This window comes from Dermacentor silvarum, chromosome 1, assembly GCF_013339745.2.
Source record: "Dermacentor silvarum isolate Dsil-2018 chromosome 1, BIME_Dsil_1.4, whole genome shotgun sequence".
Lineage (NCBI taxonomy): Eukaryota > Metazoa > Arthropoda > Arachnida > Ixodida > Ixodidae > Dermacentor > Dermacentor silvarum.
Genome location: NC_051154.1, coordinates 34,735,256 through 34,807,344, shown reverse-complemented (window position 1 = coordinate 34,807,344; position 72,089 = coordinate 34,735,256). Strand labels below are relative to the sequence as shown.

The window sequence follows — 72,089 nt, the reverse complement described above, 5'->3', positions numbered from 1 at the left end:
TTGGACTGTTGTTGGTGGATTCCGTACCAGTCCGGCGAATAGCTCCTGCTTAACTCCCCGCATGAGCAAGCGAACTTTCTTGTCTTCGGGCATAGCTGGATCGGCGTGCCGGAACAATCGAGTCATTTCTTCAGTGTACATACCGATGCCCTCATTCGGGAGCTGTACACGGTTTTCCAGCAAGGCTGCAGCTCTTTCTTTACGGACGACGCTCGTGAAGGTGTCCAGGAAGGCGGCTCGGAAGAGGTCCCAGGTTGTTAGTGAACGTTCCCTATTCTCGAACCAGGTTCTGGCGCCATCTTCAAGAGAGAAGTAAACATAGCGCAGCTTTTCGTCGCAGTCCCACTTGTTGAACGTAGCGACCCGGTCGTATGCCTCCAGCCAGCTTTCGGCGTCTTCACATGGCGAACCGCGGAAAGTCGGCGGCTCCCTGGATTGTTGCATCACGACCGCAGATGTTGGCACAGGGGCTGTCATGGTAGCTGCTGCCGAGGTCGTGACTTTTGTCCTCTTGGTCTTCTCAGGTAGGGGTTCGTACTCCGGTGGCAGGTTCAGTAGCCTGCGACTAGCTCGTTGGTCGGGGTAGGCGTCGACGTCTTCTAGACGGTGTGGGCTTGGCTCACGGCTGGACGGGGGGGTCCGGTACAAGGACATAAAAGCACCTCCACCAGATGTCACGTAGTAGTGACGATGAAGCAAACAGTCGTAAAACTGGGAATGACGAAACTGATTCTTTATTAGGCGAACCTGTGCCCACAAAAGCAAGTTACACTTGTAGCACAACGATAGCGGCGAACACAGTCGGCGATCGTCGAAATCTGATCAGCGGCAAAACGCGTCGGCTTTTATACCTGAGTCATCGAAGGTTCCAGAATAATCCCTGGTACGCGCGTGTCTTCCAGAAAGTTCTAGACAATTCGCGTCGCTCATACAATCAGATAACATAAGCGTCGGTGAAAACACGCAACGGAAAGAAGCATCGATAACGTTCTAGAATCTTCCGATACAGGCGCGTCCTGCGCCGAGCGATAACGTTTAACATTTGTTAGCCGGTGGAAAGCGGCCATCGGCGAAAGATAAACATGTATACGTGTCAATATATATATATATAGGCTGATGATGATTATGATATTTCTCAAGGATATTTCCTTGATCCAGACCACAATCATCAAAGGCGGCGACAACCAAATGAGGGCAGATGTGTCACATCACCCCCCTTCCCCCCACCCCCCCTCCGCTTGTGTACATAAAGCCCTGTTTACCGTGAATCTAATTCAGTTGAAGTCTGGCGTTCTTGTCTTTCTCTGCTCGTCCGTGTTTATGTGTGCGCTGGAACGATGTTTCATAATGCTAATCACAACCAACTATCCCAGCTGTCCACGCTTAGCAAATGAGAAGAACGCTGTGAAACCGCATGTAAAGAAGCTAAGCTTCCTACTGTTTTCTCCTTCCCTCCATCTCTCTCTCTCTCTCACTCACTCACTCTCTCTACGAGGCGCGAGAACACGGCGTCATAACCTCCGTGTGCTATACCTCTGTCTGCAGAAGGAAGCACGGCAGTCTTACAATTCTAATAGGCTGCTACGTTTCATTATTTAACAACGGCAGCGCTCACGCGATGCATCGAAAAGGACGGACGCAGTCTTCTTCTCCTCTCGGTGCAAGCTATATAAACTGTTTTCAATCGATATAGCCGTAATTGAAAGAATCACGATGACATCTGCACATTGTGCGAACTCTTGTGCAACGACGCTATATATACACCGAGTTCCAACGCTTTTACGCCAACTTACCCGCGGTGTCGAAATAATGCGAGTTGGACAATGTTAAACGTATGTGTTTCTTCAGTATCGCATTGCAGGAGAGCCTCCTCCAACTGTGACAATATTTTCAGCGTTGTCACCATTTCCCCGCCTCGGCGCAAACTCAGTGTCTCGCGAGAAATTAAGAGCCACTGCTGTCAACTAACGACTCAGCTTGTACTGCCACCGAATCGCTTCGGGAAAATGCCAGAAACGCCCACGATGCACAATGCGCAAAATTCCAGTCAACCAAAGTGATGGGCATACGCTTGTTCAAGGTGTTTCCGTGCATCGAAGCAATTTCGCATCTGGTCCCTCGAGACGAGAATACGCAGAAAGGCGAGCAAAAAACAACCGGCTGAACGGTGCTGAAACCGAAATAAGAGCGACCAAGTCTCGCAGCGTAGAAAAAGAAGTAACGAGAATTCACTTTGAGGATTGTTACGCAACACATCAGAGGCGACCGGTCTCCCCCTCTCAGAAGTCGCCAAGTCTTGCGCGATTGTGTGTGACCGTGTTGGATTCCTTTTTCGTGCCCTGAGCGCGCAGCGCTCTTCCTGCTTTCCTTGTGCGCTTCGACTCCTGTTTTTACTCTAAATACGTGCAGGGTAGTCAACCAGAGCCGGGCTTGGTGGTGTGCATCCACGCCTTCCTTCGACTCGTTCCTTGGTTCTTTCTTCTGCCGCACTGCTGTGCTCGCGTAATGCGTTTCTGCTGGCTTCTCTTATGTAATAAAAGCGCAGCCGACAAAGCAGTGGCTGGGCCATTCTGCTGCCGCCCTATAGAACATGTCGTCCCACGCTAGGATTTTCATAAGGGCGAACATTTGCTCTTCTGCCGTTTTTATGTGGAGCCATCCCATACAGCCTGGGATGGCCAACTATAGTTGGACTATAGTTGGACTATAGTTGGACTATAGTTGGACTATAGTTGGACTATAGTTGGACTATAGTTAGACTATAGTTGGACTCGCAGCTGCCTTATTATCAGTATCGTAACTCCCGAGTTGAGTAGCGCCGTTAGTCGAGATCAGCACGGACTAGGGCTAACAGACATAAGTCTGGGATGAGGTAGAAGCACGTTGCCATATTTTTAACGCAATAATTACCGCTAAGTGTATACATGAGCTCTTGTTAGGAGCGCAATTTATTCGAGTCTGAGGTGAGGGCACGGTGAAATTTTCGGCACTAGCTAAGATATGAAAACAGAAACAAAGTTGATACCGACGAACCATATAAAATACTCCCGCTTATACGTATTGTGAGAGCCGGCCATTATTCGCTAAAGCTGCATCGCGTACTGCGTGCATTCCCCCCCCCCCCCCCCCTCCGTTTTTGACTTCGTAGAACTTGTTTTTTAGCCTTGAGCATCTTTCAGTTCCTTGCGCGAACCGTCACTGTAATACAGAGGCATGTTCAGTTCAGTGGCACCTCCTCTGCGGCAGCATCCGCTTCCCTTTCACCTCCCTGCTATTTCACTACGTGGATGGTTATTCCATAAGATGAGGTAACTTAACCGAGAGCGCTCTGACCCCTAGCTATCTTAAGAGGGTTCATCATAGTCGTGATCTTATAGCGAACCCAGACTTTCCTTGTTCACATCCTTTCTAATTTGTATGAGCGTTCTTAGAAATTACCCCTCTGCTAAACGAGCGCCTTGCAGCAAAAGGCAAATCTACAGTGTAAGGAAACTCGGAAAAGCTACTGTAGCGGGCGGCCCCATGCAGTTTCGACTGTCTCTGCCTCTTGCGTGCATTACACCGTCGGTTGCTGTGCAGTGCGATAGTTTTTCACCGCCCTCTATGTACGCCCGTTCACACTAACGCTAACATTCCTCTAGTAAGCACATTGCCCTTTGCAAACGATGGGTCACGTAAAAAAAAAATAAGTCAACATTTCCTTTTTGTGCAGTTACGTTTTTTATGTCTTCTTTTAGAGCGATAGCTCTACTACTCCAGGTAGAAACCCAGAAAACGCCTGGTTCCGTAAATCTGACCTTCAAGCTCAGCCAAGGTCAAAGTGGGATTAGCCTGCCACTACAGGCGGCTGCTGCGTACGGTGCGTGGGCTCCCATATCTTGAAAGCGATCTGCGATGTGGACAAAGTGCGCCGACTGCTGGTATAGCTTTGTATGCGCTGTGCTTTCGACGCTTAGTTCGCGTTGAAGCGAGACGCAGCATGAAGGTCAATTCGGTTCGCTGCTGCTGCCGCGCCGAGCAGCGTCTGTGTGTTGTCTTGGGGTGCAATTGTAGATGCGGTAGTTGCTGACGGCGCCGAGCAGCGTCTGTCCTTTCCCTAAGCGAGCAAAACCGTGCTATCGCCTGAAAAACTTGGTTTAACCGCGTTCAACCACGGAACATTTTTTTTCTTTAACTATCGACTGCTTAGTCTAACGATTCGATCGCGGTGAAGTGACACACATTTGTACAGTTTGATGAAACTCTGCTTGATGGAACAACGCGAACTTAAACAGGTCCGCATTCTTCACTACGCTAATTCTAACCGCGACTCACTCTCTCTAGTGTGTCCCAGCTATCTTTATAGTCAAGCTGTTCGACGAGAATGAATATTAAAAAATTACGGTGCAAGATACAATTATAAGACCTATACGGTGTTCGGTCATCAGAGGTCTGACAATAGAATACCGCAGGTCTTAAAATCTTATCTTGCACCGTGTTTTTTTTTAATCTTTTTTTAACAGGTTGGCTAACGATAGCTAGGACACCATATGTATTGGATAATGTTAAGGTTCAGTTGGGCACTGCTGTGACGACCCCAGGGACGACACCAAGTCAGCGCTGTATGCGTGTCGCTCTCTCGTGTCCGTGTCTTTTTTGCGCTGTGTTTTTTCCAATGAATCACCAACACGCCCAAGCTACCACGCTAAATCACCCCAGGGACGTAATCCCCCACCAAGCTATTCGTTCGTCGAAATTTTAGACAAAAATATCACATCGAGCGATACTAATTAACAGGTCGCTTCTGCGTTCTAGTGGTGCCATCCCAAAACAAGGAAACCATGCTAAACGTCAAAGCTGTACTGTCGTTTCTGGTCTTTTATAAAATCGAAGCTTAAGAACGAAGTTTGCGAGCGAAGATTTCTTCAAGCAACAGTTGCGATGGTGTGGGAATCATTTTCTATGCACGTGCAGATGAGCACCAGCCAGGGTCACGTGACGCGAGGCGCATGACGACGAAGTACACTCGCGGTGTGGCAGGCACCAACGTTAGCCGACGCGGAAGAGCGACTTGCACACCACCAGAACTATTGGCTGAGGAAATGGCGAAAAGGAGGCCGCAGACGCTGAGGTGAACAACTTTTACAAACACTCTTGTTATTCACCTATTAAAAACAAAGTCGTATCTGTTCTTTTAAACAAATGATGTGCTACGAATAGCACTAAAATAACAATCGAAAGAAAGAATTTCGCCAGCCACCCACGTCTTCGGCAGTGGTTGCAGACATATGTTTGAGCCATGTCATTGAAACTCCGAAATCTTCGAGGCGCATTCGAGTTTAATTGGTATACACGAACTTCTAAAAAAATTCGCCGACGTTTACGATACTCCCTAATGCTAAATTTGAGCGCAGCATTATACGTGTTTTGATTTTCGCGATATATTAAGGCGAAAGCCTTATGTCTCATGGTGAGGTTTCCGTTTCAAGGCCGTTTCAAAACCGCGTCGTTCAAAGTGGCTCACATCCCTAGGCACATGCATCCTGTCGGGCACCAGGATGCATGTGGCCGACAGGTATATTGTTGTTCTCCACCTGCCACCAGGGCAGGCGCCGAACCAGGGCGGAAGCTATAACCGCAATCTACCAGGACATAAAGAACACCGTCTACGTATACGCTGCTACATACGTGAATGGGAGGGACGCAGTAGTGACGATGATCGACTCCCGACCAACGGAGGTCAGCGCATCGCTGAAGCACCGCACCGCGATTGAAGCCGAGGAGGTCGCCGTCACTCTAGCGGTTGCCGAAGGCAATAGGTCCGGGCATTCGCTAGTAATTATTACGGATTCGCAGAACCCCTGCCGGGGATTCACTAATGATAGGGTAGGCAGGAAAGCAGCCGGCATCTAAAGGCTGCTGGCGAAAGTAAGAAAAACACCAGATAATTTGGGCCCCAGGGCATGATGGCATTGCCGAGAATCTCCAGGCCGATCTTAAAGCTCGAGGATACGCCAGTCGAGAGAGATCAGAGGCCAGAGGTACAGAAGTGGGGTCCCGTACCTACGGGGACATTTTGGAGCCCTTCCGGGAAACCAGAAGGCGATATCCCCCGCCCCACAAGAAATTAGACAGGGAGCAGTCGGTATCCAGGCGGCAGCTACAAATTCATATCCATGTCTACTTATTTACAATAAGATACATCCAGCCGTATAAAGAGACATTTATCTCTGGTGTGGTGAGAAACCCACAGTATACCATACAACATGGGGATGCCATAATATAAAGGCAGTACCCATCATACACAACGCCACGCCAGAGCAGTGGGAGGCTGTGCTGTCCAGCTGGGAACCGGACGACCAGATTGGCTGGTTGAACGCAACCGACGGGCAGCTAAGGCCGCGGGAGTCCTAGACTGAGGACCCATCCACAGGCGATCTGCACAACCCTACCTCTGGAGCAAATAAAGTCGCGCGGGTCCGCATGATACCAGTTTCCCGAGCGCACGTCACTGAAGCGACCCCTATCATTGGTCTCCGCCATTCGCGGCTTTCATCTCCTGCTCCGCGTTCGCTCTTTCACCTTTCGCTGTGCTCGTTCGCTTGGTTACGCCGCCGACGCTCGCCGTAGGAACGGGCGCCTAAGAGCTGCGCTCTCAAATTGAAGGTGCTGTAATATTGAAAGGGTTGGTTCTCGGGGGTGGGGGAGCGCGTTACGATTGGGATGGAATTCTAAAACAATCGGTATGTTAGCTTAGGTTAACGATCCCCATGTGGTCAAAATTAATCCGGAGTCTTCGGCTGCAGCGTCTGTAATAGCGCACGTGTTGCTATGGGACTTTAAACGCCGTCACTCAATCAAATAAATTATGCTGGCACAAAATCTGGTGGCAGCTGTAGCTGAAAAAACACCTTGGTCCTGCCAAAGTGTAAGTACCACCAGATGGGCGATGCACTTTTTTCTGCCAGTTATCAGCAAAGACTGCCGAAAGGCGCATTAACTAAATATTTATTAATAACTATAACATAGCAAATATCCCTTCACGGATAACGCGTACGTTTCGCGAGAAATGTGGCAGCAGGTATTTCATGCGAAATCCGCACGCGATTCCAGTCCACTCGGGCAGCGGTTCCGTTAATCAGCTATTGATCATAATTTGCTGAATTCGTTGAAACTCGGTTAGACGGGGTGAATGACGCGGCGTAAATTCATTAGGAAATGTAGTGCAACTAGTGTGTGACAACGTGGCTTCAGAATAAATTAGTATTTGTCAATGTGCGTTTAGGGATAATAGTGCGTCTTCGTGATCAGCGATACAGGACATTTTACAACGAAGCTGTGTGTGACCAACACCACCTAGATAGCACAAGGCCTACGCACTCCGATCTATGACGTCATGCTACCAGGCCCGAAATTTCCATTGCCAAGGCTGGCGTGACGAAAGCGGTGACGTCAAAATCACTGTTGCTTACGCGGGAGCATCCTCACTAGATTCTATGGCAGTCGGGCCAGGTAGCATGACGTCATAGATCGGAGTGCGTAGGCCTTGTGCTATCTATAGGTGGCGTTGGTGTGACTCGGCTCCCAGGATTTCTTCGTCTCCATAGACAGAAACGTCGACAGAAAAAACATTCCACGAATTGAAGCCAAGAGTGCCTATCTCCATTGGAAGTTACGCGTGCAGACACACCACAGTATTCGATTCAATAAAGAAAAGTACAAAAGTGCAAAAACCGCATGATAGATAATAAGGCGTGTTCGCCGCATGCGTTTCCCGATAAAGATTACGGTTGCAGAAGCCACAGTTGCCGGGAAGCTGTAGCATACGAAGCAGGGAGTGACGTCACTACACTTTCATGTGTAGAAGACGAACCCGCCTAACAACTGATTTTATTTGTGTTGTGATAGCGCTATGAGAAGGCCACACATAGTTAGGACTCCCGGAGAGCAGCGTGAACACGATGAGCGGCGACGGCAACAGCAACGTCAATATGCACAACGGCGTTGTGCTCAGGCTAGGCAGGACGTAGCGGTTCCTGCCCAAAGCAAGCCACGCACAGTTAGGACACCTTTTACACTGCACCTTTTAGTTAGGTACAGTGCATTTAATTGTCTTGCTGTCAATCATTTCATGTAGTGCATTGCTCGATCGTTCAAGGCAACGTCACATTGGTCTATCGGATCTGGTGATACCGCAGCTTCGCTGAACCACCTTCACAGCGTGAATTGAATCCCCCTCCCCGCCTTTTTTTTTTTTCCCTATATCAGTATGATGCAACAACAACGTACACAACTGTTATTTTGCCCCAGTAAACCAAGGTTGCCTGTCTCCATTCGTAACAACACTGTGACAAATGTCTCAAATTTCCACAACGCGTAGTCTCGCTGAACATCAACGTTGTAATTGTTATTGTTATGTTTCTTTTACGAAAGAATCTCCCAAACATAAATGACTAGTAAAGCTGTGACGGGGGCTAGTTGGTGTGACCGAGTGCGCTGCCAAGTTTTGACGAAAGACTGGTAAAATGAGTATCATTGCGCATCAACCTGTCTGTATGTCTTCTTTTACCAGTCTTTCGTCAAAACTTGGCAGCGCGCTCAGCCATGAAATAAGCTTTTGAGGAATTCGTAAAAAAAAAAAGAATTTGATTTAACAGGATTATACGACAACAGTTGGCAATACTAGCGATTGCTTGGGCAAATGACGCCTTTCAAACAACTTTTAAAAAATGAATTTCTTTCATGTGTTTCTCAGTATTTCGGCGCCGAAAACTCGTAAACGCCCTTCCTTTGTGATACGAGCTAATTGCGTGAAAGCATTGACCTTACCTATAACTGATTGGGTGACAACCTAACAATTCAGTGCCACAATACCTCACTGCAGCTCCAAAACACAGTTCCCCCGTAGATACGCCTGAAAGAAGTTTGTCGCCGCCGTGACGTCCTGCAGAAATGAGCGAACGCAATTGGCTAGCGCAGTCTTACTAATACTCCTTTCGTTGTATTCACCACTGCATTCTTAGTTTGACACCGATTTTGTAGCTTTAATTTGTCAACTTAGCTTACTTACGCAACGTTATTTACCAGCCGTGGTAAGGCGCGCGATCAAATCGCGGCCGCGGATGCCGCATTTCGATGGGCAAGGACGCCCGTGTACCGAGTGCACGTTAAAAGACCCCAGGTGGTCGAAATTAATACGGAGTACCTCCTCACTGCGACGTGCCTCATAATATTATCGTGCACGTTAAAACCGCAGAGTAGTCTTTGCTTTCAGTTTTACTTTCTGAATTTTATAAAAATATTTGCTACTGCATTTTCTTGCATTTTGTTGACTTATTTATTTATTCTTTTATTTATTTCGTTCGACGTCCCAAATTAACACGGGGCCTTTAACGTGCGCCCAATGCTCGATACATGCATGATCGTTTCTGCATTCCGCATCCATCGAAATCCAGACACCGCGGCCAGAAGACGAATTTAAGAATAAAAGAAGTCGACGGTCGTTGCAAGAAGTATTACTGGAATGAAATTGAGCATTGTAGAGTCTGCGAGCATTTTTTTTTTTTTCTTTCCGTAAGCTCGATCACGCAATGTGTTCCGTATTTCGCACACGGGAAATAACACGGCTATTGCTGAAAGCGTGAGTAAATTTGTTTTTCTTTATAACGTATGTCCCTAGTTACAGCTCCGTCTTCCGTCTGGAATATCTTGAGCTGAGGAGACGCTTCCGTGCCGCTTATGGCTTGGCGTGGCTTTCACCAATGCCTACTAATTTCGGATCGGAATGGCCAACAGCCCTACATGCGACAACCAGGAAAGAACTTCCACGAGTGTTAGATGGACTTGATAAACGCCCTTTGTCAGAGGAAAGAGTCCTGGGACACTGGCCGAGACCGTCCCCAGCACAGAAGGCTTTCAAAGCGTTGTTGCGCTTCTTGCGGAGAACTGGTCTCAGAGGCAGCCTTTAAGCAGTGCCATATTCTCAATTTTTTACATCTCTTTTCCATTATCTTTTATTCCCCTTTCTACCTTTCCCAACACAGGGTAGCCAGCCGGTCGGAGAACTGGCTAACCTCCCTGTCTTTCCGTATATTCCTCCCTCCTACATATGGCCTTCTTTGTTAGGCACTGGGGGAATCAAAAGGCAGCCCTTTGCAGATCTTGTAACAGTTCAATAATTCTTAAGGCATGTACATGATAAATGTTCATGGAGGAATCGAATTCTGGGGTTTTACGTGCCAAAACCACAATTTGATTATGAAGCACGCCGCAGTGGGGGAACTGCGGATTAATTTTGACCCCCAGGGGATCTGTAACGCGCCCCCAGTGTACGGGACACGGGCGTTTTTGCATTTCGCCTCCATCTAAATGCGGCCGCCGCGGCCGGGATTCGATCCCGCGACCTCGTGCTTAGCAGCGCAACACCATAGCCGTTAAGCCACTTCGGCGGGTCCCGCTGGAGGACGTTCATGTTTCTTCACTTACAGCCTGCAGAATTCGCTACGATTTTGCCCTGCTGCGAAAACATTTCTTGGTCGCTCACTTCTGATTGGCGGCCTTATTTATGTGTTTCTGTTGCGTCTCAGTCCCGATAATACCGAAGTTTCTAGCACGCGTGGTCTTACAATAGAACATAAATTTCTGGGACGGGAGGAGGTCGTACCTGGGACATGTTTCTTTATTTCGTTCTTTTTTCTACATGAATGACTATTCGCTAATTCTAGCCATGCACAATTCACTGAACAATTTGCAGCATACGGCTCCTTAGAAGCAATATCTAGGTATCTGGGCAATTGCAACAGCAGTATAAATGTTGTTCGCATTGAGCACTGAAACCAAAAATAAATAAATAAATAAATAAAAAGTACAGCTGATTATAACGAGGAGCGCCGTTCCACAACGACTACAAATTATTTGAAGATGTCTTACGGAAAATAATTTAGGTGAAATATAGTAGCATTTGTTCAACGCAGGAAATGATACAACATTCTCAATGATGGGGGATAACTGCGGCGCAAATTTCGATCCCGGCGCAAAGCGCTTCACCCATGAAGCATTGAGCGACATGAGCAAATCGCTCCCGCAAACATTCCTCAAAAATCGGTGCTCAATTTCGCAGAGCCCAAGATTACCCAACCTTCTTGTCACATAATTCGCGCAATTATTCAGACAAACATGAATAGCGGCTCGTAAGCGCCAAGACTGAAACGCACCGCAACCATATATCCAGGATGCCGAGGGATTTGGTTGTATAATGCGGATACCTGCTGTAATAGGTGCAGAAAATACGGGAAAGATCGGCAGCTCGGCGAGTTTCTAAATGTAAACCCTGGAGAAGAGCGCGAAAAAACGTCAACCAGAGACAGCAAGCTGGGAGCAGCGCTTTCCCGTTCCCTTCCTGTCTGTCGTCGTCGTTTTTTTCGCGCTCAAATTGCGAGACACGACGGCACTGGCGGCAATGCTCAGAGTATAGGCGCATTATCGCGTGGTCGGCTACGCGGGCAACTCACCGTGGCGTCTGCGAGCAGAGGGCTGGGCGCGCGGCTCGGCGCCCCAGAGCGGCCGCTGCCGTCGTGTGCGCGCGCCGAGAGCCGACGGAGGGATGCGGCCAAGTGGCGGCGGCAGTGACTCCGCGCATCGCCAAGCACGCCGCGAGGCGGCGACCGCCGAGAGCGACACGCTGGATGTCCAGACTGCGGCGGGGGCCCGGCTGGAATCGCGTACGGAAAGCAACAACGTTTTCGCCTTTAACGTCACTTTACGCCGCGACTTGAGTAGGATCTGAAAATGCCTTTTTAAAATTTTTTTTCTGGCACCGTATGAGTCAATGTCACCGCAATAAAATGACTGTAATTCACGGGAACGAATCCCAATGCGACAAATGGACGAATGTCGAAAAAAATTCACGCAGGAACTCATCTGGGAGTTGCCTAAGTATGTGTAAGCATTGTGTCGCTTGCTCATCTCCACGCAGCCCGGTGTCATTATCAATGTTATGAAACTTGATCCGAGCAGTATAAATGACAGCGCTGCGGCGACACGAACTGCTGCAGACGGCGGCGAAAGGTGAATTGATGAGGCAACTATACTGCAGGTGGCGGCGTCAGGTGCGCCGATGACGTTCCGATCATTATAAGCCGTTATCGCTCTTTAGCGCCTTATCCATCCGTGTTGAACCATTATGAACCGTGATCAACCGTACTCCGGCGGCGGCTGTGTTTGGCGCGGCCGCCGCCGAGCGTTCTGACGCTTTCGCATCACAACGCTGATGTACCACACATTGGGTGCACGTTGTTGAAGAATCTCGGGAGGCGAACAAATAATCCCACTACGGCGTCTCTCGTAGCCTGTGTGATACTTTGGCACGTTAAACCCCATCAATCACCACCATCACGAACGCTAATGAAGTTGCTCTGGCGTCGCCCGTCCAAGAGCGCCCAATATAAAGCCGCAACGCGTCACGGGCCTTTTAACTTTGCTGCTCCACGCAATAAGAACAATGCAGCCTGTCAATTGCAGGTTAACGGGCGTGGAAGTCATTTTATCTTTAATAAAACTGTTTTTTCGAGTCTACGCATGTGTTTGTTCGTTTTTCTATCTGTAAACTGTACTTTTTTTTTTTTTCACTTTATTCTTGCGGAGTAGCGTGCTTTTCTGGCTTAGGCGCATGCCTAAGCCAGAATCACCCTTTCATATTTGCCGATCAGATCTTTCTTTCGCAACGCGCTCCCTTCATTAAGTCGTCAATTTTATCAAAGTTCGTTTAGATTGCAAGAACGTTATATAGGGTGTCCCACGTAACCTGAGCCAAACTTTAAAAATATGCGAATGCCACGTAGCTGGACAGAACCAAGCTAATGCTGTATGCCATCGCTTGGATCTGGAAGAATGTGCTTACCCGCGCAACTGTGGCACGATGAATTTCGGCTATCGGAGCACGGGAATCCGAAACAGGGACGCTGCAGAGATCGCAAAGCCGCGCCCCTCGAGGCGAGGTTCTGCTTACGTCATCCAGCAGAGGGCAGCAAGCGCGCTGCTGCTCCGTCGCACGCGCGCTGTCGCATGCGCGCTGGCTGGGAGAAGAGGTCCCCTCCTGCGTTTTCAAGAGAAGCGCACAGCTTTCGGCAACACGGTCATTTCTGGCGCACGCTTGAGTTGTGTGGCCGCCACATCCGGACTAACGTCACCGCTCACGTACAAAGCTGCGCTGCACTTGGCGCGCGTTTTATTGCGATAGCAATTATATGGACACTTCAACCGGATTTCTGCCGTCGTTGTCGCCGTCGCCGTGAGGTTCCGTATAGATTCCAAGGGCGATAAAATCGTCGCCGCGTGCCGTATGCGCGAGCGAAAGCGCGCGGCGGAGGCGCACTATCACGGAGAGCGAACGCACGGCGGAAAGCAAACGCGACCGTCGCGCGAAAGGCCGTGGGGGTATGGGAGGGAGGGAGGGAGGGAGGGCGGGGCGACGCTGTGCTGCTTCATCAAATGCTTATCTTGCAACCGGGCGCAAGGGGAACTGGCCACTCAATCTCCCACGCGAAAGCATGAAAGCGGGAAGGCAGCGCGGGAGGGAGGGGGGGGGGCAGCTTCTTCTCTGCCAACAAGCTCTCCTCTGCACTTTGACTGGTGGTGCCGGTCGCCCGCACCGTCTCTTATCTCCACACGGCTCTGACCTTTGTATGCGCTGTGCATTCGCCGCTCAGTTTCCGTTGAAGCGATAGACCGCGCGAACCTGCGCTTGCTGCCAGCGTTTTGACAGTCGTTGTCTGCGGTCATTCAGTGTGATCTATGCATGTTTGCTTGTGCGCGCTGACACCACGATTGTTAATTCAGTTAGTAAGCCAATGTGTCCAAGTTTATGCAGCCGATAAAACTATTATCCCTACTCCGAATAGCTCTCTACTAATTTGCTATCGCAATCGATGCTTCGCCTTTCGGGCGAAATTGCGACATTTTTAACTGGTCGCATAAAATCTTACATAATAATAATAGCTGGCGTTCTCGGGGAATTGAGGGCTTGATACCGTAATTATGGAGTCGATAGCTGCCTAAGAAAGCAAGAAAACCTGGACGCAAAACTTTATTTGTCAGTGTTGCTTGTGAGTTCAGGGATCTGAGCTGTGCTCGTATATACCAAACAATATTCCTACACGTAAAGAGCACGGAGATGGAGAGGCCTGTTGTTTTGTTTCTGCCTCCCATCTCCTCTCTCTCCGTTTCTTTCTCGGCAGACTTCTCATTCAAGGAGTCGTTCACACATCCCACTGCTATATGGCTCGGCACGTTGGGCACGTCCGTTCGTTGTGTTCAAAACTTGGGAAAATTTAATATCGTCGCGAAGCACGTCGCAGCTTCATACCGTGTTGCCCTTTACACTGTAGGCGATAGTAAGGCCGGGGAATAAATGACAAAACCAACTTGAAGTACGGAGGGATATTCAACCATGCCTAACTTCTACAAAGTCAAAATAAATTATTAGGTCTATCAGTTGGTTTAATAACTTTGAGGTTTAACGGATCGAACATCCCTATTGAGCTAGGACGGATGGCGACGTACACAGGGCTTCGGAATAATTTTGACTTCCGGGAAATGTTTTGCTTGCCCTCAGCGCACGGTACACAAGCGTTCTTGCATTCCGACCCCAACGGAACGGGGCGGCTGCGTGTGGAAGGCGAACCCGCGGACTCAACCACACAACGCTGTATCGACTTGACCACCGGTAAATTCTTTTTAACTTTCACACAGGCTGCCACGTTTCGCTCATTTCTGTAACGCGCATTGAGCATAGATAGGGACGATGTCGTTGGGAGTCTAATCCCAACGACAGAAGAATTACCGGTCATTGAGTTGTTTTTGAGATATTCTGTATATTTCATATTTTTATCACTTATTCGTTTTTCCTGATTTTACTCTTGGTATATTCTTGTTATGGTTGTTGCCAACAGCGGCAACACATTAAACAGAATATCCGTATAGCAAATTATCGTCTTCATGCAGCTTCATTTGTGCAGTTGCAATTATTTTGGGGTAGCTTTAGATGTATCCCAGATGGAAAATTCCGTGAATGTGTTTGCTGATATATACCGTAAGGTGAATAGCACAACTGATCTATAGGGGACCGCAAGGTAAGGTAACCGGCGTTCTTCCTCTTATATCTTGGGCTGGGTGGCTATAATATATATATATATATATATATATATATATATATATATATATATATAATGTGTGTGTGTGTGTGTGTGTGTGTGTGTGTGTGTGTGTGTGTGTGTGTGTGTGTGTGTGTGTGTGTGTGTGTGTGTGTGTGTGTGTGTGTGTGTGTGTGTGTGTGTGTGTGTGTGTGTGTGTGTGTGTGTGTGTGTGTGTGTGTGTGTGTGTGTGTGTGTTCTCCGTCCGTCGTCGTTTTCGCGCCTTCACTTCAGATCATACTTAACCAACACGCCCAACTATCCATCCTAACGGCAACATCGATACCTTCAGGTAGCATATGTGGGTTTATTGACCAGTCTCCTTCACCCAAAAAGATCACGTGCTCATGACGCCTGCGGTAGAAAGGATTGTCCACATCAGCCGCCTAGGTTTGTGAGTGGTGGCGCTGGCTAACACTCTCAGGGTCACTTCTAGTTGTAAGACATAAATACCCCAGAAAGTGGATGGGAAAACGGCGCCGCGGTGGCTCAATGGTGAGAGCATCGGACGCGTAATGCGAAGACGTGGGTTCATACCCCACCTGAGGCCAGTTTATTTCATCCATATTCATTTTGATTAATTTATCATTTCTTTAATTCAATTAGTAAGTACAAGCAATTTCCCCTATGTTGTCCTTGGAGTCACTGTTTGTTGGCTTCTTATATATATATATATATATATATATACAGGGTGTTTCAGCAAACACTTTCAAAAATTCTTAAAGGTTGCCTGTGGCAGATAGCACAATTCTAGTTCAGGAGCTGGTCTACTCGAAAAGGCGGACATTGCTTGCACAATAAATTGAAATACATAATCAAATAAGTGCCAAAAAATCACTAATTAAGTTTTTAACTAATTACCTGGTGGCCCATATTGCAATTTACAAATTGTAGACGTGGAGTTCGCAAGGCGGATCCACTTGGAACGAATTCTCTGGATGACAGCAGTTTCGAGATATTAATTCCCGAACTTTGCGGAGAAATGCATTGTCGTTCCAATTAATTTTGTGTTTCAAGGCATAAAGCGACGTTTTGTTAAGATATATATGCACGGTCAAAGAAAAGTATAAAAAGAAGGAAACGCTTTCGCTATGTAAGGACTTCGGAATGACACTCTTTGTGATATTGGGTTTGATGTGTGCCGTACTACATGGCTCAATGTGATTCTACGTGACAGTCGGTTTCGTCACAACTCTTACAGGCCACAGACATTGTGTTTGGAAAGTTCACATTTTCTTTACTTTTTATTGACTCTGAAAAAAAAAAAAAAAAAAAAAACTTCAGTGTAGTGAAGTCAACTTTCTCAAGAATTAAACAAATTTTTATGGGTGTTCTGCAGATAAATATATTATTCCGAATGTATTTCGGACATTTATTTAATGTACCAATTCAAAAATAACTCGGAAGGTAAAGGATTAAAGAGATGTGATCTCAAAGCAAACTCTAGATGCAACACTTGTCTTGGTTCAGGTACTACAACGATATATTTTATGGTTTCACACCTAATTACCTGAAAAAGTGCACAAAATGCATGCGTCTTTGGTATAACACAGCATTCATAATCCACAACTAAATGAATTAAAATTAACTGGTAGCCTAAAGAAACGAAGGTGAACCTTCTCTAATTCAGGAGCAGGTATACCTCAGGTCGCTCATGAGGCAGTATGCTGTGCCAAGAATCTTAGTCGAACAAGGGTGGTGACCGTCATGTGCAGTGCCTCGGGGAAATGCATACAGCAGTACGACAATACCTTCTTTGCTGTTTTTGCTCATGCCACATCATCCGATTAATTGCGATTACATCTCTAATTGAAAAAAACTGAGAGCTAGAATTGCCCCATCACACAAGGCATTATTGGTAAAAAAAAAAAAAGCGCCTCCAAAGCCTGCGGAATGGGTGTCGCAGTACTGCAGTTGACCTGCCGAGGCGGGAACCGAGCCCCTCCTTGCAACTTGGAGACCCCCCCCCCCCCCCCCCTGACTTTAAGCACTGATTTCTAATGCACTACATCAGAGTGGAATGAACCACATGTCATGCACGCCCGTTTATAAACCCTGGATCCAACCTTACGCCTTCGACTTCCACCAAGACTTCCTCGAAGAGACGCGACCCTTTTGTGTAAGCTATGGTTGGGCGTTGCGATTACCCAGAGAAAAGGGGAGAGAGAGGTTTATTTGAGGAAAGGCAGAGAGGTCTATCAATGCCTACGCGTTCGCATAGGGGCGGCCGACAACGCAGCATGTGGCGATTGCGGCGATGCGGAAACAATTCGGCATGTTCTTTGCGAGTGCCCGCTGCGCAGTGTGCAGAGACAATTGCTTACGGTCGTGCTGAATTAGTTGGACGACCAGCCTCTGTCGGAAGAAAAACATTTGCAACATCGACGTGACTCACATCGCATCGGAAGGCCATGAAAGCGCTACTGCGCTTCTTGAGATCGACCGGCCTGTGTGAGCGCCTGTGATTGGAACGCCTTTTCTGTTACCTTGGGGCCCTATAACGTAAAACTATTCCACTCTGCTTTTATTCCAATCTTATGACGTCAAATTTACGTTGTCTGAACAGCCTAATCAAACGCTCTCCTCGTTTAGATCACCTTCGTTCGCTTTCAAAGCGAATAACATTGCCTACACTGAGCGGTTTTTCTTATCTAATTGGCTGACAAGGGGCGAGGAGCACGCTGAAGTGGAGAGGGTGTCGATGGGGCCGAGCCAGCGCAGCGAAAATAGATAACCGGATGAAAGGGTGATGCCGGCGTCTCCGATTGGTCCGCTTCTCCTTACTTAGCTTGCGGTGGCTGGTCGAAAGTCGCGGCGGCGTGCAACGGAAGGTTAACAATGCCGATAAAACTGATTCTCAGCAAGGAAGAGTTGGTAAAGCCATGTCGTATACATGGCGAAAGGGCTCGATAACGTTTTACTACCAAGTCAAGGAAGCAGTGAAGACCTTGACAGAAGAATACGCAATGTTGAGTTTGGCTCGCGCAAGCGGGTGGACGACGAGAGCAGCAACCCACGCATCAACGCGTACAGGCGCATAAACAATACGGGTGACGTCAGCGACGCCGACAACTGCGACGGCGGCGGCATGAACGACAGCAATGGCTGACACCACACGCAGCGCACACGAACACCTCGAGATCTGGCAGTGGAATTGCCGCTCTTTCAACAAGGAGGCAAGTTCGCTCCAGCTCTTCATACAAAATCACCCATATCCCCCCCCGACGTCATCTGCCTTCAAGAGGTCGGGAAACAGCCCATCAAGCTACGGTGTAACTACGTAATTAAACACGTGGGATCACCGAAGGTCGCGGTTTTAGTTCACAAAACAACATTATCAACATCATGACATTAATCACGTGCTAGTGGAAGTCCTCCTGCAGAAAAGCGGTAGACGTAGCACTTTCATCCTGTATTTGTAGACCGCCGAGGGCTCAAAAAGGCCGAATCCCGCAACATCATTTACGACAGCGCGAGAGCCGCTGGCTCCAACCAGCTAGTAGTGGTGGGAGACATGAACGCTAGGCACACGGCTTGGGGCTACCAACAAGACACGCAGAATGGGAGGTCGCTCCTCGATGCGGTTGACCAAACGGGCCTCGAATTGATAACCAACCTCCTCCAACCAACCCGAGTAGGCAACAGTGTTAGTCGAGACACGGCCTGTCATTTGTCAAAAACGTAAGGGAATACTCAACACTTTTAACCTTGAGAGCTAGAGGTCAAACCACAAGAGAGCATTAAGGCGCGTTTATAGTCTGACGTTATCGTTGCTCACACTTTGTCTTGCATTATTTACAAACTTATTCCTCGGATGTTTGAGTATAACAGCCCACAAACAAATATCATGAAACAAAACACCGGCAGCGCATGCTGCCTTTTAGGTTAAATGTTCTCAAACAAAATATTAAAAGTGCGAAACAAAAAATTGACAGTCACTTTAGCATACGCCAACGAGAGTGAAGGCGAAAGCCTGTGCGCTCAAGTGACATTCAATAAATTACTTGACATTCTCATTCGAATGCATTGTTGCTTTTGAAGCGAAAGCTGCATTACGCTACCTCGGGCAGCCGTCGGCGACTCAACAGTTTTCACCTCGAGAGCTAGAGGTCAAACCACAAGAGAGCATTAAGGCGCGTTTATAGTCCGACGTTATCGACACGCGGGCCAGCGTCATCAGACGCTGGGCGCGTCGGACAGTAGCGCACCCAGGATCTCTGCCGAGAAAGGAGGGGGGGGGGGGGGGGGGGGGGGCGTTGACAGTTTGCCAATACCATCTAAACAGCACTAATTTCAATTTCAGCACGGGAAACTGTCAAAACATGCGCTTTTTGCGCAAGTTTGCGAGTGTGCAGACGATTGCACGTCTTACATCTTAGTTGCAGTACTCAAAGGCGCAAGAAAAGAAAAGGGGTTAAACAAAAGGCCAAGTCGGATTCACTCGAAATCTGAATAAATAGCAGTCATGAGCAGCAGAGCTTTTACTAGGACTCAGAATTAAAAAAAACTAGGCTGCAGTTTCGCCGCAAAGGCGAATAAGTATTAGTGATAGCGAAGCATAAGACAATAACACGAATGAAGATTCTTCCAGTATAAGTGCGTATAGAGCCGCAACCCCAACTTGAAAGCAAATGGTTCCAATCCAACCGAGAAGCAATCGCGTTCACCACTGATTCCGATCGCGCTCCACTGCGAATTTTCCCGCGCAGCGTACTTTCGCGCGTCGCAACTATATATAAAAAAGTCGGTTACAACTTAAGACAGGAGAGGCGCCCCGCCCAGATCACTGAAGCGCAGCGGCCGATTGCCACCGCGACTAAAGAAATAGTCCCTCTGATGTACACGACTCAGCCCAGCTCGAAGAACAACAACTTTATTGAAACAAAAATCTTACTGGTGTCTATGGGTGGAGCCCCTATTCCAGGGCCCCACTGGCCCCACTGGCTCCGTTAGGGCGGAGTGATCCGCGGCTCGGCCTGTCATATCTCGAGCCAGGCGGTCCACCCGTTCGTTGCCATCCACTCCGCCGTGTGCCGGGCACCATGTGATCCCATGGTCGTGAGTGAGTCTTGGTCCGAGGATGCGCACGACGCTGGCCGGTAAAACTCCCCGCATGTATAGTTGGCATGCGTCCTGAGAGTCCGTTAGCACGTGTGCCGATTGACCGTTTGCTTCGGCGGCTCGTACGGCTAGGGCGATGGCTGCGGCCTCCGCCGTTGCGCTGGACGAGGTGCGCAAGGACACAGCTGTGACCGTGCGTGCCCTATTTGTCGCGACCGCCACGAAGGCGGGGGTTCGTGTTGTTGTGTGGGGGTAGAGACTTGCGTCCGCGAAATACGTGTCCGTATGGCCCTGCCTCTGTAGCAGGGCTGTCGCCCTGGCTCGTCTTCGTCTTGCGTGGTATGTCGGGTGCATGTTGCGTGGGATGGGATACACATGTAGCCGTGTTCGCAGAGCGAGTGGTATCAGTTGAGTCTCGTCCCCGCAGAATTGCGGCGCCAGGGGGTAGTGCAGGCATCTTAATAGACAACGTCCCTGGGGCGTCGCGTTAAGACGCTCTCGCTGGGCGATGATCGTGGCTGCGGCGAGCTCTTCATATGTGTTGGTCAGCCCTAGCTCCCGGAGGCGCTCCGTGTGCTTGTGCTCGCTGGAAGGCCGAGCGCGGCCTTACAGGCGATTCGAATCAATTTGTCCACTTGGTCGGTCTCGGTGCGGCGCGTGACTTGAAAGGCCAGTGCGTAAGTTATGCGACTAATGACGAAGGCTTGCACCAATCTCAAAGTGTCCGCCTCCGTCATTCCCTCTTTGCCGCGCGCGATTCTGTCCAGTGTTGCTACTTACAGTGCGTTTGAGTTTAGAGAGCGCGATGGAAACGCTGCCTGGTTTCTTGTACGTGCATCCCGAGAACCCGCATGTTTGTTGTCGTCTTGATGGGTTCTCCATCGAGAAAGAGTTGTAGGGTCGGTGCTCTGTTCGCTTGTGTATGCTTGGGCCTAATGTGTAGGTATGCCGACTTGGCCGGGGCGCATTTCATGCCTGCTTGTTTCGTGAAGGTCTGGACCGTGTGAATGGCTCTTTGGAGGATATCTTGCCGGTCGCCGCACGAGCCTCGAGTCGCCGCACGAGCCTCGAGTGGCCCATAGCGTAATATCATCCGCGTATACGGCGCACCCGAGATCTCTGTGCTCCTCCAGTTGTAGTGCCAGTTTGTGTAGGCCGATGTTGAAAAGGAGCGGTGATAGTATAGAGCCTTGAGGGGTGCCTCGCCCCGGTAGGTCATATGGGAGTGAGCGTGTCGTACCTATCCCAATATGGGCGGTGCGGTTGCTCAAGAAGTCTTGCACGTAGCAATGTATTCTATCACCACATCCTACGTCATCGAGTCCCTCAAGAATCGTGGAGTGCGAGATAGTGTCAAATGCTTTTTGAATGTCGAGTGCGAGCAAGATCATGTCTGGACTACCCGATGGGGGATTCAGGACTTCGTCTTTCAGCAGTAATAAGACGTCTTGGGCCGATACCCCTCTCCTGAAGCCAAGCATTGTGGCCGGAAGCAGATCGTTTTGCTCTATGTGTCTCTCGAGTCTGGTGAGGACGACTCGATCAAAAAGCTTGCCCAGGCAGGAGGTGAGCGAGATGGGTCGTAGTTGGCCTAGTTCGCGCGGTTTTACCGGCTTCGGTATTAGAATAACGTTTGCCGTTTTCCATTTCGAGGGTAGTCGGCCGTGGGGTTTCCATACCGTGTCGTTAAAGAAATCGGTTAGCTGTTGGATGGCCGAGTCGCTTAGGTTTCTCAGCATTGCATTGGTAATTCGATCGGGGCCCGATGCCGTGTTCTTCTTGAATGCCTGAGTAGCGGTGTAGAGTTCTGCGAAGGTGATAGGGGCGTCCAGATCTCCGTTTTCTTGGCCATGATAGTTTCTGGGGCTAGGTGTAGGCTTCTGTGCTTCTCCAGTGTAAGTGTCTTTTAGTAGTTGGATGAGCTCGCCTTCTGTGTCTGGGTATTCTCCGACGAGTTTCCTCATGACGTTATTCGCTTGCGTACGTGTGCTGGATGGGCCCAGCATGCAACGGAGGATAGTCCAGGTTTTCTTGGTGCTCAGGGTGCCTCGTAGGGAGTCGCAAAAGCTTCGCTAGTTGTTGTTATTGAGCTGTATGGCGTAGACGTTGGCTTCTTCTGCCAGTTGGTCTATCCCGCGTCGGAGTTTGCGGTTGTGTCTTTGTCGCTTCCAACGCTTTGATAGATTTCGGCGGGCCTCCCAGATGTGTGCCAGGTGGTTGTCCACCGCCGGCGTTTCCGGTGTGGTCTGATACTCTTTGGTGGTGGCATTGTAGATTTCTTTAAGAAAAGCGCTCCATTCTCCTGCAGAGGTTGGCGTTGAATGGGCTGTCTGTTGTTTATCTTGTTGCATCCTTCATGGAAGTGCAGATGGAAGTGCAGCGGTTTCTGCATAACGTGTGAGGTGATCCACTGCAACGATAATCCAGCGGTTGCCAGCACCAGTAGAAGGAAGCGGGCCGTAAAGGTCGATTCCGACCCGATCAAAAGGACGGGATGGGCAAGGAAGCTGCTGCAAGGGTGCGGCAGTGGAAGTAGGGACCGACTTTCGGCGCTGGCAGTCGAGGCAGCAGCGGACGTACTTGCGAACGAACTTGTACATGCCAGGCCAGTAATACCGGAGCCTAAGGCGGGTGTAGGTCTAACACGCCACCGTGCGCACATTGGGGATCAGTGTGAAACGATGCGCATAAATCAGCCCGAAAATGACGCGGTATTACTAGGAGCCATTGTCGACCCTCGGGGAGATAATTGCGACGGTAGAGGAGTTGGTCGCGAATAACAAAGTGATGCGCCTGCCGCTGTAGAGTCCTAGACGCCGTAACAGTGGTAGGATCAGAGAGAAACTCCAAAAGCGAAGAAATCCACGGGTCTTTGTTCTGCTCAGAGCGCATTTCATCGATGGCAAGTGCTGAGAGGACAAAATTGAGTGGGCAAAGACTGTCAGGGTCAGGGTCAGGTGATATTGGCGAGCAGGAGATAGCATCGGCATCAGGGGCGTAGCCAGAAATTTTTTTCGGGGGGGGTTCATCGGCCCGACCGGGGGGGGGGGGGTGGGGGGGGGGGGGGCAAGCGTCTGCTTTCCACTACGTGACGTGATCGATAATAAGTATCGGTAGTTTAAGCACACTCTATGGATGTATATCAAAGACATGGGACCCCCCCCCCCTTCTCGCGTGTGTGTGTGGCACTGTGTGCTTGTGAAGAAATTAAGTAAAAAGTAATGTAAGCTCAGTAAAATACAGTAAGTACGACAGGTACAGTGGGCGTTTGGAGCAACCGTCTCCCATCGCGCCACTGAATGGAGTAGTCTTCGAAAACGCATCATTGAGACGACCCGCCCGATCGGAGAAGACATCATTAATTGTTAATCTCCGTTAAGCGCAGATGGCGTTGTCCTCGTCGGGGCGAAGTGCGTTTCACAGGTCAAGGACGGCTATACATGTGAAAATGCACGTGTTACCAGGCTATACCTACACCCATAGCAATAGCTTGTTCGCTGCGTCTTTGCGCTAGAAAACTTAAATACGCGCAAAAACGAGTATGGCTTTTTTTTTTTTTTTTTTTTTTTTTTTACGAAGCTTTCGTCGCCTTGCATTTGCTGCGGCAAGTGCATGGGCCGCTGTGTCTTCCGCTGTGTGCGAGCGTGCAGCCGTCATTTGCCTTTACGTCAACAGATTCAGAATTGTACAGAATATTTCACCGCACAGCATAGATATTGCAAGTGTACGCATTTTAAGTAGTGCGTGCAACTCATTTCTGCTTCACTTACGCCGGTGCAAACAGGAAGCGGCCTTGTACCTCACAGAATCTCGACTGATTGGTGTACTAGTGATGCAGGAATGAACTCCGGTCTTGTTCAGTGCATAGTGCACATTATCAATTTCTCAGGACGCGTGAACTCCGACGAGAACTGTCAGCGCCTGCAACAAGAGTTTACTTACGCTGTACTGCGCACAGCAGTAATCCATGCTTGTCGGCTGTCTGTTTCGTGCATTCTGTTGCGAGTCGCTGGAATTTCACTGCTGGCATCAACCCTTTCGTGTGTACATTGCTGGTTTGGGATTCCACAACACAACAGCAACTACCAGCCTTTCGTAATTGCTGGTTTGGGATTCAGCAACACAACAGTAACTACCAGCCTTCCGTAGGGGCGCAATCGCAAACGAGAGACGTTTTGCGCTGCAGACTATGGCTACGTTCACATTTGGGAAGCGGCAAGCGGGTGGAGAGGCCAAAGCGGCCGGAAAATCTTTTCCGCGCATGTCCAACTTCACATTTGTTTTGCTACCACCGCGGCCGCGCTGCCGCTTTCGTCCACATCCATCTAGTCTGCGTACGTTTGTCGGCGTGGTGGCGCTCATTATCGCATTATTTCGAGCGGTATGTTCATTCACTGACCCACCCGTCATCAAAAGTGACCATCTTGCGCAATTTCGCGTGTCATCTGCCACCTTCGGTAAGTTCCTCGTTGGCGTTCTGTAATTCTCCTCACACGGGCGCGGTAGCGCGCGTCACAGGTTGCTGCGTATAGGCGTGATTATAGTTCTTTATTAGCTTTTATTTACAAGTTGTAATAACATTTCATCATTTCGTATTATTTGCGGCGCCTCCAGGACACGAAAGCGGCAACGGGAACACCAAAGCTAAAACCCGGGCTGGCCCTTGTGTTGAGGCTCACCGAAGCCTGCGCGTCCTACGTGAGACCTACGCTGCCAATCTATCGTCGCGACGAGAAAAGCACCCCGCGACTTCTGCAACATACCGTGCACGTGCGAGGAGAATTATGGAGCGCCAACGAGGAATCTGCCTAACTATTGTCTTCCATGGAAGTGGAAGAAGAAATGGCTTTTATACTTCTACCTACTTGTTTTCTAGAAATCGACAATGAATAAACGGAAGACAAGAAAACCTCGGAAACGGCAGTGGTGGGTTCGCCTGGCTTTGCAAAAGTGTAAGAAGTTGGGTCACGCCAAGGCTTCGTTGCCGCACCTCCTGTCGCGCGACGTTGAATACTATCGCGAGTATTGCTGACAGTACGTTTGAGTGCCACTCTTGTCGTAGAGGAAGGGGTGGTTCTTGATCGCGTCGATCAGCATTACAGCCTACACTTTTGGTGCCATGTTCAATATTACGACCGGAAGTTTACATGCTAGTGTAGCTTCCGGTCGAGCAGAACGACTTTCTGCCGCTAGAGTGTACTAGAACATGGATTCTAGGTCACTCTACTGCCGCGTTTCCGCTTCGCCATGGCGAAAAAATCGGTCCGAGACCAATTTGGCTCGCCGCCTGTTTTTCTGCCTGTTTTGCCGCCTAGGCGGGCGGATTTTTGCAAGATTTTGCCGCTTCCGACACTTCGAGACCAAGTTCCTACGCGAACGCGGCCTAACCGGCACCTGAAGGGAAGCGGCGGAAATGTATACCGGAAATTTCGACCACCTGGGGACTTTAACGTGCACCTAAATCTAAGTAAACGGGCCTCGAGCATTTTCGCCTTCATCTAAAATGCGGCTGCCGCATTTGTTGCTTCATTTGTTGCGCATTTGTTGCGCATTTGTTGTTTCAGAATGCGGACGCCACATTCGCGCCCAAAACTTCACAGAGTGTCAAGGCCTTGACAAACACCGTGACAGTTTTTTTTCCATATGCAGAGATGATTCGCTGTAAATTACCAACCCAAACGGAAGCGCCCAGGAATGAAAGTGTGAAAGTAGCACCGGTTTCTTGAAATATGTCAGCGCGAAGCGACGAGAGAAAAGGGTGGGTTAGTGGGGGGGGGGGGGGGGGGGGTGCAAAAAATTTCGGGGGGGGGTTTGAACCCCCCCAACCCCCCCCCCCTTGGCTACGCCACTGATCGGCATCGGTGTGCTTGCGTCCAGAGCGTTACACAACCCGGATGTCGTACTCTTGCAAACGGAGTGCCCAGTGTGCGAGGCGGCCAGAGAGGTCTTTCAATGAGGAGAGCCAGCACAGCGCATGGTGGTCCGTTACGACATCAAATTGGCGGCCGTATAAATAAGGTCGAAATTTCTCCTCTTCTGTAACACTCCTATTCTGTAACACTTCTTTTCTGTAACAGAGTAGTTTAGCTCCGACTTTGTCAGCGTGCGGCTGGCATAAGCAACGACGTATTCCTCGAGACCACTTTTGCGTTGGGCAAGAACCGCCCCAAGGCCTACTCCACTAGCATCTGTATGGACTTCAGTTGGGGCATCGGGGTCAAAATATCGCAGAATAGGAGGCGAGGTGAGCAGATGGCGAAGGGTCGTGAACGCGTCATCGCATGCTTTCGACCAGGCGGATGGGGCGTTGTCTCCAGCCAGCAGTTGAGTCAAAGGGGCGATTATCATGGCGAAGTTCTTCACAAAGCGGCGAAAATAGGAGCAGAGGCCGACGAAACTGCGTAGTGTCTTCAGATTAGTGGGCTTGGGAAACTCAGCAACTGCACGGAGTTTTGCAGGATCCGGAAGCACGCCTTCTTTGGATGCGACGTGGCCTAAGATGGTAAGCTTACGAGCAGCAGCAAAGAAGCATTTTTTGATGTTAAGTTGCAGGCCAGCCTTAGTCAGACAGCTTAATACCTCTCTCAGTCGTTGGAGGTGAGTCGAGAAATCAGGTGAGAAGACAACGACATCATCTAGGTAGCAAAAACACGTGTGCCACTTGAGACCGTGCAAGATACTGTCCATCATACGCTCGAACGTAGCGGGCGCATTACATAGGCCGAATGGCATGACATTAAATTCGTATAATCCGTCCGGTGTAACGAAGGCGGTTTTGGAGCGGTCAGCCTCTGCCATGGGGACTTGCCAATATCCAGACCGCAAGTCCAAAGACGAAAAGAACTCGGCACCTTGCAAACAGTCAAGAGCATCGTCTATGCGCGGTAGGGGATATACGTCTTTGCGCGTAATTTTGTTAAGACGTCTGTAATCAACGCAGAAGCGAATAGAACCATCTTTCTTTTTTACGAGGACAACAGGCGATGCCTACGGGCTATGGGACGGCTGAATCACGCCACGCCGAAGCATATCGCTCACTTGTTCGTCGATGACGCGGCGTTCAGAAGCTGAGACACGGTAAGGACGCTGCCGGAGTGGGGCGTGCGAACCGGTGTCGATACTGTGCGACACTGTGGTGGTGCGGCCGAGAGAATGTTGATGGCAGTCGAAGGAGGCGGTAAATTCGCGTAGCAGGCTGACAAGTTGCGCGCGTTGTGTGGTTGTCAAATCACCGGAGATTGACGGATGGAAGCACTCCAACGGCGGTCGAGTCGCATTGTCGAGCGCGGCGAGGGATGTCGAATGTGCGGCGTCGGGAGCATCGAAGAGCATTGAAGAATCCACAATTTGAGCGTAACCGAGGCACTCTCCGCGATGCAAAGTAACCGGCAGGAAAGACACATTGCACACACACATCACACCACGGCCAGCACTGATGGCGATGACGGCAAAGGGGCAACGGAAGGGAACGGCGACGGGCGAACAAGTCACATGGCGTGAATAAGGCGGTTGCGTCACGTGCAGATACGCAAGATACAGAGACGACGGCGGCGGACTGAGGAGGGATATCGGTAACATCGGCCACAAGCATTTTTGTAGGCGTCACATGATCTTGGTCCATGGCTGCAGCGGAAGGAAAAGACAACTCCACCTCGGCGCGGGCGCAGTCAATGATGGCATTGTTAGACGAAAGGAAATCCCAGCCTAGAATGACATCGTGGGAGCAGGACGGCAGAACAACGAACTCAATGACGTGAAGAGATTCCGCGATTACAACACGTGCAGTGCAGGCTCCCAAAGGTTCGACAGGCTGTGCGCTCGCAGTACTCAAATACAGTCCGGAAAGCGATGTCGTTACTTTTCCTATCCGTCGGCAAAGTCCTGCGCGTAACACCGAGATTGCTGCGCCCGTATCGACCAGGGAAAATGTTGGAATCCCTTCGACGCATACCTCAATTACGTTGCAGGGGTGATTTCGAGGCCTTGGGTAAAGCGAAGGGGACGCAGTTCTCGCCTCGGGAACTGCGACACTTAATTAGTTTCCCTGAGGTAGAGGGCTTGGCCGGCGTCTCATCGGTGAGATGGAACGGCGGCGTGGGGATGGCGAACGACGAGTAGTGTGTAGGGAACAGGGGTTTCATCTGGCGGCACAGGGGATTTTAGCTGTCAAGGGGCGTAACTGTTCATGGGTCGGCGGTAATCATAAGTAGGCTGCATAAGGCGTCGACAAAAGCGGGCAACGTGTCCCGGAATACCACAATGGTAGCAAATTGGGCGGTTGTCGGCTGTGTGCCAAGGATTTGGCTGGCGTGGTAGCTGTGGTGCAGGCGGCGAGAAGGGAATCGGGGGCTGTCGCGCAACAGCTTGGAGAGGTGGACGTGGAGCGAAGGGCGGCCTTCCAGCGACGTCAGCGTATGTCAAGGGCTCCGCAACTGGAGGCGGTTGAATAGCAGCTGGCAGGCACTCGGCGACTTGCTCCTTGATGACGGTCTGTAACCCCAGTGTCAGTGGGGAGTACGGTTGCGCGTTCGTAAAGGGCACCAGGGAAAGCTGCCGAGCAACTTCTTCTTGCACGAACTCCTTTATCTGGTGCATTAGAGGCGACTCGTCGACACATAGCGTCAGACCTGAGACAGGGGCGAATTCTGAAGGCGGATGTCGTGTGACAACTCGCTGCCTTCGAAGTTCGTCGTTACTTTGACACAGCGCAATGACGACAGACACTGTGGTCGGGTTCCGAACGACCAACATCTGGAAGGCGTCGTCCTCAAATCCCTTGAGGATATGCCGGATCTTATGGGCGTCTGGCATCGTTGCGTCGACCCTGTGCACAGATTAACGACGTCTTCGATATAGCTGGTGAAATTCTCACCTGGATGCTGATCGCGTCCGCACAGGCGTTCGGCCTGAAGTTTACGTACAGCAAGACGACCAAAGACTTCCGTGAAGTTGGTCTTGAACGCCAACCATGTCGAGATGTCGGATTCGTGGTTAAGATACCACAAATGTGCAACGTTGCTAAAGTAGAAAATTACGTTGAGCTGTTCCCTATCGTTCCAGTGGTTGTGCCTGCTGACTCTGTCGTACGAGGCGAGCCAGTCCTCGACGTCCTGATCGCCGGTACCCGCAAAAATCGCAGGATCCCGCTGACGCTGCACGCCAGGACAGATGACAGTTGGTGCCGTGACTGCAGCTTGTTGGGCTGGATCGTCAGGCATGGTTCGAGAAGGCTGGGCTGGATCGTCCGGCATAGGCCGAGATGATTGAAGGGTTCGGCTTCGAAGTTCCAGCGTTGATGGAGTCGTACCCAGCACCTCCACCAAATGTCAAGGTGTTTATTGACAGGATTCAGAGGTCGAACTCGGTGCGGCAGTCAGAACCCTGCGAGCAGTCAGGACAATCCCCGTGCGTAAAAGCGCTGGTGATGCGCCTGACTGACCGGCACTTCGTCGTATTTCATACACCGGAGATGCACCTGGCTAACCGGCACTTCTTCTTCGTTACAATCTCTGTACTTTTTCCAGTCAGTGAGTTTGGCCGTCCCCAGGGGTTGGCGTACTTTTGCCATGTTGCATGTTACATTTATAATATAATGGTCACTGCCTAGCGTCTCGTCCAGGTTGCTCCAGGTTACTCCACTTTCGTCATTAACAAAAGTTAAGTCAGCCGTGGTATCGCGAGCTACGCTGTTGCCTACTCTGGTGGGGACGCCTGGCAGCGTGATCAGCAAGAGTTCATGTGTCTGTGTCGTTCTGAGAAGGTTGGAGCCCTTCGCCGTGGCTCTCTTGTATCCCCACTCTGAATGCCAGGCGTTGAAATCTCCGAGGAGAATTAGCCTATCACGTCGCACGAGTAGGGTGGATACGTGGTTAAGTAATGGTGAGAAGTCAGCTTTTTGGTCTCTGGGTGAACTGTAGACGTTAGCCAAGACGCACTTTGGTCGTCCCTTCTTCACTGGCCAGATTGTTATAATTTGGTGCTGGATTTCTACTACCAGTGCAGCGGCATTGGTGATCGCAAGGTCTTGTCGAGCCAGCGTTGCCACCATCGGGTGATCCGGGTTCGTGTACAGGCAGTAACCCTCTATGGGTCTCGGTCGCTTCCCCACCTCCTGCAAGCAGATGAGGTCGGGAGGCACTAGCACCGTCTTGATGCATTGTGTTAGTGTCGCGTGTTTGTTGTGTAGTGATCGGTAGTTCCACTGCCATATAGTGAGATTCTCTTGTTGCCTGGTTGTGTTGTTAGCCATGAAGAGGACGGAGGTTGTCGTATCCTCAGTGTCCGTGGTGACCATGATCTTCGCGCTCAGCTGGTCCGAGGCGAGGCTGTGTCATCGTTTGCGCAGCCGTTGGAACTTCTGAACGGAATCGTCTACATATCGTTTTAGTTCTTGGAATTCCGTAAACATCTGCTGCATTTGCGCTTGTAGTTGCTCTTGCATTTGCTGAAATTGTTGCTGGATTTGTTGCTGCTGTAGTGCAAACATGTGTTCGACTTGCTGTAGTGTCACTTGTGTTGTCGCATCTTGTGGCGAGGATTGTTTGTGCTGGTGGCCGCTGTGACAGTGGTTGTTGTGTTGGCTGTTTTGTTTGTGTCGCGAGTGGTGGGGGTGGTTGTGCTTGCTGTTGCGGTGGCGGAGTGGGTGGCTTGAATTTAAGTTGATCCATTTGCGCCGTGAGCATAGCTACCTGTCGCTTGAGTGTTTCTACCTCTTGCGTTTTACCGTGTAAGGTTGCCTTAAGTTGTCTGCCCTCTGAGATGGCTCGCTTGTATTCCTCACTTTGCGCGATGAATTTGGTCGTGGAAGACGCGACTCCCGCCCAGCTTACCTGTGCAGGTGTATTCTTTGCATTTGTCTTTGATCCCTACTGCTGGCTGTTGCTCGTCGGTGTCCGGGATCGAGAGCTTTGTTTCTGCGTGCTTGTTGACTGGGTCAATGCGGCAGTGCGCTGCGCGGAACTGGAGCGAGATCTCTCCGTGCTGGCGCTTCTGCTTCTGTGGCTTCGACCCGCCCTGCAGTCTTCTTCCCCGTACTCGGAGGAGAACCATCTTAGTGGTCTGGTGTTCTGCGGACGTGGGGTCCGCGATGCTCGTGGTTGTTGCGGTTGCTTTAAGCGTTTGGTGCAGCTCTTGTCCCCGGTAAGGTGGGCCCCCCGCACGAGGCACAGTTCGGTTCACAAGGGTGTCCTTCACTTGGGTTCACGAGCCCACATATTTTGCAGATTCGTAGCGTAGGATTTGGGCAAACGTCCGTGCGGTGTCCTTTGCCGCGACATATCTTGCACACTTAGATGGTAGCACGAAAGGGGTAACACAACAGCTCTCCTCCGTAATAGTATACGGTTCTCGGTAGTATGGGTCCGCTGAACGTAAGGGTGGCACTTTGGGTATCGCCGATCATACGGGCCTGGATCAGCTGGGGCCGGTGAGGTCCATTCCGTCTTCGTCGTTTGATGCTTGCCGGTGTAGCGTTCCGGTGCTCGTGAAATCTCTAGTTGCTTCCGTAGCCATGGTTAGGTCAGCTCCGAGCCGGAGCCCGTGCCCCCGGCGCAGGCGCTGCCGGAACGCCTCGTCGGCGTTCGGGTTAGCGAGAAGACGACGATCCGTGGGAAACGGTGAGAAGGCCGCTTCACATACAACTCCCGGCGAAAAAGGCCCGGGCAAGGGCGGCTGGTGAAGGTCGCGGCGTTTCGGTGGTTGCGGAGCACGCCGACGGCACGTCCGTTCACTTCGGCCGACTGATTGCAACTCCCCAGCCCAGCTCGAAGCGCGGGCTGCCATGTCCTCTGCCGGCGGGGTCACCGGCCGTCCGGCTTATGACATCAGTTTAGAGTACGCGCCCATTAGTGGATGCTCGTGTGCATCCGCCTTTGAGAGGCAAATGTCGCTGCCTTCTAAAGTTGTATACGGCTATATAGATGGCGAGAGGAGGCAATCGCGGAGGTTTACTGCGCATTTCATACTCGTAGTTGGAAAAATTAGATACAATGGCCGGGTGCCATTTAAGGCTCGTCAAAATTGCGGCCCTCACACGAGTCTGTATGTTGGCTATATAGCCTGTGTGAATTGTAGTAACATGTACTTACTAATTAAAATACCAAACATCGTGCAATGCACCGACCATGTAAGCCTGTAAATATCTCGCTGAAAGACCACGAGCAGTCGCTATACAACGCTAGCATTATGAAGAACGCCGGCAGCGAGGACGAACGGTTCGTACAGCCATGCGATTCACCGCAACTCCGAAAATTATATTAATCATCATCTGCATATTTTTATGTCCACTACAGGACGGCCTCTGTCAGCAATCTCCTATTACCCCTGTCTCTTAACTTAGGCTATGCGATCTTCAACATTTGGGGCGCCTAAGAAGGAAGACAGCTCGCATGAAGTTAGCAGCCATCCCTGCTCGGCCTTGGTCATTGCACCCCCCAATGATTACCAACAATTGGATACGGCACGCGGGCCGCGTAAGCGTCAACCGCGCACAGTCATTCGCAGCTGCGGCAGGGCTAGATGAGAATACGCGTGCTCTCCTCCCCATGCGCGCATTTGATCATTTGTCCTCCAACTAACCCGAATATTGACCGCGTGGGAAGATAATGTCGGTCAAGCCGCCATCCTTTTCGACTCAGTGTTACGCGCTTTCTCTCGCACCCACAGTGTTTGGGTCGCTCACTCATATGAATTTTCGACTTTATACGGAATATCACGGCGACGACGACAGCGAAAATTTGCCTGGAGTGTCGATACAATTGCTGTCGCAATAAAGTACAAATAGAAAACAGGCGTCGAGCTCGATTCTACCGCGGCTGCGGACATTGCAATGTCCACCGGCTACAAACACAGCATGAGCACCAACGACAAAACCAATAGTGGGCACCTCGCTTATTGGTACTTCGCCAGAACCCGTCTGACGCTGAAAAGGCAGCGTATTTTCCACCGTATAAGCACCAGCGGAAACAAAACACTAGGCGCGCGGGGAGACAACGCACGCGAAAGGACCAGCCATCTCGGATGGCCCAAGCTTGAACTCGGCGCAGAATGAAGCCGTGACCCACATATGTATGGCAGAGGCAGGAAAAGAAGTTGAGGACCCGTGTGTTCTAGGCGAAAGAAGACTCCACGCCGCTATCAAGAAGGTTCCTCAGCTTACGTATTTCCATCAGCGAGTGACATGTACCGCCAGAGGTTCTATGAAGTGCTTGACACAGTGCTGTCTTCGTTAAACAGGTTAAAAAAATTAAATTATGGGGTTTTACGTGCCAAAACCAGTTCTGATTATGAGGCACGCCGTAGTGGGGGACTCCGGAAATTTGGACCACCTGGGGTTCTTTAACGTGCACCTAAATCTAAGTACGCGGGTGTTTTCAGGTATCCACCTGATATATGGTAGCATAAGTCCCACATTGAGCAGCTTACCATAGGGAAGTTCTACGGTGATAGCGTTCTATGGTGACGACCTTAAACCAGAACGCCTGATTTTGCACAGAGATATGCTGATTGAAATTTTAAGCCAGCAAAGGTCGGCATCATTGCACACATTCGAGGACGTCGTGCACATGTTTACGGGGGGCAAGGGTGAACACCTGCGAAACCTTTTGCTGGAAATGGCCAAGCTAGTAAAAATTGCGTTAGCCATACCGTCTCGTCAACCACATCCGAGAGGTCCTTTCCTTCGGCGACCTAAAATGTATTTGCGGTCGACGACTAGCTGGACAAGCCCGGCCGTTTGAACCATCTGGCCATTTTGCACGCCCACAAAGAACTCTCCCGCAAAATCGATTTGAATACGATTGCCGACGACTTCATTTCCAGATCAAGTGCCCGAACGAACACTTTTTCAATGATGGTGAAATCATCGCATCAGACAACGAACTGATGTCTTTAATAGGAGAGAGAAAGGCACCAACTTATAAGTCAAAGCAGACCACCTGGCTTAGAAAACAATGCAAAAAGTTATATACAAAAGAACGAGAATGGGGTACATAACAGCGCAAGCAGAGTGAGGCCATTTGGGTAAGAAAAGAGGCGTGGTTTCGCTATCTGTAAAACTCCCCAGACCATGCTGTGCATTTTCCTTGTTGATTTTTATTCGTCATATGCTGCATTTGCCGCTCAATGACACAGTCCACGCTGTTCCTATATTTGCTATAGAGTCCTTTCGCGTTTTTGAGATTTATTTGTTAATATGTTTATTTGGGCACCTGATGATTTTTACTTTACAATCCTTTATTCTGCCCCCGGAACATAAACGAAACCAGGGGCATAAGGCATGCTTCGACAAGTAATGAAACTATTGCGTTATGAAATCACATTATACTTATTCGTCATAAGTTGTGTTCGGAAATTGTTATATATCGTTTAATTTTTATATATTGTCACGAGCGGCGATCCTGTGGTTGGTGCTTGGACGATGACGACGACGACGGCGTGGCTTTCTGGTGTGCACGCGCTCTCCTGAACGATTGCTGTAGCGTTGTGCGCCTTACCTTGTAAATATATATATATATATATATATATATATATATATATATATATATATATATATATATATATATATATATTGTGAGCATTATATTACCCCTTCATTTTCTTCATCTGTATATACTCATCATCATGGCCAGCGCCATTCGCTTCAGCGCGCGGCCTGCATAATAAACCGTCGAGGTTGAACAGCTGTCTCGCAAGTGGTGGAGAGTGCTCTCGATCCCTTGGTCCTCTACGACTTCGAGTTTCCCTGGAGCTTCGTTCCGGTCGCCGCTTGCCCCGCCTTTCCGCCACCATGCCCCAAGAAGATCCACCAGGATCCCCCAGCGCCACCGTCTCTGCCCCACCGGCCGTTCCTTCATGGACCGTCAGCACGCGGCAGCGCGATCCCACCATGTTCGCTGGCCTTCCTAGTGAGGACGTTGACGACTGGCTGGACAATTATGACCGAGTGAGTGAGTCTAACCGGTGGAATGATTCTCACAAGCTTCGGAGCGTCGCATTCTACCTCACTGACGTTGCCAGGACTTGGTTTTTTAACCATGAGCGCTCCTTCCCTGACTGGGCGGCTTTCAGACACCAGCTTCGGCTAATTTTCGGCGCCCCAAACGTCCACTCTGAGGTAGCCAAGAAAAAGCTTGATGCACGCATGCAACTTCCCGGGGAAACATACACCTCTTATATCGAGGACGTCCTCGCCCTTTGTCGCCGGGTTGACGCAGCCATGACTGAATCTGATCGTGTTCGTCATATCCTCAAGGGCATTGCCCACGTCGCGTTCAACGCACTGGCCATCAAGAATCCAAATACCGTTAACGATGTTATCGCGACTTGCCAGCATCTGGACGCCCTGCAGGCCATCCGTTTACAACCTGTCGCCTGTGACCCGCCTCCTTCCTCGTATACGGACCTGCGTGTCCTGATTCGGACTCTCATACGCGAGGAGCTCCAAGTGTACGGCCTGCGCAGTCCTCCCGTTCTTCAGCCGCAACCTTCGGTTCCTGGCCTGCGCGACATCATCAAAGAGGAGCTGTCCTCCATGACCTGCACTGTGGGCTGTGCCCCTCCTTCGCCGGCGCCCTCGTATGCTCAGGTTGCGGCTATGCAACCAGCGTTCGTTCAGACAACGCCTCCTGCTCCTGCTACTCCCAACCATCTGGCGACTCTGGCACCTCGTGCACCTGCCACAGCATATTACCCTACCCGGCCTTCGCCCCGCCCCATTTGTTATTACTGCGGTATTCGCGGGCACATATCGCGCTTTTGTCGAAGACAACAGGACGAACGCCGTGGTTACGATGTTTACGAGCGAGGCCCGTTGCCTCTTCCAAATCCCTATCAGCGCCGGCTTTCCCAACGCTCACTTACTCCGCCTCCAAATCCCGAAGAGCCTCGCAACTACCGTCCAGGGCGCCGCCGCTCGCCGTCCCCTCTCCGACGCTCGACATCACCTCTGCTACCGGCCTCCCGCACTCCTGACTACCGATCGGAAAACTAGATGGTGCAGTTTTTGGAGGGAAAGCTGCATGGCCCGCACAGACTACAATTCCTCCAGTGTGTCCGGCCAATACTTTATTAGTGTGTGTAGAAGGTGTACCCGTTCCTGCATTGATTGATACGGGCGCAGCTATTTCTGTTATTCACGCTGACTTGTGCTCTCGTCTACGCAAGGTTACTACACCTTACAATGGAGCTATTCTACATGGCGCAAATAATGTTGTGATTCGGCCATCGGCGCAATGCACAGTTCGAGTTTCGATTGACGGGATTCGCCACCATATTCAGTTCGCAGTGTTGATTTCCTGTGCTCACATGCTTATACTAGGGTGGGACTTTCTCTCTTCGGCGTCCGCTTTCATTTCGTGCCGTCAACGCCTCGTTAACTTGACCGAGACCGACAATTCCGACGACGTGCCCGACCCGCGCCTTCGCTTACGAACTGCTGACGATTGTATGGTGCCTCCTGGCCGCGAACAACTTCTTGTAGTTAACTCTGACATCGCCGATGGTGACGTTTTAGTTGTACCATCAGCTCGTTGCCTATCCAAAGGGATTGCTCTGGTACCTAGCCTTGTTCGCTTCACCAACGGTACGGCCACTTTGGCTGTACTCAACACAACCACTGAGCCAGTACTTCTTCCTAAAGGCGCTGTTGTCATTTGCGTCTTGGACACTCAGCCTGTCTCTGTGCTTACCTCGACTACTGCTGTTTCACAGGCACCTACAGCTATAGAGACAGCCCCTGCTTCTGTTCTCGTTAGTGCAATCAGCACTGATCTAACGCCACAGCAGACGGAAGAGTTACTGGCGTTGTTATCCAAGCATAAAGACTCCTTCGACGTGCACTCTCCTCTTCTGGGACAGACTTCTGCAACGGCTCATCGCATACACACAGATGGAACTTCCATCGTGCGCCGGCGGCCATATCGTGTTTCTTCCGCCGAACGCCAGCTCATCGATACCCACGTTGCCGACATGCTGAAACGAAGCATAATCCGCCCTTCCTCAAGCCCTTGGTCGTCACCTGTCGTTTTGGTGCGTAAGAAAGACGGCTCAGTGCGATTTTGCGTAGACTACCGTGCCTTGAACAAAATAACCCGAAAAGATGTATATCCACTTCCCCGAATCGATGATGCGTTATATTCATTACAAGGCGCGGAGTATTTCACCAGCCTTGATCTACGCTCCGGATACTGGCAGATCCCCATGCACGAAGAAGACAAGGAAAAAACTGCCTTTGCCACACCCGATGGACTTCACGAATTTAACGTAATGCCTTTCGGCCTGTGTAATGCTCCCGCCACATTTGAGCGGATGATTGACACCGTACTACGGGGCCTAAAGTGGAAGACTTGCTTATGCTACCTTGACGACATCGTCATATTTTCGTCGACCTTCCATCAGCACTTGCAGCGCCTCGACGAAGTCTTGACATGCCTCTCTGCTGCTGGTCTTCAGCTGAATACAAAAAAGTGCCACTTCGCCAGAAAAACCATTAAAGTACTCGGACACCTTGTCAGCAAGGAGGGCATTCTACCTGACACCGATAAGATTACGGCTGTCCTGCGCTTCCCCAGGCCTCAACGCGCCAAAGACTTGCGTAGCTTCCTTGGCCTAGCCTCGTATTTCCGGCGCTTCATACGTAACTTTGCCACCATTGCGGCGCCGCTCCATCAACTACTTCCTTCTGGAGCTCCCTATGTATGGTCGGACGAATGCCAAACTGCTTTTGACGCCCTCAAGCGTGCCCTCACGTCCGAACCTGTGCTTTGTCATTTCGACAACACCGCACCCACTCTTCTACATACTGACGCCAGCGGCCATGGTATCGGCGCTGTTCTTCTGCAACATCAGCAAACTTCCGAAGAACGTGTGGTCGCATACGCAAGTCGCACGCTAACACCTGCAGAGAAAAATTATACGATTACCAAGCAAGAATGTCTTGCCGTTGTTTGGTCCGTCCAAAAATTCCGGCCTTATCTGCACGGCCGCCACTTTACGGTCGTTACTGATCACCACGCCGTGTACTGGTTGGCGACGGTAAACATTTTAACGGGACGTCTCGGCCGTTGGATACTTCGTTTACAAGAATACGACTTCGACGTCACCTACAAGTCTGGAAAGAAACACCAGGATGCCGATGCTCTCTCGTTGTCCCCTACCACCGTCTTCAAACACTGCCTGCTTACCACCTTCCATGAGAAACCCGCCGGACGTCTCTCCTGCATTTCCTTCACTCGCAGCTCTCGACCGGCTCCCACCTAGCCATTCTCATACGTTTGCAACTTGCCAACGTAGTGACTCCTACTGCCACTCCGTTATGGAACGTATTCGGGGATCCTCTCGCACACCTAACGCTCGACTCCGTCGGCAGTTGAAGAACCACAAGATTGAAAATTCGGTGCTATACCGGTACGTGTTTCATCCCGAAGGACACCGTTGGGTCCCTGTAGTTCCCCGATCACTTCGGACCCAGATACTGGAGACCTTTCATGACGATCCCACTGCCGGTCACTTTGGTTTTCATAAAACCTATGAGCGAATTCGCAGCCGCTTCTCTTGGCCTGGACTTGCAACAAGCGTAGCAAAATACGTGGCTTCCTGTTCGATCTGCCAACACCGCAAACGACTGACCTCACCTCCGGCTGGACTGCTACAACCTGTCCCGTGTCCTGAAGCTCCTTTCGCAGTAGTTGGTGTCGACTTGTATGGACCACTACCCTTATCGGCTGGCGGCAAACGATGGATTGTCACAGCTGTAGACCACTTGACACGGTACGCTGAAACAGCCGCACTACCTTCCGGTTCCGCAGCGGAGGTTGCATCCTTTTTCTTGGAAACCATCTTTTTACGACACTTAGCCCCACGTATTCTTTTGAGTGACCGCGGCAGGACCTTTCTGTCTAAACTTCTCGACGATGTTCTCCGTGCGTCCAATACCATCCATAAAACGACTTCCAGCTACCACCCTCAAACTAATGGCCTCACAGAGCGCTTTCATCGTACGCTGTCCGACATGATTTCAATGTACATCAACCCTGATCACACCAATTGGGATGCTATTCTCCCATTCGTCACCTTCGCTTACAACACGGCCGTCCAACGCACAACGGGGTACTCGCCCTTTTTCCTTGTGTATGGTCGTCAACAAATCACTGTCCTCGACGTCTCTTTCTTTGACGTCCCCGTGCCCTCGTCCACATCAACGTGTGAGCAATTTGTTTCGCGAATTACCCAGTGTCGCCAACACGCCCACCTCAACACCGACGCCAGTCAACAAGACCGCAAAACTCGCTATGATGCATCCCACCGTGTCGTTTCCTTCCAGCCTGGAGACGAAGTGTTGCTGTGGACTCCAGTTCGCGTTCCTGGTTTATGCGAGAAATTTCAGTCCCGTTTTGTCGGGCCTTACACAGTTCATGAACAGACTTCGCCATTTAACTATCGTGTCGCGCCCGTTGTTACGCCTTTGGACGGCCGCTGCCGTACCACAGAGATTGTGCATGTTTCACGTTTAAAGCCTTTCATACGGCGTTCTCCGCCATAGCCAGCGGCCAGGTTGGCCGCTTCCATGCGCGGGGGTAATTGTGTGAGCATTATATTACCCCTTCATCTTCTTCATCTGTATATACTCATCATCATGGCCAGCGCCATTCGCTTCAGCGCGCGGCCTGCATAATAAACCGTCGAGGTTGAACAGCTGTGTCGCAATTATATATATATATATATATATATATATATATATATATATATATTCTCCCCGTAACATCTTTGGTGGACGTGCGGGGTACGCTCGCTTACAACACCGGGAACTGGACCTTCGCAGCGGACGGCGCGTTGCTGCCACCACAATGACCGACCAAGCGACCCAGTGTGAGCAAGGCCCGTCACCGGTCATTCTCTTGCACCCTCGTGACCCCGGGACATTCAACGGCACAAGCGGCGTGGACGTCGATGAATGGTTGGCAATGTATGAGCGCGTCAGCCGCACTAACAAGTGGGACCCGACGATAATGCTTGCGAATCTCATCTTCTCTTTGCGGAGCACTGCGCTACTCTGGTTCGAGACGCATGAGGCAGATCTGACAAGTTGGCACGTCTGTAAGCAGAAATTACGCGATCTATTTGGGAGACCTATCGGACAACTAGCGGCCAAGCAGGAGCTCGCAATTCGTGCTCAGACGTCCACAGAGCCGTACATCTCGTATATTCAGGACGTGTTGTCTCTGTGTCACAAGGTCGACAACGACATGCCTGAAGCGGACAAAGTGGGCCACGTACTGAAAGGTATAGCCGATGACGCATTCAATCTGCTACTGTGTAAGAACTGCTCTACAGTGGAGTCGGTCATCGCTGAATGTCGTCGTTTTGAGCTGGCCAAAAGTCAACGTATCACTCACCGCTTCGACCGACTTCCCAATACGGCTGCCACGTCCTCATGCGAAAGTTTAGCCACGCTTCGGCAAGCGCAAGCTCCAGAAAACGTCACCATGCAGGATCGTCCGTCGAGAACTCGAGGCCATGGCACCCGTTACCCCTCATGACGGTATGCAAAGCAACAACCTGGCTCCAATTTCGCTAATTCAGGCCGTGGTTCGCCAAGAAGTCGCGCATATGGGCATTTTACCCACCTTTGACAACGGTCATGCTGCTACCAACCCGGTCACCCCTGTCGTCGCTGCTGCAAGACCGAACACGACCTTCAGGCCACGTTATCGATATCCAGCCGATTGGCGCACACCTGATGACCGGCCCATCTGCTTCAGATGCTCTAGGATTGGACACATCGCCCGCCATTGCCGCAGCCGCTGGCCCACGTCCTATCGACCAAACACTAACAATCGCCCGGACCGTGCACCATTGCCCCGTCGTTCCGTCCTGAGGCCTCAAGTGCTGAACGTCCTCCTAGGGAAAACCGGATCAGCCGCTCACCATCGCCCCAGCGCCGTCAGTCCCGCTCGCCCCAACCTCGCCGCTCTCGGTCTCCCTTTGACCGCCTCTCGGAAAACTAGCCAGTGCAGCCCCCTGAGGTGACGCTGCATTTACGGCCCGGCCTGAAAATCCTCTGATTGTCCCTCATACCCGATGCAACCTTCTTGAAGTTCTAGTTGATGGTGTGGCAGTTACCGCTCTTGTTGATACCGGCGCACAAATTTCTGCAATGAGCTCGAGCCTCCGGCGCCGCCTCCAGAAAGTCCTAACGCCCGCGACTTCACCTACCGTCCGAGTAGCCGACGGGAGTACACCTGCCGTACTTGGAATGTGCACTGCACGCATCACCATTTCTGGTCGCCACACATCTGTTCTTTTTGCTGTTCTAGAACAGTGCCCCCATGACCTGATCCTTGGAATCGACTTTCTGTCCACACACGCTGCCCTTATCGACTGCTCCGCGGGACTTCTCCGGCTAGAACTTCTTTCGTGCTCCGACAACGTCGATGCCGGCCCACCCCGCCCAGCCTCCGTCGAGTTTCTTCGACTGCCTCCGCAAGCCGCAATATACGTCCAGCTTTCAGCCTTTCCGCCCCTACCCGACGGCGACTACGTTGCCTGCCCTATTCCTGAGGTCGCCATGACACGCAACGTCGCGCTCCCCTATACGGTGGTGACAGTTACAAACAACGGCACCTCCTTTCCCATCCTCAATTTTGGCTACTCGACGCAAGTTGTTCCTCGCGGCATATCACTCGCTCATCTGATCCCATTGGCCGGCCACACGGTTTCTGCCCTGACCACAGAACCTCCACCGGATTTTTCACCGCCGTCATCGCAGTCAGGTTCGTCCTGCGACCACTTCGCCCGCATGATATCAGGGGACCTCGCTCCGGCGCAATCCGCTGCCCTTCGCCGCGTGCTGGTTTCCTACCAGGATATCTTTGACTTTGGCGACCGTCCTTTGGGCCAGACTTCCGTCGTCACCCATCGCATTCATACCGGCGATGCGAGTCCTATTCACCGACGGCCTTACCGTGTGTCAGCTCCGGAGCGTGCTGTCATCCAACAGGAAGTGGAGAAAATGCTGGGCAAAGGCATAATTGAACCCTCATGCAGTCCTTGGGCCTCTCCCATCGTACTTGTGAAAAAGGACAATAGCTGGAGATTCTGTGTAGACTACTGCCACCTCAACCAGATTACCAAGAAGGATGTGTATCCTCTCCCGCGTATTGATGACGCACTGGACTGCTTGCACGGCGCCAGATATTTCTCTTCCATCGACCTGCGCTCAGGATACTGGCAAATCGATGTAGACGACCAACACCGCGAGAAGGCCGCCTTCGTGACTCCTGATGGCCTCTATCAATTTAAAGTGATGCCTTTTGGCCTATGTAACGCTCCTGCTACTTTCGAGCGCATGATGGACTCTCTTCTTCGAGGCATCAAGTGGTCCATATGCCTTTTTTACCTGGACGATGTTATCGTTTTTTCGACTACGTCTGGAAACCATCTCACTCGCCTGCCCACAGTCCTTGATGTTTTTCGCCGTGCTCGTCTTCAGCTTAACTCGTCGAAATGTCACTATGGGCACCGTCAAATCTGCGTACTCGGCCACCTTGCTGACGCTGCAGGCGTGCAGTCAGACCCTGACAAAGTCCGCGCGGTTAGTCAGTTCCCTACTCCACGGTCGGCCAAGGACGTCCGCAGTTTTCTTGGCCTGTGCTCGTACTTCCGTCATTTTGTCCAGAACTTCGCGGAAGTGGCCCGCCCTCTAACTGGCCTACTCAAGAAGGACGTCGTTTTCACTTGGGGTCGTGACCAAGCGGACGCCTTTTCATCGCTCGTTGCCATCCTAACGAACCCACCTGTTCTAGCACATTTCGGCCCGTCAACCACCACGGACGTTCGGACCGACGCCAGTGGCCACGGTATAGGCGGCGTCCTTGCACAACAGCAGCACGGCCTCCACCGCGTGGTCGCCTATGCAAGCCGCCTTCTGTCGCCGTCGGAGCAAAATTACTCGATCACAGAACGCGAGTGCTTAGCTCTCGTCTGGGCCATCGTAAAATTCTGCCCGTACCTGTATGGCAGGCACTTTTCAGTTATTACAGACCACCATGCGTTTTGCTGGCTTTCCTCGCTCAAGGACCCCACTGGTCGCCTTGGCCGTTGGGCGCTCCGCTTGCAAGACTGCTCATTTTCTGTTTTCTACAAATCTGGACGGCTTCACCAAGACGCTGACTGCTTGTCACGATACCCGGTTGATCCCCGTGATACACTGGAAGATGAACCTGACACCTTCGTTCTGTAGGAGGGACGTGACGGCGGCTGTACGAGCCGTGCCGTCGTCCCTACTCAGAAGGGCGAAGGCGGCGAGCCGAGCGACGGGGCTGCGACGACCAGCGTGGCTGGCTTTCAGAACGACACTGCGCGTGCCGAGCTTGCGCCTCGAGCACGCGCTGCGCTTCTTTATTTTTCTTCTTCGACAGCCGGCGCTGAGGCACCGGCTGAGAGCGCCGACCAAAGCGCCCCGCGTTGCGGCGTCGGTGGGCGCTACAGGGCCCCCCGCCCAGACGGAACGGCGAATAAACAAGTTTTTCCAAGTGCAAGAAAGGTCCGTGGGCAGTCCAAGTAGTGCGAGTCCATGGGAGGCTGAAGGGACTAGCAAATCCCTCTGGTGGACGAGGTTGCGAGTGGCGTTGCGGTCGCACTGTACACAGAAGGCCGGCACGGAGAGGGTGAAGGCAGACGCCTCTGCAGCAGTTCACACAGGCCTGACGGAACGAACGGGGACCGTGCGCAGTCATTGGTGGGCACGACACGCCGCTAGCTCGGTTGTCACGCGCTCGCAGATGCGTCAGCTCTGGTGGATGTAGCTTGCGCACGTGCTTGTCAGGTCTTGCCCGACCCATCGTAGAGGTCGCAAGCTGCAAACATCTGCGCGCGACACCGCCCGAGTCAAGAGAAGAGGGTCCGGGACGCGCGTGCCGGAGTCTCGGTCTTGCCACGGTCAACGGCCTTGGACGGGATTGGCGCTCGTGACAGCCAGGAAGGCGTCGTCGGACGACGCTCGATGATGGCACCGGTGCGGGTAGTCGAAAATCTGGGACAGCCGGAGCAGAAGCAGCCGAGTCATGTTGCCTGGAGATATCCAACGCGGGCACGACGCGAAGGACAGGATGAGACAGTGGACGCGAGACTGCATCGCGGCTCGCGTCGCGGGATGATGGTGTCAGTCTAGCTGCCCTATCCTCGTCGCGCGACGACTGTGCACAGCCCCCAACGTCTGACTTGGCAGCGTGGTCGCCAGAAGGGCCCAATGGCAAGTCGGTCGAATGAGAGGACGGGCAGCGCAGGGCAGGGCCGAAGGTTACAGCTGCTGCGTCGCTCTCGATGGCTTGTAGGTGCCGCGGTGTATCGACAGTTGCCAAGGTCGGAGGCAGCGGAGACGGCACGGGGCAGGGCTCTTGCGTTGACCCGGAGGCTCGCTCAGCCGGCAGCGTAGACAACTCGGGTGAAGCGTTGGTCGGGGACCGAATAGCAGGAGCGACGTCGTTGGCGCCAGACCCGATGGCGTGAGGCACAGGAGCCGGCGTAGGGTCAGTGATGGCACCACTGTCGCGTATCATCGTTGGAGGTGAGCAAGGCGATGACGTGGCCGGTATCGCGGTCGTGTCGATACCCTTGGTGACGCCATTATGCGCGTACTCGCACGACAGAGACCCCTGGAGAGAGCCGGAGGCCGGGGACTGTGCGGTAGCGCATCGGGTTGTCGCCAAGACGGTATCGGGGCAAGTCGAGGGAGGAAGGCTTGCCTGGTGGTGGCTTCCGGGCACAGGTTGAGATGCGGGTAGCGCTGGCGGTGGGAACGCAGGCAGCGATTCGCGCACCGTGCGGCCAGCCACTGGAAGTGGGTGGTAGGCAGCGCCGAAGAAGTCGAGCACGCTGCCGCAGTTCGTCGTACGGTCGCGGGCCAGGCGATGGAACGCCGAGGTGGAGCTGGAGAGCAAGCGGCAGGACGTCGAGCAGTACCGCGTGCTTGAACTCCTGAATCCAGATGTGGTTATAAACTCCAGAGCAGCCTCGAACTGAGCGAACCATGCGCCGACGTAGCTGGACGAGAACGGCGGCAGTGGTGGGTCGAACTGCGGCTCCGGCCAGTGAGCCATGGCAGCGTGTCGCTCGGTGGAACGCGCGTTCTCCCGGGTCACCAATGTAGGAGGGACGTGACGGCGGCTGTACGAGCCGTGCCGTCGTCCCTGATCAGAAAGGCGAAGGCGGCGAGCCGAGCGACGGGGCTGCGACGACCAGCGTGGCTGGCTTTCAGAACGACACTGCGCGTGCCGAGCTTGCGCCTCGAGCACGCGCTGCGCTTCTTTATTTTTCTTCTTCGACAGCCGGCGCTGAGGCACCGGCTGAGAGCGCCGACCAAAGCGCCCCGCGTTGCGGCGTCGGTGGGCGCTACAGTTCTGGCCATTACAGACTTCGTCCACATAGCTGACGAACAGCGCCGCGACTCATCTTTGCGGCCTATTATAGACGGTCTCAATTCACCGCACCCTGACCCTTCCCTACGGATGTTTGAGCTCCACAACGACACCTTACACCGCTACAACGCCCGGCCTGACGGCGCTGAGCTCTTGCTTGTTGTTCATGCGCATCTTCGCTCTACTGTTTTGCGCCAGCTTCACGATGCACCAACGGCCGGACACCTAGGCGTGTCACGCACGTATGATCGCATCCGTAGGCGCTTCTTTTGGCCTGGTCTCTACCGTTCTGTGCGACAGTACGTTGCGGCTTGTGACCTCTGCCAGCGACGCAAGACTCCTGCCCTACTGCCTGCTGGCAGCCTTCAGCCCCTCGATATCCCTGATGAACCATTTTTCCGGGTGGGACTCGATCTTCTAGGGCCTTTCCCCATGTCAACCACTGGCAATAGATGGGCTGCGATCGCTACTGACTACGCAACGCGGTACGCTGTTACACGAGCACTTCCCACCAGCTGTGCTACTGATGTAGCCGATTTCCTTCTTCACGACGTCATCCTGCGCCACGGTGCTCCTCGTCAGTTAATCGCGGGCCGCGGCCGCTGCTTCCTGTCTAAAGTAGTCGACGACATTCTTCGTTCTCGCTCGACCAATCACAAGTTCACCACTGCGTACCATCCACAGACAAACGGCCTTACTGAACGCCTCAACCGTACTCTCACAAATATGCTTGCTATGTACGTGTCTGAGGACCACCGAGACTGGGACATTAACTTGCCTTTTGTGACCTTCGCCTAAACTCTTCTCGTCACGACACAGCTAGCTACTCACCTTTTTATCTACTGTTTGGCTACGACCCACCATTGCCTATGGACACCATACTTCATCCTCACGCAGACACATCCTCTGCCTATGCTCGTGATGCTCTTGCCCGTGTTGACATCGCCCGTCAGGTTGCCCGCGATCGCTTGTCGGCTTCACATGTCAATCAAAAATGTCTCTACGACCGCCGACACCGGGAGGTGAACTTCCCTCCAGGATCGCTTGTCTTGCAGTGGTTGCCGTCACGTCGCGTTGGCCTATGCGAAAAACTCCTCTCCCGTTATGCTGGCCCTTACCGCGTCGTACGCAAAATCACTAATGTGACCTATGAAATCGCTCCGCTAAATCCTAAGTCAGCCTCTGCAACAATCGCGAGTGACATAGTCCATGTCTCGCGCCTTAAACCGTACCACTCTCGGCCCGGGCCCTAATTGCACCGGGACGGTGCTTCTGCCGCCGGCGAGTAATGTCACGAGCGGCGATCCTGTGGTCGGTGCTTGGACGATGACGACGACGGCGTGGCTTTCTGGTGTGTACGCGCTCTCCTGAACGATTGCTGTAGCGTTGTGCGCCTTACCTTGTAAATATATCCACTGTATATATATTCTCCCCGTAACAATATGTTATGTCTTACCTTCTCAATAACCGACATTTCGTCAGGAAAAGATTTCTTGATTGTATCTTTTGTATTAAAACATTTACAAGGCGTTACATGCAATACATGGCTTTTTTCATTAATATGTATTTGTGCGACGTAATGCGCACAAAATAATTATAACTCCCTAACGTGTTTAACTGAATCCGCTTGTCGCATGGCTCATCCGCGAGTTACCACTCTCTTGGTGGTAAGAGGGGACTCGGGCTGTAGAACTGAATTGTCTCCTACTCTGAGGTCTTGCAAATACTCATAAAAGCTCGTCACTTCAGTGAACAATCTTCCGAGGTGACGCGAAGCTTCCAGTGTAATTTTTATGCAAGGCAATATATGCATACATGGGTAGGGTTCGGAAAGCTGTCCAGGCCCCAGCCCCTGCCCCCCCCCCCCCCCCCCCCCCCGGAAAAATGAAAACTCTCCGCCTATAGAACATCCGGTGGAAGAAAAGACTTCGCAGGCGGAATGGGGTGACGCTGGATCTTGGAGCGTTGACACAAGCAGCAGCGAACCCAATTGCGAACTTGCGCGTTTTGCCGAGGCCAAACGAAACGATTGGAAAGGAGCTTCTGTGTCGCGCGTATGCCAGGATGCGACAGGTTGTGCACGGTTTCGAACAGACGTCTGCGAAGGGATGCCGGAATGTATGGTCTAGGTGTGTCGGTAGAAGTGTCGCAGACGACGGACGTACCATCTGGAGTCACAACGACGTCCTCAATTTCAGGGACGTTGACGAATTTCGAAGTGTACAAAGTTCGGTGTCGTCACGCTGTTGATTGGCGAGTAAGTCGACATCGAGATGATGAAAGGCTTCGACGTCAACGTGGAAACGGCATTGACACAACTCAGAACGTCGGCTGGAACGTCGTCGGTACCCTTGATGTGTCGGAACGTTGTTGTAAACTCGGAGATGTAAGAAAGGTGTCGACTCTCGCGGGGCGAGTAACAGGACGCCGAACGGTTCATTGCGTCCACAAGGGGCTTGTGGTCTGTCAAGACAGTAAATGCACGGCCTTCTAGGAAATGTCGAAAATGTCTGATAGCCGGGTATACCGCGAGTAATTCACGGCCGAAGACGCTGTAGCGGGACTGTGCAGGCTTCAGTTTTTTGGAGAAAAAGGCAAGTGGATGCCACGCATTGCCGATGAATTGCTGCAGAACGGCACCAACGGCGGTGTTTGAAGCGTCGGTCATGATTGCAGTGGGCGCGTCTGGCTTTGGGTGTCTAAGCAGCGTGGCGTCAGCGAGGGCAGACTTGACTCTTGTGAAAGCGTCGGCGGCCTCTACATTCCACTGAAGCACTTGTTTATGTTTGTTCACCAGCAGAGCGTCTAGCGGAGCCATAAGTCGTGCGCAGTCGGGGATGAATCGGCGGTAGAAATTGACGAATCCGAGAAATTGGCGAAGCTTGGTGAGAGTGGTCGGTCGGGGAAGGTCTTCAATGACGCGAATCTTGGACGGCAGTGGTCTAATGCCATTAGCGTCGAATATATGACCGAGGAACTCGAGTTCCGGTTGACCGAATTCACTCTTGGCGGCGTTGATGACAATTCCGTCACTGGCAAGGCGTGAAAACAACCGCAAGTGGTGAAGATGTTCTTCTGCGGAAGAGATTGCGACGAGGAGGTCGTCAATGTATGCAAAAACGAAAGGCAGGCCTCGGGTGACGGAATCGATGAAACGCTGAAAGGACTGGCCCGCGTTCCGTGAGCTGAAAGGCATGCGGAGAAATTCTAAGAGACCGAAGGGTGTGGTGATAGTGGTATTAGGAATGTCTTCTTCAGGGACCGGTAGTTGATGATAGGCGCGAACGAGATCGATCTTAGAAAAGATCGTCGCACCGTGTAACGCTACCGTGAAGTCCTGAATGTTCGGGAGAGGGTAGCGATCAGGAACTGTAACGTTGTTTAGTGCCCGGTAATCACCGCATGGGCGCCAGTCTCCCGTCTTCTTAGGCACCATGTGAAGTGGTGATGCCCAATTACTGGAGGAAGGGCGGATGATGCCAAGTTGCAGCATGCGTTCGAACTCCGCGCGAGCGATCTTGAGTTTCTCCGGGGACAAACGCCGGGGACAAACGCCGGGGACAAACGCCGGGGACAAACGCCGGGGACAAACGCCGGGTACAAACGCCGGGTACAAACGCCGGGTACAAACGCCGGGTACAAACGCCGGATACAAACGCCGGGGTCGGAAGTAGACTGGTGGGCCGGAGGTGACGATGTGATGGCACACGTCATGTTGCACCGGTTGCGTCCAGTCCGGCAGGCGCGTCAAGGTGGGAAACTCGCGTAGCAGCGCGGCGAAAGGTTCGTTCAACATGGCAGAAATAGGCGCGATCGGCGATGTGCCTGATGATGGGACTATAGCTGGGTCACGGAGTCGATGAGCCGACGTCGACAAGGAGTCCGAAGTTATGCAAGAAGTCTGCTCCAATGACTGCACGACGGACGTCTGCAACCAGGAAAATCCAGCGGAACGCTCGTCGAAGGCCAAGGTTTAGCATGACGGAGCGTGACGAGAAAACTGGAATCCTGGTGCCGTTGACGGCTTACAAAAACGACACAGGTGTCCCTTTTCGGTCGGAGTGGTGGGCGGGGAGAATACTGACGTCAGCTCCTGTGTCGACTAAGAACCGTTGTCCCGGAACTCTGTCCATCACGTAGAAAAGGCGACTTGTGTGTTGGGCCGGACCACTCGTCACCGTTAGAGATCGGCCGACCTGTTTCCCTGCCAAGCACAGGGACGCCGACAGTGACGAGCGTCGTTTCCAAAACGGCGGTGGTAGTATGTAGCAAACGCCAGACGTTGTAGTTTATGTTTCATCGCGAGTGCCCGTGCGTCTTGATTTGCTGGAACTACGGCTGCAACTGGGCTCGCGATTGGGTTCGCTGCTGTTTGTCGTGTCAACGCTCCAATTAAGATCCAGCGTTACCCCATTCCGCCTGCGAAGTCTTTTTTTCCACCGGATGCTCGATTTGACACCGTACACCTGGACCTCGTCGGCCCTCTCGCGCCTTCGAAAGGTTACTTGTTGTGTAGAGGTTTCGGTTTAGAAACCCACATATTCCGCACCCAGGGGGCGCTGCTTGCAGCTGCGCCCTACTATATAAGAAGCTGCCTACGCCAGTAAGAGCTAGATCTTCGCCTCGGAGAGCCATTGACTTTCTCAGCTCCTTTAGTCAGCTAGCTCCGTCACTTGTGCCTGCTGGTCAGCAAATCAGAAGACGACGGTCTCGAACCGCGGAAAGCCCAATTTCTGGCAGACTCCAACAAGCTGAGTCTTGTCGTCCTGTGCCCAAAATCCCCGCCTCAAGGCCAGAAGCGGGACTTGGCCTGCCGGGGAACCTTCTCCATTCAAAACAATAATGACAATGAATGGTGACAGCATGCAGGACCTCGTGAGCACACCACCAATGCACCTGATCGACTTTTGTTCGATGCCCATGCGATACGACGGCGTCGTAGCAACCATGCCCACACACTATGGGCCTTCATCTGGTGCGGCTGCCTCTCAAATGGCCACACCACCACAACCTCCGTTTTCACCTGTGAATTCGGTGGTAGAGCCGGCGCACAACACACGCTCGAAGCGGGCTTCCATGGAGTCGTGCATGCGGCCCCAGTGCTACATCTGTGGCAAGAAGTTTGAGAACCCCATGCATCTGCACACGCACATGGAGCTCCACGCACCGTTTACAGGGGAGGGTCAGCCAATGGTGTCTGGAGAAAATAACAAGATGCCCCCGCTGTCGCTGCTGCCCAACCCACCACCACCCCGCCCTCCCCCGCCACCACCACTGTCTCGTCACAGCTCTTCAGGCAAGGGCTCCCATCAGGGAACACTCCACTCCTGCTACATATGCATGAAAACGTTTAAGCAGGTGGGCCACCTGAAGACACACCTGAGACTTCACTCGGGCGAGAAGCCATACGAGTGTCAGGTGTGCAAGAAGAAGTTCACCCAGAGTGGCAACCTGCTGACCCATACGCGCACGCACACCAACCACAGGCCATACGTGTGCAAGTATTGCAACAAGAGCTTCACCGAGAAAGGCAACCTCAACGAACACGAGAGGCTGCATTCGGGCGAGCGGCCCTACCAGTGCACCGTCTGTTCCAAGTGGTTCACCCAGAGTAGCCACCTGTCCAACCACATGCGCCTCCACTCGGGTGAACGCCCCTTCAAGTGCCAGGTGTGCCGAAAGACCTTCAATCAGAGCCCGCACCTGAAAACCCACATGCGCCTTCATACGGGTGGACGTCCGTACTCATGCCCTGTGTGCCAGAAGTGCTTCATCCAGACGAGCCACCTGACCAACCACATGCGCATCCATACAGGCGAGCGCCCCTACAACTGCCACATCTGTGACAAGGCCTTCACTCAGAGTGGAAACCTGGCCAGCCATTTGCGCTCTCACCAAGGTCGCACCCTGGGTGGATCTAGCACGTCCTGCACAGGACGAACGGCTGGCAATACACCACCACGGCGTCCAGCGCCACACATCATGAACTTGACTCCAGCTGCTCCAGCTGACCCCGATGCGGATGCCCCTACAACTTAATCATGGAATGTTAAATAAATTACATGTGCACTGACTCTAGGTTGTTACAGCCAGAAAAATGGGCATGTGAGCAGCCATATTGAGGGCGCCCCAAAGCTCCATAGGGTGCCTGCATGCGCTCACCACCCCCTTCACCATTCAGTGCAGAGTAGGGACAACTGCGTCATTTGCAACTGAACAGAAGTTACGAAAAAAGGAGTTCCATAGAAAAATGTACTTTATTTTCCATTAATTGTACATGATGGCAGGAGTCTGCAGTCAGGTATCCACTCACTATGGCACATGAAAACAAAACAGGAAAACAAAAATGAGTAGCTCATGAAAAATTAAGCCCTCGAACATGCTATATACATCCATCACCTGTGCACCATCAGCCTGATTACAACTTTTCTATTACTATGCAAATATAGCTGTAGCCATCTGCCTTTGCACACTCAATTTCTTTCAGTGGTTTATGTTTTCAATTGATTAGATATCTTAAGTGGCACACCTAATTTTTTTTAGAAGCTCAATCACCACATACCTGTGATGCTTAGTTTCCAAAGCACCAACTAATGCCAGCAACCTCATCACGTTATGATGGCAATCTCTTAAAAGTTCATTCATTCAAATAACTTTATTGAGTGCCCTGCGATTTGGTGGGGTGGGCCTAGACCCCGCCTAGGCTGCGGCCAAGGGTTGTTGGCCCTTGGCGGCTTCCTCGGCTCGCTGGATGGCCCAGAGTTGGTGCTGCAGGTCCGAGCTGAGTAATGCAGACTCCCAGCACGCGTGGAGGCTATCGCTGTTTGAGGCTGTATCACTGTTATTGTGTGTTATACCCGCACATTCCCATAGGATATGCTCTAGGGTGGCTTTTAAAAGTTGTCACAATTTTATCCGGTCGTTTTGAAAAGATTTCCATGCTGATTAAACATGAATTGCACTGAATCCTTCTATATAATCTCAACTCTTTCCTTGATCAGCATCAGTATATCAAGCTTTAAGTTCACAACTTGAAGCATCACTTACATATTCTTCAGGATAGGTAGGTTATCTTTCTGTTCGCTTGGATTGTTACATATTTTTGATGGCAAGTGCCATGAACACTTCCAGATTTTGCGAGAACTTTCATTTTTCAACTTTTATTTCATCAGTGACTCCATCACACCTACCGGTGTGATAGTTTTCTTTACATACACGGAGCATGTTATACTTTCACAAGCATCATCCAAATGTGGTTCACGTTCAAGGCATTCACCAGACATGGTAAGGAACATTTGGCGGCAGTTGCAGCAAATAGAGCAGTGCAACAGTCAGAAAAGCAACCAATCTGCGATTGTACAGAAAAATCCCATTTTTGCAGCCGCTTTGACGCCACTGCTGTTGACGCCAGTGACAACAGAAATTCAGATATGTGATCAAAGAACCGCTCAGTGATTCACAGATCTAGACGTGATGCTGCAGTAACTGTGGAATTCCTTTCACGTGTTTTCACAGTACACCCATGTGCACAAGAAATCTAACACTATAGGGTATACCATTTGAGCAGCTGCTTTGGTGCTGCTACCACTGCCAAAGTCCTGCGCCACTCAGTCAGTCAATGGGCACTGAAAGTACCAGATTTGCATGTAAGTAACACGACCACAAATATGATGCAACGAGCGGCTTTTGGTCTCTCTTAAAGAAAAATTTATTGTGATTATATGTGTAACGAACCCGAATGTAATGCGAGGTGCGTCTTGAGGCTGGAAATTTCAAGGAAAAAAGGCATATTCATGCCGATACGGTAATATCCATGAAAGTGAGCCATCAGGTGTACAATGTGACCTTCTACATTGAGCTTATTCCAATGAATTACAAAATTCAGTGATTCACCTGACACAGCCACCAACTCCACACCTCCTCACCACACATTCCTGCTGAGCCCCAACCCACACAATGGACCCCCATGTCTTATATGAGCAGTGAGTGAGAATCCTAACATAACAGCTTGTTTGAAAGCAGAAACAAACATAAGGGTTCTGCAAACGCCACTTCTTGAGTTGAGGCTACATTCACAGCATAGCTGCAGTGCACGCTTGTTTGCTTAAAACATGCTTGCTGTAGAGACTACCATCATAATAAACGTGCACGGCATTGTTGACATTGTAGCATCGCCTCAGTGGGTTAAGATACGATTTGTTGCCCTTTTTCCACAAAAGCACACGTCACAATTGTGCGAAATTAGGGCACCACAGCTGCACCAATCGTTTCAAGCACAGTACTCAAACCACACATTCAGTGCTGAACCGTGGGCGGTCGACGCAGTCACATTTTTGTTACTTGTAGAGAGCAGCACATCACTCGACGTCCGTTAAGCAAAGGCGGACACAGCGACGCCACATCGTGGTTCGCTGAACTGCGCTGCCGAGGCGCTACATCACTTCGACATTTCAATCGTCACCACCGCCGCATTGTCAAGGAACACAGATCGCACAACGCAGATTCTGTATTGCCACAGCCAACCGAGGACAAAGCCGCACTGCCACACAAGCACTACTCACGGCTTTCCGCCAAGTAACACAGAAGCTACAATCAATACACAAGCAACGCAAGCACAATCACACATGCAATGTTGAACAACGCGCAGTCGGCGCGGGCCAGAGAACGCTCACGCTTAACGCCACCATCGCGCATTCTCAAAAGTCCCGAAATGATCATGTCTCTAGGTGCCTAGGATCAGGTCACGTGAGGGATGAGTGAAATAACTTTTATTGGAGGTCCGGAGAGGACGCGAACTCGTCGCGCACACGGCTAGTTCCACGTTGGGACCGGCAGGTCTAGCCCACCGGCCCGGTCGCGGGCACGCCGGACAGCCAGGATTTACTTGTCTAGAGCGGGGCTACGCAGAAGTGAGTCCCACTCATCCTTGCTGAACTTGGGGTATCCCGACCCACACTCCCAGAGCATGGGTGCTAGAGTGGAGGTCTGCAGGCAAGACGGGCAGGCGTCGTCGCGATATACATCAGGGTCAACTTCGTGCAGAACGGCCAGACACGGACATGTGCCGGTCTGTAAAAGTCTAAGCGAAACAGCTTGTGCCCTATTCAATTTGGGGTGAGGGGGTGGAAAGACCCTTCTAGACATGTAGAAGAATTTCGTAACCTCGTTGCGAGTAGCGGAAGCATCCCTGTGGCCGTAGGGGGGAGGGGTGTCGGCTCTCCTTACAGAGGAAGCGTGGTCGGTGAGGTCGCACGCAGCCTCGTGAGCAGACTCATTGAGGCTCGGGGGAGCACCCTCGACCAACCCTATGTGAGCGGGAAACCAGTGAATCGAATGATGCATGAGAGCATCCGGATTGGAGACGCTAAGAAGACTAGCATTTTGCTTGGCGATACGACCCTTCTGAAAAGCCCTAACTGCCGTGAGGGATTCTTGTACGACATTTAGATGCACACCTCTCCTAGGCGGGTGCGACTGTTTTCACAACAAATCCGTCCAGGGGCGGGGCCTCGCCTCGATGACGTATCACGCTAGGCTGGTGGTGACTAGGCTTCTTCTGTGTTTGACGGCGGGAACGGAGAACACGCTGGGTTGTTGGTGACTAGGCACAACTGTGGCCGCTGTTAAAGGCTCGATGCTATTCCTAAATAAACGCATCCCTGTTTTGATGATCCAAATATAATCTCAGTATCAGGGAGGGAGCAGTGTACCTGACTGGAGCAGTATTTTTTTATTTGAGGTGTTGCTACGCTGCACTCTGCAACACCCCAACGACCGCCGCTTCGCATCGGTGCCCGGCACGGGGTACAACCGACCGCGCCGCCAAACAGAGGACAAAAAAAAAAAAAAAGTCGCCGCATATCCACGAAGTGAATGATGATGAGTGGGCGAAGCACCGGGGGATCATTCGGGTAAACGTGAATCCGCCGTGTATATATATATAGGAAAATCAGAAGCACAACTTCGCGGTTATCTTAGGTTTAGTATTTTCCCAACAGTTTCGGTCGGTGGACCGACCTTTTTCAAGGGAGTGGACCTCCCTTGAAAAAGGTCGGTCCACCGACCGAAACTGTTGGGAAAATAATAAACCTAAGATAACCGCGAAGTTGTGCTTCTGATTTTCCTAAATACGCTTGGCCCATTGAAAAATCCAGTTACTACTATATATATATATATATATATATATATATATAATGGGCATTTATTGTGCACTTTTTCATCTGTACATTATCATCATCATGCATGTGCCCTTCATCTCCATCGCGCGTGCGGGCGCATCATCAGCGTGGACTGTGCTGAAGGCTGTTCATGCCTGTTGTGGATGCCACCCTTCTTTGCCGTGTCGTCTCTCGGGCTCAATAAAGGTCCGACCTTACTGTGATGTCACAAGTGGTGGAGGTGCTTCTTGGTTCCCCGTCCTCTACACCCCTGGCCTACTCCCTGGAGCTTCGTTCAGGTCGCCGCTTGTGCCCATTGTCCCCCAGCATGTCGCAGGACGAGCAGCCTGGCGCTTCTACCCTAGCCATCCCGCCTACACAAGCCGCACCTTCTGTGATCATCAGCGGCCACCAGCATGATCCCCATCTGTTCGCTGGTCTTCGTGGTGAAGATGCTGAGGACTGGCTGGATGATTACGAGCGCGTAAACTCTGCTAATCGGTGGGATAATCTCCACAAGCTCTGCCATGTCTCTTTCTACCTGACCGGTGTGGCGAAGACCTGGTTTTTCAACCATGAGATTGATTTCTCCAATTGGACGAACTTCAAGCAGCAGCTTCTGCAAGTTTTTGGCACGCCGGCGGTTCGCTCTGCCCTTCGAAGAAAACTCCGGATGCTTGCAAACAACACTCCGGCGAGTCCTACACATTGTACGTCGAGGATGTGCTTGCACTCTGTCGCCGTGTCAATGATGCCATGACTGAGTCAGACAGGATACGCCACATTCTTAAAGGTATTGGGACTGTGGCCTTCAACGCGCTCGCCGTCAAGAACCCGGCTACCGTCGCTGACATCGTCTTGATGTGCCAGTGCCTGGACGAGCTCGAGTCCATACGCTTGCAGCCGGACTTCAGTGAACACCGTTCTGCGGCAGACCCTGACTTGTGTATGATGATCTGGGCGATCATACGCGACGAACTACAATCACTTGGCTTGTCATCGCCGTTGGTGATTCCTGCTCAGCCTTCTGGTGCAGCATTGCGTGACGTCATCAGAGAGGAACTTGCGTCAATGACCTGCTCTGCGCATGTGGACACTCCGGCCCCTCGCACCTTACCAACATACGCGCAGGTTGCTACCGCGCCTCCACCTAATGCACGTTCAACGTTGCCTCTACCCACATACGCGCCGGTTGGTGTCGCTCCTCCGGCCAATGTCCCCTCATTACCACTTGAGCCATCATCGCCCCATCTGACCACACTATCTCACAGCGCACCGAGCGCCCCCTACTACCCGCCTTGGCGACCGTAACGTCCTACCTGTTATTACTGTGCTTATCGCGGCCATATATCACGTTTTTGCCGCAAGCGCCAACAAGATGAGCGTCGCGGGTACGACCTGAGTGAACGCGATGCGTATTCTGGTGGGGCCTCTTACCAAAGCCGTTGTTAGGCTGCCCCTCCGCGCCGTTCCCCATCTCCGCCCGCAACGACAGAGATGCCAAATGGTTATCGCACCACCAGACACCGATCACCTTCGCCCTTCCGCCGCTCCTCGTCACTGCTTCGGCCTGCCTCATTCACCTCTGACCGTGTCACGAGCTGAAGTGGAAGAAAAAGAGGAAAGAGAGGAAGGGGGGGGGGGGAGAAGAAGGCTGACGTGGTCTGGAAGGAGCAAGAAGACGGCTAGAAGCAAAGAAGGAAGAAGTCCGCTAGGAGACTGGGCGAAGAGAACAACAAGTCGGTGAACGAATGGCATCGAGATCGAAGAGTTGAGTAGGAGGCGGACACCAGTGGCCCTGCACCCGTTGGGCTTGATCCTCCACGTCCCGCGGCAGTGCACCGTGGTTGCCAGCAAAGACTTGGTCCGAGGACAACAGCCCCGTCCTATGCTACGGGCACAAGCTCGCCCTCACCGACGACATCGCTCGACAAGCCAGGCCGATTCTAGGGAGACAACCCTCATCAGAGAAGCCAGCATTCCACCGGGCCATGCGCAAGAAGCACATCAAAGCAGACACGTAAGCGCCACATCGCACATGACTCATTAGGACGTTTTGAGAAGTAGATATCGAACTGAGTGTAACGATTCTTGCGGTTCTGTGTAGATTTGACATGGACTTATCGCTGTGGTACATCATAAATGTGTTTTGTGTGTCTTTGTCCTGATTCCTGTCTCATGCACCGGTAACCGTGACAGACCGCCACCAGGAAAACTAAGTAATGCAGTTTTCCAAGGAAGAACTGCATTCACCAACAGGACTACAATTCCTCCAGCGTGCCCTTGTAATATGATGTCCGTGTTTGCTGAAGGTGTGCACGTTGAAGCTTTGGTGGACACCGGTGCGACTTTATCTGTTATGCATTCTGATTTGTGTAGGCGTCTCAGGATAGTTACGACGCCTTATGATGGACCCGCGCTGGTTGCAGCTCCAGGGAAAACAATCCGCCCTTCCGCATTTTGTACAGTGCATGTATTCATGTATTCATCGATGGCATCGTCCACTACATACAATTTGCTGTGCTGTCGCCCTGCTCCCACCAGCTCATTTTAGGATGGGATTTCCTTGCCTCTGCTTCTGCTGCTATATGTTGTGGGCAAGGTGTCGTACATATGGCCGACACCAACTATTCGCTCGGCGATGAACCGTACCAGCCACTTCGTCTACTCGCTGTAAAAGATACCGAGCTACCTCCAGGCTGTCAGCAAATTCTGACCATCACGTCCGACGCCATCGACCATGGCGATATGTTAGTGTTACCTTGTGCGCGTTGGCTCACAAAAGGGATAGCCATTGTTTCAGGCTAGTTAGATTTGATAATGGTTCTGCGCTTCTTGCTGCAAGGAACACAACACCTGAGAAATTCTACTTCCTAAAGGCACCACTTTGGCTTGCGTTGCTGATTCAGAGCCCTCTCTCATCTGTCGTTCCCCTCAAGGCTGCTCCCTCTTAAATCCCTCCTGCTGGACATTCTGCCTCTACCTCCGCTCTTGCTGCTGTAATCAGCTCGGACTTGACCCCTTCGCAGACGCAACAGCTCCTTGCCTTGTTGAAGAAGCATGAAGGTTCATTTGACGCCCATTCTTCGACATTGGGACAGACGACCGTCGCAGCGCATCGGATTCAGACAGACTGCAGATCCATCGTGCGTCGCCGGCCGTATCGCGTCTCTCTAGCTGAGCGCAAAATTATTGAGCAAAACGTTGCCGACATACTGCAACGTGAGATAATTCGCCCCTCTGCTAGCCCTTGGTCGTCTCCATTGTTTTGGTCCGAAAAAAAGATGGCTCCGTGCGTTTGTGTAGATTACCGAGCGCTCAACAAGATCACGCGCAAGGATGTGTACCCCATGCCTCGCATGGGCGACCGCCCTCGATTCCCGGCAAGGTGCCAAGTACTTCTCCAGTCCTGATCTGCGTTCAGGTTGCTGGCAAATTCCAATGCACGAAGCCGACAAAGAAAAAAACAGCGTTTACCACCCCAGATGGTCTTTACGAGTTCAACGTCATGCCCTTCGGCCTCTGCAATGCTCCCGCAACTTTTGAGCGCATGATTGACACCGTTCTGCATGGCCTGAAGTGGAAAACCTGTTGTGCTATCTGGATGATATGGTTATTTTCTCGTCGACATTTGCACAGCACCTGCAACGTCTCGACGTGGTTCTCACGTGCATAGCCAACGCTGGCGATGGGTCGCTGCTGTTTGTCGTGTCAACGCTCCCAATTAAGATCCAGCGTTACCCCATTCCGCCTGCGAAGTCTTTTTTTCCACCGGATGCTCGATTTGACACCGCACACCTGGACTCGTCGGCCCTCTCGCGCCTTCGAAAGGTTACTTGTTGTGTAGAGGTTTCGGTTTAGAAACCCACATATTCCGCACCAGGGGGCGCTGCTTGCAGCTGCGCCCTACTATATAAGAAGCTGCCTACGCCAGTAAGGCTAGATCTTCGCCTCGGAGAGCCATTGACTTTTCTCAGCTCCTTAGTCAGCTAGCTCCGTCACTTGTGCCTGCTGGTCAGCAAATCAGAAGACGACGGTCTCGAACCGCGGAAAGCCCAATTTCTGGCAGACTCCAACAAGCTGAGTCTTGTCGTCCTGTGCCCAAAATCCCCGCCTCAAGGCCAGAAGCGGGGACTTGGCCTGCCGGGGAACCTTCTCCATTCAAAACAATAATGACAATGAATGGTGACAGCATGCAGGACCTCGTGAGCACACCACCAATGCACCTGATCGACTTTTTGTTCGATGCCCATGCGATACGACGGCGTCGGTAGCAACCATGCCCACACACTATGGGCCTTCATCTGGTGCGGCTGCCTCTCAAATGGCCACACCACCACAACCTCCGTTTTCACCTGTGAATTCGGTGGTAGAGCCGGCGCACAACACACGCTCGAAGCGGGCTTCCATGGAGTCGTGCATGCGGCCCCAGTGCTACATCTGTGGCAAGAAGTTTGAGAACCCCATGCATCTGCACACGCACATGGAGCTCCACAGCACCGTTTACAGGGGAGGGTCAGCCAATGGTGTCTGGAGAAAATAACAAGATGCCCCCGCTGTCGCTGCTGCCCAACCCACCACCCCCCTCCCCCGCCACCACCACTGTCTCGTCACAGCTCTTCAGGCAAGGGCTCCCATCAGGGAACACTCCACTCCTGCTACATATGCATGAAAACGTTTAAGCAGGTGGGCCACCTGAAGACACACCTGAGACTTCACTCGGGCGAGAAGCCATACGAGTGTCAGGTGTGCAAGAAGAAGTTCACCCAGAGTGGCAACCTGCTGACCCATACGCGCACGCACACCAACCACAGGCCATACGTGTGCAAGTATTGCAACAAGAGCTTCACCGAGAAAGGCAACCTCAACGAACACGAGAGGCTGCATTCGGGGCGAGCGGCCCTACCAGTGCACCGTCTGTTCAAGTGGTTCACCCAGAGTAGCCACCTGTCCAACCACATGCGCCTCCACTCGGGTGAACGCCCCTTCAAGTGCCAGGTGTGCCGAAAGACCTTCAATCAGAGCCCGCACCTGAAAACCCACATGCGCCTTCATACGGGTGGACGTCCGTACAAATGCCCTGTGTGCCAGAAGTGCTTCATCCAGACGAGCCACCTGACCAACCACATGCGCATCCATACAGGCGAGCGCCCCTACAACTGCCACATCTGTGACAAGGCCTTCACTCAGAGTGGAAACCTGGCCAGCCATTTGCGCTCTCACCAAGGTCGCACCCTGGGTGGATCTAGCACGTCCTGCACAGGACGAACGGCTGGCAATACACCACCACGGCGTCCAGCGCCACACATCATGAACTTGACTCCAGCTGCTCCAGCTGACCCCGATGCGGCAGCCCCTACAACTTAATCATGGAATGTTAAATAAATTACATGTGCACTGACTCTAGGTTGTTACAGCCAGAAAAATGGGCATGTGAGCAGCCATATTGAGGGTGCCCCAAAGCTCCATAGGGTGCCTGCATGCGCTCACCACCCCCTTCACCATTCAGTGCAGAGTAGGGACAACTGCGTCATTTGCAACTGAACAGAAGTTACGAAAAAAGGAGTTCCATAGAAAAATGTACTTTATTTTCCATTAATTGTACATGATGGCAGGAGTCTGCAGTCAGGTATCCACTCACTATGGCACATGAAAACAAAACAGGAAAACAAAAATGAGTAGCTCATGAAAAATTAAGCCCTCGAACATGCTATATACATCCATCACCTGTGCACCATCAGCCTGATTACAACTTTTCTATTACTATGCAAATATAGCTGTAGCCATCTGCCTTTGCACACTCAATTTCTTTCAGTGGTTTATGTTTTCAATTGATTAGATATCTTAAGTGGCACACCTAATTTTTTTTAGAAGCTCAATCACCACATACCTGTGATGCTTAGTTTCCAAAGCACCAACTAATGCCAGCAACCTCATCACGTTATGATGGCAATCTCTTAAAAGTTCATTCATTCAAATAACTTTATTGAGTGCCCTGCGATTTGGTGGGGTGGGCCTAGACCCCGCCTAGGCTGCGGCCAAGGGTTGTTGGCCCTTGGCGGCTTCCTCGGCTCGCTGGATGGCCCAGAGTTGGTGCTGCAGGTCCGAGCTGAGTAATGCAGACTCCCAGCACGCGCGGAGGCTATCGCTGTTTGAGGCTGTATCGCTGTTATTGTGTGTTATACCCGCACATTCCCATAGGATATGCTCTAGGGTGGCTTTTAAAAGTTGTCACAATTTTATCCGGTCGTTTTGAAAAGATTTCCATGCTGATTAAACATGAATTGCACTGAATCCTTCTATATAATCTCAACTCTTTCCTTGATCAGCATCAGTATATCAAGCTTTAAGTTCACAACTTGAAGCATCACTTACATATTCTTCAGGATAGGTAGGTTATCTTTCTGTTCGCTTGGATTGTTACATATTTTTGATGGCAAGTGCCATGAACACTTCCAGATTTTGCGAGAACTTTCATTTTTCAACTTTTATTTCATCAGTGACTCCATCACACCTACCGGTGTGATAGTTTTCTTTACATACACGGAGCATGTTATACTTTCACAAGCATCATCCAAATGTGGTTCACGTTCAAGGCATTCACCAGACATGGTAAGGAACATTTGGCGGCAGTTGCAGCAAATAGAGCAGTGCAACAGTCAGAAAAGCAACCAATCTGCGATTGTACAGAAAAATCCCATTTTTGCAGCCGCTTTGACGCCACTGCTGTTGACGCCAGTGACAACAGAAATTCAGATATGTGATCAAAGAACCGCTCAGTGATTCACAGATCTAGACGTGATGCTGCAGTAACTGTGGAATTCCTTTCACGTGTTTTCACAGTACACCCATGTGCACAAGAAATCTAACACTATAGGGTATACCATTTGAGCAGCTGCTTTGGTGCTGCTACCACTGCCAAAGTCCTGCGCCACTCAGTCAGTCAATGGGCACTGAAAGTACCAGATTTGCATGTAAGTAACACGACCACAAATATGATGCAACGAGCGGCTTTTGGTCTCTCTTAAAGAAAAATTTATTGTGATTATATGTGTAACGAACCCGAATATAATGCGAGGTGCGTCTTGAGGCTGGAAATTTCAAGGAAAAAAGGCATATTCATGCCGATACGGTAATATCCATGAAAGTGAGCCATCAGGTGTACAATGTGACCTTCTACATTGAGCTTATTCCAATGAATTACAAAATTCAGTGATTCACCTGACACAGCCACCAACTCCACACCTCCTCACCACACATTCCTGCTGAGCACCAACCCACACAATGGACCCCCATGTCTCATATGAGCAGTGAGTGAGAATCCTAACATACAGCTTGTTTGAAAGCAGAAACAAACATAAGGGTTCTGCAAACGCCACTTCTTGAGTTGAGGCTACATTCACAGCACAGCTGCAGTGCACGCTTGTTTGCTTAAAACATGCTTGCTGTAGAGACTACCATCATAATAAACATGCACGGCATTGTTGACATTGTAGCATCGCCTCAGTGGGTTAAGATACGATTTGTTGCCCTTTTTACACAAAAGCACACGTCACAATTGTGCGAAATTAGGGCACCACAGCTGCACCAATCGTTTCAAGCACAGTACTCAAACCACACATTCAGTGCTGAACCGTGGGCGGTCGACGCAGTCACATTTTTGTTACTTGTAGAGAGCAGCACATCACTCGACGTCCGTTAAGCAAAGGCGGACACAGCGACGCCACATCGTGGTTCGCTGAACTGCGCTGCCGAGGCGCTACATCACTTCGACATTTCAATCGTCACCACCGCCGCATTGTCAAGGAACACGGATCGCACAACGCAGATTCTGTATTGCCACAGCCAACCGAGGACAAAGCCGCACTGCCACACAAGCACTACTCACGGCTTTCCGCCAAGTAACACAGAAGCTACAACCAATACACAAGCAACGCAAGCACAATCACACATGCAATGTTGAACAACGCGCAGTCGGCGCGGGCCAGAGAACGATCACGCTTAACGCCACCATCGCGCATTCTCAAAAGTCCCGAAATGATCGTGTCTCTAGGTGCCTAGGATCAGGTCACGTGAGGGATGAGTGAAATAACTTTTATTGGAGGTCCGGAGAGGACGCGAACTCGTCGCACACACGGCTAGTTCCACGTTGGGACCGGCAGGTCTAGCCCACCGGCCCGGTCGCGGGCACGCCGGACAGCCAGGATTTACTTGTCTAGAGCGGGGCTACGCAGAAGTGAGTCCCACTCATCCTTGCTGAACTTGGGGTATCTCGACCCACACTCCCAGAGCATGGGTGCTAGAGTGGAGGTCTGCACGCAAGACGGGCAGGCGTCGTCGCGATATACATCAGGGTCAACTTTGTGCAGAACGGCCAGACACGGACATGTGCCGGTCTGTAAAAGTCTAAGCGAAACAGCTTGTGCCCTATTCAATTTGGGGTGAGGGGGTGGAAAGACCCTTCTAGACATGTAGAAGAATTTCGTAACCTCGTTGCGAGTAGCGGAAGCATCCCTGTGGCCGTAGGGGGGAGGGGTGTCGGCTCTCCTTACAGAGGAAGCGTGGTCGGTGAGGTCGCACGCAGCCTCGTGAGCAGACTCATTGAGGCTCGGGGGAGCACCCTCGACCAACCCTATGTGAGCGGGAAACCAGTGAATCGAATGATGCATGAGAGCATCCGGATTGGAGACGCTAAGAAGACTAGCACTTTGCTTGGCGATACGACCCTTCTGAAAAGCCCTAACTGCCGTGAGGGATTCTTGTACGACATTTAGATGCACACCTCTCCTAGGCGGGTGCGACTGTTTTCACAACAAATCCGTCCAGGGGCGGGGCCTCGCCTCGATGACGTATCACGCTAGGCTGGTGGTGACTAGGCTTCTTCTGTGTTTGACGGCGGGAACGGAGAACACGCTGGGTTGTTGGTGACTAGGCACAACTGTGGCTGCTGTTAAAGGCTCGATGCTATTCCTAAATAAATGCATCACTGTTTTGATGATCCAAATATAATCTCAGTATCAGGGAGGGAGCAGTGTACCTGACTGGAGCAGTATTTTTTTATTTGAGGTGTTGCTACGCTGCACTCTGCAACACCCCAACGACCGCCGCTTCGCATCGGTGCCCGGCACGGGGTACAACCGACCGCGCCGCCAAACAGAGGACAAAAAAAAAAAAGTCGCCGCATATGCACCGGGGGATCATTCGGGTAAACGTGAATCCGCCGTGTATGTATATATATATAGTATATATAGGAAAATCAGAAGCACAACTTCGCGGTTATCTTAGGTTTATTATTTTCCCAACAGTTTCGGTCGGTGGACCGACCTTTTTCAAGGGAGTGGACCTCCCTTGAAAAAGGTCGGTCCACCGACCGAAACTGTTGGGAAAATAATAAACCTAAGATAACCGCGAAGTTGTGCTTCTGATTTTCCTAAATACGCTTGGCCCATTGAAAAATCCAGTTACTACTATATATATATATATATATATATATATATATAATGGGCATTTATTGTGCACTTTTTCATCTGTACATTATCATCATCATGCATGTGCCCTTCATCTCCATCGCGCGTGCGGGCGCATCATCAGCGTGGACTGTGCTGAAGGCTGTTCATGCCTGTTGTGGATGCCACCCTTCTTTGCCGTGTCGTCTCTCGGGCTCAATAAAGGTCCGACCTTACTGTGATGTCACAAGTGGTGGAGGTGCTTCTTGGTTCCCCGTCCTCTACACCCCTGGCCTACTCCCTGGAGCTTCGTTCAGGTCGCCGCTTGTGCCCATTGTCCCCCAGCATGTCGCAGGACGAGCAGCCTGGCGCTTCTACCCTAGCCATCCCGCCTCCACAAGCCGCACCTTCTGTGATCATCAGCGGCCACCAGCATGATCCCCATCTGTTCGCTGGTCTTCGTGGTGAAGATGCTGAGGACTGGCTGGATGATTACGAGCGCGTAAACTCTGCTAATCGGTGGGATAATCTCCACAAGCTCTGCCATGTCTCTTTCTACCTGACCGGTGTGGCGAAGACCTGGTTTTTCAACCATGAGATTGATTTCTCCAATTGGACGAACTTCAAGCAGCAGCTTCTGCAAGTTTTTGGCACGCCGGCGGTTCGCTCTGCCCTTCGAAGAAAACTCCGGATGCTTGCAAACAACACTCCGGCGAGTCCTACACATCGTACGTCGAGGATGTGCTTGCACTCTGTCGCCGTGTCAATGATGCCATGACTGAGTCAGACAGGATACGCCACATTCTTAAAGGTATTGGGACTGTGGCCTTCAACGCGCTCGCCGTCAAGAACCCGGCTACCGTCGCTGACATCGTCTTGATGTGCCAGTGCCTGGACGAGCTCGAGTCCATACGCTTGCAGCCGGACTTCAGTGAACACCGTTCTGCGGCAGACCCTGACTTGTGTATGATGATCTGGGCGATCATACGCGACGAACTACAATCACTTGGCTTGTCATCGCCGTTGGTGATTCCTGCTCAGCCTTCTGGTGCAGCATTGCGTGACGTCATCAGAGAGGAACTTGCATCAATGACCTGCTCTGCGCATGTGGACACTCCGGCCCCTCGCACCTTACCAACATACGCGCAGGTTGCTACCGCGCCTCCACCTAATGCACGTTCAACGTTGCCTCTACCCACATACGCGCCGGTTGGTGTCGCTCCTCCGGCCAATGTCCCCTCATTACCACTTGAGCCATCATCGCCCCATCTGACCACACTATCTCACAGCGCACCGAGCGCCCCCTACTACCCGCCTTGGCGACCGTAACGTCCTACCTGTTATTACTGTGCTTATCGCGGCCATATATCACGTTTTTGCCGCAAGCGCCAACAAGATGAGCGTCGCGGGTACGACCTGAGTGAACGCGATGCGTATTCTGGTGGGGCCTCTTACCAAAGCCATTGTTAGGCTGCCCCTCCGCGCCGTTCCCCATCTCCGCCCGCAACGACAGAGATGCCAAATGGTTATCGCACCACCAGACACCGATCACCTTCGCCCTTCCGCCGCTCCTCGTCACTGCTTCGGCCTGCCTCATTCACCTCTGACCGTGTCACGAGCTGAAGTGGAAGAAAAAGAGGAAAGAGAGGAAGGGGGGGGGGGGAAGAAGAAGGCTGACGTGGTCTGGAAGGAGCAAGAAGACGGCTAGAAGCAAAGAAGGAAGAAGTCCGCTAGGAGACAGGGCGAAGAGAACAACAAGTCGGTGAACGAATGGCATCGAGATCGAAGAGTTGAGTAGGAGGCGGACACCAGCGGCCCTGCACCCGTTGGGCTTGATCCTCCACGTCCCGCGGCAGTGCACCGTGGTTGCCAGCAAAGGCTTGGTCCGAGGACAACAGCCCCGTCCTATGCTACGGGCACAAGCTCGCCCTCACCGACGACATCGCTCGACAAGCCAGGCCGATTCTAGGGAGACAACCCTCATCAGAGAAGCCAGCATTCCACCGGGCCATGCGCAAGAAGCACATCAAAGCAGACACGTAAGCGCCACATCGCACATGACTCATTAGGACGTTTTGAGAAGTAGATATCGAACTGAGTGTAACGATTCTTGCGGTTCTGTGTAGATTTGACATGGACTTATCGCTGTGGTACATCATAAATGTGTTTTGTGTGTCTTTGTCCTGATTCCTGTCTCATGCACCGGTAACCGTGACAGACCGCCACCAGGAAAACTAATGCAGTTTTCCAAGGAAGAACTGCATTCACCAACAGGACTACAATTCCTCCAGCGTGCCCTTGTAATATGATGTCCGTGTTTGCTGAAAGTGTGCACGTTGAAGCTTTGGTGGACACCGGTGCGACTTTATCTGTTATGCATTCTGATTTGTGTAGGCGTCTCAGGATAGTTACGACGCCTTATGATGGACCCGCGCTGGTTGCAGCTCCAGGGAAAACAATCCGCCCTTCCGCATTTTGTACAGTGCATGTATTCATGTATTCATCGATGGCATCGTCCACTACATACAATTTGCTGTGCTGTCGCCCTGCTCCCACCAGCTCATTTTAGGATGGGATTTCCTTGCCTCTGCTTCTGCTGCTATATGTTGTGGGCAAGGTGTCGTACATATGGCCGACACCAACTATTCGCTCGGCGATGAACCGTACCAGCCACTTCGTCTACTCGCTGTAAAAGATACCGAGCTACCTCCAGGCTGTCAGCAAATTCTGACCATCACGTCCGACGTCATCGACCATGGCGATGTGTTAGTGTTACCTTGTGCGCGTTGGCTCACAAAAGGGATAGCCATTGTTTCAGGCCTAGTTAGATTTGATAATGGTTCTGCGCTTCTTGCTGCAAGGAACACAACACCTGAGAAAATTCTACTTCCTAAAGGCACCACTTTGGCTTGCGTTGCTGATTCAGAGCCTCTCTCTCTGTCGTTCCCCTCAAGGCTGCTCCCTCTTAAATCCCTCCTGCTGGACATTCTGCCTCTACCTCCGCTCTTGCTGCTGTAATCAGCTCGGACTTGACCCCTTCGCAGACGCAACAGCTCCTTGCCTTGTTGAAGAAGCATGAAGGTTCATTTGACGCCCATTCTTCGACATTGGGACAGACGACCGTCGCAGCGCATCGGATTCAGACAGACGGCAGATCCATCGTGCGTCGCCGGCCGTATCGCGTCTCTCTAGCTGAGCGCAAAATTATTGAGCAAAACGTTGCCGACATGCTGCAACGTGAGATAATTCGCCCCTCTGCTAGCCCTTGGTCGTCTCCCATTGTTTTGGTCCGAAAAAAAGATGGCTCCGTGCGTTTGTGTAGATTACCGAGCGCTCAACAAGATCACGCGCAAGGATGTGTACCCCATGCCTCGCATGGGCGACGCCCTCGATTCCCGGCAAGGTGCCGAGTACTTCTCCAGTCCTGATCTGCGTTCAGGTTGCTGGCAAATTCCAAGGCACGAAGCCGACAAAGAAAAAACAGCGTTTACCACCCCAGATGGTCTTTACGAGTTCAACGTCATGCCCTTCGGCCTCTGCAATGCTCCCGCAACTTTTGAGCGCATGATTGACACCGTTCTGCATGGCCTGAAGTGGAAAACCTGTTGTGCTATCTGGATGATATGGTTATTTTCTCGTCGACATTTGCACAGCACCTGCAACGTCTCGACGTGGTTCTCACGTGCATAGCCAACGCTGGTCTTCAGCTCAACACCAAAAAAGTGTCATTTTGCAATCAAGATGACCAAGGTCTTAGGTCATATTGTAAGCAAGGATGGTATTCGACCTGATCCTGACAAGATTTCGCTTCACTTTCCTCGTCCAGAAAAGACCAAGAACCTACGCAGTTTCCTCGGCATCGCTTCCTATTTTCGCCGATTTATTTGCAATTTCGCCTCTATAGCTGCACCTTTACACCACTTACTTCGATCTAGTGCTCCCTTCGTGTGGTCACCTGAATGTGAATCTGCCTTTGGCCAGCTCAAGGGCGCCCTCACATCTGAACCTGTCCTGTGTCATTTTGATGAGACTGCACCCACACTCTTGCACATGGATGCTAGCGGCCATGGCATCGGTGCTGTGCTCCTCCAGCGAGACAACTCTTCGCGTGAGAAAGTCGTTGCGTATGCCAGCCGCGTGCTCACACCTACCGAGAAGAACTATACCGTCACCGAACAGGAGTGCCTCGCTGTCGTTTGGTCCATCCAGAAATTTCGCCCTTATCTCCACAGCCGCCATTTTACCATCGTTACGGCACCTTATGGTGGCTTTCCACACTCAAAAACTTGTCAGGGCGTCTTGGATGATGGATTCTTCGTCTGCAAGAATATGAGTGAAATCATCTACAAGTCTGGTAAGAAGCACCAAGACGCAGACGCTCTTTCTCGCTGCCCGCTTCCTACAGCCGCACTCATCAATGATTCCGCCACCACCTCCAGTGACGCACTCATTGACATTTCTTCTACGGCTGTTTTGTTCTTCGCCGCTCTTGATCATCTCACTTCGCACAACCATGAATCATTTTCGTCTCAACATCTCGCCGACTTGTACTGTCACCGTATTATAGACCACCTTCATGGAGCTTTGCGCCCGCATAACGCCCGGCTTCGTCGACAGCTGACACAATTTAAGCTGGAAAACTCCGTGCTGTACCGCCATATCCACCATCCTGATGGACGAGGCTGGTTGCCTGTGCTACCTCGTTGCCTTCGTGCACGTGTCCTTCAGGCCTTTCATGACGATTTGACTGCTGGCCACCTTGGCATCCAGAAAACTTACGACCGCATAAGAAGTCGCTTCTACTGGCCTGGCCTGTCTACCAGTGTGGTGAGATACGTCGCTTCCTGCACCATTTGTCAGCGTCGAAAACGTCCAACATCAGCTCCTGCCGGGCAACTACTACCAGTCTCATGTCCTGCGGAACCATTTGAGGTTGTTGGCATCGATCTCTATGGGCCACTTCCCATGACTCCCGCCGGTAGTCGATGGATAGTGACAGCCGTCGACCACCTGACACGCTATGTCGAAACAGCTTGTGTAAGTTCAACATCGGCTTCCGAAGTCACTGCCTTCATTCTTCAATCCATAATCCTGCGCCATGGCGCCCCTCGTGTCCTTCTGAGTGACCGCGGAAAGAGCGCCATGGCGCCCCTCGTGTCCTTCTGAGTGACCGCGGAAAGACATTCCTTTCCCAACTGGTAGGCGAAGTGCTCAAAGCCTCTGGCACCACTCACAAGACTACATCAAGTTATCCTCCTCAGACCAACAGCCTGACTGAGCGGTTTCATCGTACGCTCTCTAACATGATAGCCGCCTATATTCAACCAGATCACAGAAACTCGGATACAATTTTGATATTCGTCACCTTCGCGTATAACACCGCCGTTCAACGCACAACCGGTTACTCGCCATTCTACCTTGTTTATGGCCGTTCACCCAGTTTCTTTCTCGATGTTTCTTTCTTCTCTGCCCCTGTCAGTCCATCTCGATCTTCCTGCGAAGAATATGTTTCCCGCCTCGTCCATTGTCGCCAGCGTGCCCGCGTCAACACTGCAGCCAGACAATGGGACCGCAAGGATCATTATGACGCATATCATCGCGTAGTATTCTACCAGTCTGGCGATGAAGTGCTGCTCTGGACACCAGTTCGCACTCCTGGGTTGTGCGTGAAGTTTCAGTTTCAGTTTATTGGCCCCACCAAGGTCCTGGAAATGACTTCTCCAGTTAATTATCAAGTGACCCCTATTGTTTCCTCAACTGACCGCCGTTGCCGCTCTACCGAAGTGGTCCACGTTTCTCGTATGAAGCCCTTCACGCGGCGTTCCCCGTACCTTTAGGCAGCGGCCAGAATGGCCGCTTTCGCGCGAGGGAAATTAGTGTGGGCATTTATTGTGCACTTCTTCATCTGTGCATTATCATCATCATGCGTGTGCCCTTCATCGCGCGTGCGGGCGCATCATCAGTGTGGACTGTGCCAAAGGCTGTTCATGCCGGTTGTGGGCGCCGCCCTTGTTCGCTCTGTCGTCTCTCGGGCTCAATAAAGGTACGCCCTTACTGTGACGTCACAATATAATATATATATAATCTGTGTGTGTGTATAGATATGTGTATAAATGTATGTCTCCATGCAAACCAGAGCTAGGGACGGACAACGGACGACGAGGGACAAGGCTCGGCCCTACGGTGCTTTGCCTATAAAAAGAAACGGGTGATACCAAGAAAAAAAAAATCTTGCCAAGACGGGGATTCGAACCCGCATACCCCGGTCTCAAGGTGGGCATCATAACCACTGCGCCACACAGCCACGCTTCTGGAGCATATATTGGGTTTCTTCGATTTTCGGAGTTCTAGCAGCCCGCTGGCAGCCAGCTAGTTCCGGTTCTGATAGGAAGTCACGTGGGCTGGGATCCAAAGGCAACCCGGAGTTGCCCGAAGTTTGCAAAACCGAACGCCGGGACAGCGCTGGCCGCGGGAGAAATGTAAACATGCTACCAGCATGGCAGCGACCAGCTTGGGCTGCGCGCACATGGCGTACTCGGCCCATTTCTGCGTTGCCACCTTGGAAATATATAGTTGCATTCAGGAATATGATCACTTTTGCGAGATTTCACGTGACTCGGCACAGGACACGCACTGTACGTGCAGCTCACTTAGCACAGCGCAACAAAAAGCGTGCGACGCATCCGATTCCAAGACGCGAAATTGAACCTAAGTGATCGCTCGCTTGAGAATGCCTGCTCGTATAGCGGTCACGTCAGCCACCGGCGACATTTGACATCATTTGACAAGACACGAAAAAGCAGAATATCGGGTACGTCTTATATGCATAAAATTTCGTACATGCTT

General features: G+C 51.5%; 1 protein-coding gene across 1 annotated transcript; it reads left to right on the top strand.

Moving 5' to 3' along the window:
• The first annotated feature begins 50,488 nt into the window (after positions 1-50,488).
• Positions 50,489-61,164, top strand: LOC119458418 (zinc finger protein 271). The gene is made up of 3 exons (XM_037720599.1): positions 50,489-51,587; positions 60,171-60,312; positions 60,414-61,164. The coding sequence occupies exons 1-3, from the start codon at positions 50,489-50,491 to the stop codon at positions 61,162-61,164; spliced, it is 1,992 nt and encodes a 663-aa protein (XP_037576527.1).
• Positions 61,165-72,089: the final 10,925 nt, after the last annotated feature.

What these genes read in the sequence shown, in the direction of transcription:
- LOC119458418 (XM_037720599.1), top strand. Translation starts at nt 50,489, where the DNA reads ATGAATGGTGACAGCATGCAGGACCTCGTGAGCACACCACCAATGCAC. An exon ending in CTGCACAGGACGAACGGCTG is followed by an intron (nt 51,588 to 60,170) that starts GCAATACACCAC and finishes ATTCGGTGGTAG; the next exon opens with AGCCGGCGCACAACACACGC. An exon ending in AGCACCGTTTACAGGGGAGG is followed by an intron (nt 60,313 to 60,413) that starts GTCAGCCAATGG and finishes GTCTCGTCACAG; the next exon opens with CTCTTCAGGCAAGGGCTCCC.